The sequence below is a fragment of the Cupressus sempervirens genome, chromosome 2 (assembly GCF_028749045.1).
Source record: "Cupressus sempervirens isolate cs-2001-9-10 chromosome 2, ASM2874904v1, whole genome shotgun sequence".
NCBI lineage: Eukaryota > Viridiplantae > Streptophyta > Pinopsida > Cupressales > Cupressaceae > Cupressus > Cupressus sempervirens.
This window is the reverse complement of record NC_143119.1, coordinates 130,262,232-130,334,320: the sequence shown is the minus strand read 5'-3', so window position 1 is coordinate 130,334,320 and position 72,089 is coordinate 130,262,232.

The following is a 72,089-nucleotide window of genomic DNA, read 5'->3' as shown; positions in this document are numbered from 1 at the left end:
AGATAGAAGGCATGCAAGCATATCAATTTAGATATTATTGTGACAAACTTCTTATAGAGATGGAAAAATTAAAATTTGAACTATAGGGGAGGCTTTAAAAATTAAAGTATGATTAAAATCTTCCTATTTGAAAAATAAAGATGCAAAAGTTTATGGAATATAATTCACTATGCCAATATAAATTGTAGAAGTACAAATTTTTATCCAGTTTTTGGTAGAAAATTTTTTTGTTTACATTTTATTGGAGTGGAAGAAGTTGTGTAGAGGCATTCACAAAAACCAATTATAAAAAATGCATGACAAATAAAGTTTCAAGCAACCAAAGAAAGATCAAGAAGTGTAAATTTATGAGGACTTCTACAATGATTCATGTTGTTAAGTTTTTAGGCTCCTTGCTATCCCCAAAGACTTGGTTGGAGTTAGTGGAACTGGAAAGCCATAATGATGGATTTCTTTGCAGGAAGAAAAATAGGAGGCTATGTAGAATGAAGCATAAGCATCTCTGGATACCCTAAAAACCAAGTAGCATTTTCTCAAATCTTAGGGTACTGAAAACAAAATGATATTCATTCCCCAAATTCATAGTCTATGAATCAATTGTGTACTCTACATGCATTTGGCTTCCACAAAATTTTTATGAGAGAAACAAAATGGTGGAACTCAAGCTTCATCGTTTGTATGCTATAATTTGGATAGAATTTCTTTGGAAGTCCTAATACTTTCCATATTCTTATTGAATTGTTTTAGTAACAACTTAGTGACATCATAAGACAAGTTACTTTGTACACTAAGTCCATAGCTTCGCATGATACACTATTTAGATGGCTTGAACTATATATTTTGTGAGCAATAACATGAATACAAAACTTGAGTTTTGAATCTATAAAACTACTTATTTTCATGTACATGATATATCAAATAGTATGGGGGAGATATATGCTATGGTCAATTTTGAAAAAGCTCAAAAATAGACCTAGCTAGTATCACATGGTGATGAATACAAGGTATTCAGTTTTGAGCTAATGAGTTCTTTTGTCACTAATGCAAAATGGGGAGATTGTTGACATATAATTCAAGTTTGTTATTAGTGACACACACTTATTTAGATTATGTACAACTACCAAGCTCATTAAATGGTTTATAGTGTTCACCATGTGATTCAATAGCCATTGCGCTTCTACAGTTGCTATTGAGCCTTTTGGACCAGCTCCAATGGTTACCAAGAAGATTTAGTTTGTGTGAAGTTCAATAGTTCAAACTGAGTAGTTCATTGTATACCAAGTTTATCAGTGGTTAGCAAGTTCTCAATTTAGGTGATGTGAAGCCAGTATTAACCAAGCTACTTCATGATAACCAAGTGATTCGGTTTTTGCCAAGTTACACAATATCTATCGAGTCACCAGTGCAAATCAAGTTCAAGACTACTTGAAAGTGATTAGTATGGACCAAGATTCTACATTCACCAAGAGCATGATGATGTCGAGCAATGACAGTGGATTCCACATATGAGAACCTCACCGAGTCAATCTTTAGAACCCGAGTATCTTCATGTGGGCCAACTTTGTAATTTTTGTGTTAACTTGTGTCATGGCTGACTTTATAATTTTGTAAATTGGATTGGTATATATATGTGATGTATTGTAGTATATCCAATGTATGGAATGTAATAAATGTGCAATACAAGTGCAATAATGTGAATGTGAAATGAATGCAGTAGATAAAGAATTGTAAAGGCCATATCAATAAAAGGAGGAATAGTGAAAAATCTATCATAGAAGGTGATTAGTACACTAAGGATTCTCTATCAACAAGCTCAGTTGCAAGCTAGAGATATAATACTTCATCCTAATAGGTGAACTAGTCAAAATCCTTTAACAAGGTAGACCTAGCAGTCTTTTCTAAATATCTCTACCAAGTGCATACTTCATTATATGTTTGTAAATCCTCTCACAAGGTGGATCTAGTAGTCCTATTTGCTCCTAATAGGGTAGATCATCAGAAGTGATCAAGATAAGCCTTAATAGGCCAACTTTATGTTGCAGTACTAAAGTTTTTGGGTATCATCCCCACCTGAAGTTTACCTTCTATTTGGAAGGTTTCTAGGTCACCAAATCTTTGTCTTCAAGTGTTGTGGATGCTTTCATGTTTTTAGTTTCTCATGCATGCAATTAGATCAGATGTGAAGAATTAAAAGTTAAATGGTTTATTGGATTAAGAATTGAAATTGGTAGAAGTTTTAGAAGTTACTGGTTCACCCCTCCCCTCTTAGTAACTTAGCATAGTCTTGAATATTTCCAATAAAACATAAACTAACACTAAGCATATTTTTGGGTGATACAGGATTGCCCTTACAACACTGGATGCTCCTACATCAAAGACAAAGGAAGGAAGTACATTTCAGTTCTATTATTCTGCAAGGAATAATATATAGATCATTTGGATAGTGGATTATTTGATCTTAAACTTGATCCTATTTCAAAAATGGGTCAAGATGTCTTCTACAAATCCTAATAGGGTTGGCACAACTCCTAACAGGGTTGGAATCTCTTAATAGGGATTTAAAGTCTCCTATTAGGGACTCATATGTATTGAATGTTGTAACATACTTCTAATAGGGTCTATCCTCTAATAAAGAATATTTATATAAGTACATCATCTTGTGGGTACCATCTCGACCAAGGTTTGCCCTCTGATCAAGGGTTTCCCTAGTTAACATATCTGGTGTTAATTGTGTATGAGTATCTTGTTATGGTTTCATGTTATATTACTCAAATGGTTAGATTTGTTGAAGGTTAATGATTCTGCTAATAGTTGGATAACTGATTTAGCCCCCACCCCCCTTAGTTATATTAGTGGACTAAATATTTTAACAATTGGTATTGGAGAATTAGGTCCTTGAAGATAAGGCTTAACAACTTTGGGAGATCAATGTCAAATATGTTCAGGAAGGATGGTCTGAGATTCAATGGGGAAAACTATGATACTTGGAAGGAAAAGATGAGACTCATCTACTTTGGATGGGTCCAGGGTATTGGCTTTTGATGAAAGCTAAGAATGCAATTTCTGAAAAATGAGGGATGCAATGAGGGAGAAAGAGACCTATTCATGTCTAACATTAGAGTCAGAGAAGCCCTACTATCAGGTCTTCCAAAGAATAAATACAATAAAGTAAAGACATTTGAAACCTCTCATGTAATTTGGAAAGCATTCGAAGTTACTTTTTAAGGTGATGATCATGCAAAAAGAATGAAGTTAAAAAGTTGGATTTGTACATTTCAAGATGTAAGATGATGGAAGGCAAATCCATCAGAAATTATGTATGAAGAATATCAAAATTTGTTATAACTATTTTATCTTTTGGTGGAACTAAACATGATGATGAGTTTATATGGAAGATCTTGAAAATTTTATCACCACCATTCAAGAAAACAACTTAGATGATTCAACTAGTTATGCCATACACCAAAAATTTCAAAAAGGGAACTTTTCTTGGAAGATTAGAATCTATAAAAGAAGAAATGAGATAGTCTAGATAATTAGCCATAGTTTGGATATCTAGCTATACTATGGACATTCGACCTAATACATCAAGAAGTACAAGTGCAAGAGGATACTTTGCCAGTAGTAGCAAATCGAAAGAAGATAAGAAGGTTGAAGAAGGAATAGCCCTTCTAGTAAGAAGAGAGAAGGATGGTAAGAAAAAATTTAAGTGTTGGACTTGTGATGAATATGGCCATTATGCATCTAAATTTCATAAAAGAGAGAAAAGGTTTAAAGGAAAATTTGAGCCTAGAATAGATAAGGCTAGAAATTGCTTATATGCTAATGAGGAGGAAGAATATAATGAAAAGGATTAGAGTGAAAGTGATGATAAATTAGGATTTTTGACTATTAAGGAAGATAATCTTGATAGAGAAATTAGAGAAGAAAGATCTCTAGTTACCAAAGTTGAGAAGAAATTAGATTGGATAATTGATAGTGGATGTTCAAATTACATGATTGGTTAGATGAACAAAATTTTCAAGTTCAGAAATCTTGATGGAGGTATTATTAGAGTTGGTAACAATGCAACCTATCATATCATAGGGATTGGATCTATTACTATTGATGGTAACACTAACATTGATGATGTTTACTTTGTTTGATGGTTTGAAACATAATTTGTTAAGTTTTGGATAGTTGGAAAATAAGGGATATCTATTGAAGTTCATTGGTAAGATTTGGATTATTAAAGACAAATATGGTAATTTGATTGGTACTGGAACCATATCTGGAGGTAATGTATTTTAGTTCAATCCTACTAAAACAACATGTTCGGTTGCAAAGGTTGATAACAATTGGTTATGGCATAGAATTTTTTTCATATAAACTTTGATAATATTGTCAAAGTTATCAATACTTTTGTAGTGAGAGATATGCCAAAGACTATTAAGCCTACTAATTGTTTTTGCAAGGAATGTATTTTGGCTAAGTAGAGGAAAGTGTCTTTTCACAGCAAGAAGTTCTCTACTATAGAGAAATTTGAGATTGTTCACATAGATCTAAGTGGTCTTGTAAGAAATAAAGGATTCTATGGTGAAAAGAACTTTATGATTTTTGTTGATGATTTCACTAGGATGATGTGTGTAGCATTTCTTGAAGAGAAGTCTGAAGCTTTCAAGAAATTTAAGATATTCAAAAATAGAGTTGAAAATGAATCTAATGTCAAGATTAAGTGTTTAAGATTAGGTTGAGGAGGAGAGTTCACCTCTAAAGAGTTCAACATGTTTTGTGAAGAGAATGGAATCAAAAGATAGTTATCTTCACCTAGGAAACTTGAATCGAATGTAAGTATCTACTAATTAAACTTTACTTAAGTTTACTTAGGTTAATGCATTAGCATATTAGTTTTCATGTAGACACCTAGGAGTTAACATATTCACATGAGTTACCATGCAGATGATCTGGGAGCATCCTGGGTGCAAGGGAAATCTTGCATCGCCCAAAAATATTTTATTTTTAGTCTTCTCTATTTTAATAAGGATTAGTAGACGGGGAGGTTACTATTTACGAGAACTTACTATTTTTAGTAAGTTTGTCATATGAGCTTAGAATGTTCTCATTTTATATAGGAAGGTTCATTTTAGAGATTTAAACCTACCATAAAAATCTCATTGCTTCAACTTAAGTATTGGAGAAGTTATTGAAAATTTTTGGTGGTTAAAATAGCCAAATAGAGCAACGGTTCGTGAGTTATGGCCTTTGGAAGTTGGGCTACTAAAATTTCTAAAATAATTTGTCAAAGATGTATTTGGCTGACTCTATATGTATTTTTAGGGCCTATCAGCCCTAGTTATTAAGTTTGAGCATCTAGAACCTTCTTGGGTAGCATAAAACTACCTATTTAAAAAAGGCTTAAACATTGTCTAGGATAGCTTTGGGTGATAGTTCGCAACCTATCTTGCAAATTATTGTATTGAAGGCACTCATGTGGCTTAGAATATTGTATTTATGAATTCTATAATTCTGCATTCGCAACGCAAATAAGAAGTCCATATTTTGTTCTCACATTTGTTATTGCTTCTTTTTTTCTATTATGACTTTATGGTATTAAAGGGAGCACCCTGCATTAGTAGACAACATAGTTATTTATAGTCCAATTGAGAACATGTTTTATACTAAATCTCTTTATAAGATAAAACTTTGTATTGTTATCCTCTCATTGGTTTAGATACATTCATGCATAATGGAGGATAATCCACTCTTGGTGGACATGTGCTTAGTTGTTACGCTTATCTCTTTTCTAACTCCTTATCATCCTAGTTGCCTTTATATATAGGCATTTCTATGATAAAATTATCAGATGCCTAATTATTTGATATATATTATCAATTTGATCATTATTGAGATTCTCATTTGATCACTATTTGTCTCTATTGTGCTATGTACTGCGATTCTTGATATTGGTATTGCATTATTGCCTCAAGCAAATTCTTAGATGCTATTAGAGCCATAGGAGCTTCATTGCATAACCATTGGAGAGCTTCATTTTGTCTCATTTCTTAGAGGGGCATGATTTAGATCCATCATATCTATGTTGTTAAGAGCATTTTGAGCAACATTTGACCTCACCATTACATCTGGGTGGCCATTCCCATAAATTTTGACTATAAATTTTCCTATGTTAGGAAAAAGTCAAATCTAAGGCAATTTATTTTTGCAAATCAGACTTGTAATCCTAATTTTCCCATTTTGGAGGATTACAAGTACGAGTTGTGGTACAAATTTTTTGTTTTCATTTCAAAAATACTATTTTCAAAATATTTTTCTCAGATCTACATTTATTTTCCTATATTTATTTTTCTATTTAATTGCATTTTTTGGGGCAACAGTTATTGGGCCATTTGGCCTCTTCACTATGATGTTTTGGAGTAGGTTCAATTCGATTGTGTGCAAAGAATATATGGTTTAATAGTATCTACAAATTTTTTTTTACAAATTAGTCTTGGAAACATGATCTTCAAATTGGGGGCTTGCAACTTTTGTTTGAAGATTGTCTGATTCATAAGACTTGACTTAGCTTGAGCATCAGAGTAGTGATCACGTTCAAATCCTAGAGCATGTAGATCATAGTGCGAGCTTTGTCAAAAGCCAGATCCAAATTAGGAGTCTTCTTCAATTTGAGAGTAACACATCCATTTCTTGTGATCAATCAAAGCACCCAATTTTTCTAGTTCGACTAGATAGGAGTTTGCTTCCCTTCATTTGAGTGAAAACATTTGATCTAAGAATTCATTTGAGTTGGTGTATTGATAGTTCCACACTGGTCATTATGACTCCTTGAATGACATTAGGTTTTCATTTTGGTTCTATCCATCAAATGTAGGTAGAAATTGTCAACATCAATCCCGAGGTCCTCAATCTTCCTACACTTAAGATCTACACATACTTGTGATCAGTAGTGTCCAGTGCCATTGGCATTGGATAGCCACTTGATCCTCAACTTCAAACAATGACACTTGGTAGAGCTTTCGATTCAAGCATTGGCCTACCATGACTCGATCTTTCCAATGTCATGACGCAAATCCCATCCCCAAAGTCCATAGATAAATGACCATTCTACATCCACACACATTGAAGTTGGTCAAACATCTCAAATCCAACATTACATTGCAAACTTCCATGCAACATCTAAAAATTGGTAAATTTCATTTAAAAAATTTCTTCTTTGATAGAGTTTCATGAAGTTAAAATGGAGAGGTGTATAAGTGTCACTTGGTGCATCTTTTATTTTTTTCTTGATGTGACCCAAACTATCAAATTTAGCATCATATGTTTTTCTTATGTCAAGAATAATTTTATTCATATGCATTTTTTATTTGATAGTCCATCTTCAAGATTTCATAAGTCACTCATCCAGACTCTAAATCAAGCACAATGTATTTTGACTTTGGACTATATTTCCTAATTTTGCATTTTTGTAGCTATTTTCTAGTTTTGGTAGATAGATATTGTAGAATGGATAGATCTTGTTGACTGTACCTATTCAATCCTACATTTTACAACTTTAGAGGCCTCATTCAAGCTCATAAGAAGATATTTCTAGGTAAAATTGTTTTTGAAAGTGCATGGTTTTTTGTCTAATTTCTAGATTTGATATGAGTTTAGAGAAATTGTAAGTAGATATTGTACTTTTAGCATTTGGTCATTTTAAGCCTTTTTTAGCACTTGTACTTGTTTAAATCCTTGAGAGATTTGGTGTCTTATGTACCTAAGTCTACTATAGCTTCATCTTTTCTATTGTAACTATCAAAATTAGAAGACTACTTTATTCCATTTTGACAAGTGGAAAATTCTAAACACACTATATATAAATTACTAAAAGCATCACTTTTTGGGCGTTCTTTAATTGATTAATTTTGGGGGTGTCTTGCATTCTTGTGTATCTCTTTCTCCCTTGTGCTCTTTTTAATTTCTCATCATGGCTTCACCTAAAACTCCACTTTAAACTTCACACAATTATACTACATGGAAAGATATTGCATGGAGTAGACTAATATAAAAAAGGTTTAAATCTATATGTCGATGGTACAATTGTAAATTCCACTAATGTTGGTGTACAAGTTGATTGGAAAATTAAAGACAACTAGGATTTAGAAATTATTAGGAGTTGTGTTCATAGATATCTCTTCTTCAACACTTCCATCTTTAAGGATGCCAAGGGTGGTAGGGAAAAACTTGAAGGGTTGTATGGTAAGGTGGATGAGGAAAAGGGATTCCAAATTAAGGATGATATATTTCTCTTGGATCATAATAATTTTGACACAGTTCAAGACTGTGTCAATGAAGCTAATGAGTTGAGAGCACTACTTAATGACTATGGTAATCCCATGAAGGATGATAGATTGATCCAACATATCTTGAAGAGGCTACCTTTAGAGTATGCATGTTTTGTTTCAAGTTACAACACTCACAAGTTGACCAAGGAAAGTGCCTTTACTAAGCCTTCATTTGATTCATTTATAGAAATGCTAATGCTGGAACAATCCAAGTTGATAGATATGAGAATTCTCAAGTCATCCAAGTCTAAGCTATTGGTGGCTAGTAATGAGAATCGAATAAATCAATCTGGAAAAATTTACACCAACAACAAGAACAAGTAGTGGAAGCCAAAATCACACTTAGAGACACAACAATCTTCCTCCTCACAACAAGGAAATTCTTCTTCCATAAAGAAGGGAAAAACAAAAAGAAGGATAAAATATTTTGTGCATATTGTAAGAAACCAAATCATGATGAGAATCATTACAAGACTAAGAGAATAGATGTGTTTGAAAACTTACTTAGGAAGAAAAAAATCAATGTGCCAAATGCTCCCATGGATTCAAATTAATCCACTTCAAAGGGAAAAGGGAAAGAGCTTATGGAAAGTTCAAGTTCTTCAGGGGAATGGATTCTTGACTTGAGCACCTCACATAATATGAGTTCTTAAAAAGGATATTTTTATTCAATGGAGCAATCCAAGGTACCTCACATATTTTTAGGGAATGATACAAAAGTGGAAGTTGAAGGGAAAGGACAAGTTGAGATGGAAAATGGAGAGTTCAAAGATGTTCTCTATATTCATAAACTTAGCACTAATCTTCTTTCAATTTACAAAATCATTCACTATGGAAGTGGAAATAAAGTTGAGTTCTTTCCTGATTCAGTAATGGTGCAAAATCTTAAGGATGATTCATTAGTTGAAATGGGTAAAGCTAATCATGACACAAGGCTTTATTATTTCTCCCACTTTGTGCCTAAGTCTCCTTCACATGCCTTCCTGAAACATTCATTGTCACAAAGTAAATTATGGCATGAGAGGTATGGACATCTTACCTTCTACTATCCTCATCAACTTAGCTCAAAAAATATGGTCAAAGGTCTACTTAAAATAAAATTTTCTAAGAGTGTATGTTCAACTTGTTCAATGGATATGCATCTAGAAGAGAAGTCTAACAAAGGGAAGTCTTGAAGAGCATTAGTTGTTCTTGAGTCGGTTCATACATTTCTAGAAGGCCCTTTTTACTGAAATTATTTGTCAAGGGTTGATATTTCCTTACTTTCATTGATGACTTTCCATACTACAGAGGGGTCTACTTTCTTGATCAAAAGAATGAATTGTATGATAAGTTTCTAGTCTTTAAGAGTCATGTTGAGAAGCAATCAAGTAAAGTCATCAAGGTTCTTCGTATGGAAAATGAAAGTAGATATGTGAACTCAAGACTTAAAGACTTTTTTGAACTTTAGGGTATTGATCTTTAGAATATTCTAGCATTTAGTCCACAAAAGGCAGGTGTTGCAACAATGATGATTAGAACTCTTAAGTCAATGGCAAGTTGCATGACTCAAGCTAAGTCTCTTGATCCATCACTTGAGGAAGAAGCTATAAGTATTGCCAATCACATCCTTAATAGGTCTCCTATAATTTCTTATATGGAATAACTCCTTTTTAGGAATGGTATTGAAGAAAACTAGTTGTGAAACACTTTAGAGTTTTTGGTTGTCTAGCATGGCCACACATATCTTCAAGTGAATGCAAGGCACGACCACTAAGGCCTTGTACTTTTACTGGACATGAAGAAAGTGTTAAGGCATATAGAATTATGGTTTCTAGAACTCATGAGATATTTGTAGAGAGGAATGTTCACTTTGAGGAAAGTTCACCTAGCTTATCCTCTAATCCTCTCCATATTTTATACATTGTGGAAACTCATAGTGACAATAGTGATAGTGATTCAACATGCTCACTTGTGGGGGATTCTTCTAATAGATAAAGGACAAGGTCATAGCCTCAAAATATTCCACATAAATACATTTCTATGGTGATAGGTCCATGTAATTTAGTACAATAGGGTACACCTTGTCTTTCACTTCTAGCATTAGGGGATGACTACTTGACAGACATTTCAGGCTTGTTTATGGAGTCCTACATAGTAGATTTGGGATACATTATTGATGATATACATCTTCTCTTGTAGGTCTCTTTCGAGGAGATAGTTGGTTCTTTGTGATATGTTCTACATCCATCCTTGCTAGATCCAAACTTTTTCTTTTTAACATTGTTGGAAGGGGTAACTATTAGTATCAACACAAGGACAATTGAGCAGTTTTCAAAGATACCATTCATCTAGAGGATTTTTTCTAGAAATTGGGGAAGCATCTCATATGTACCTATGACTTTATTTCTTCCTAAGGAAAGGAATATTATTTAGCAGTCATGGATTAGCTTCTACATTCATCTTCGAGAAGCTACTACTAGTGACTAATCTACATTGGGGGGGCTACCTTGTCTCCTTTTTTCTTCTTCTTCTACTTCTTCTCTCTTATGGGGGTGACCTTTTACTTTTATAGGATTTTTTCCTTCTCATACTTCTTTATTGTATCTACATGATGTATGTTGTAATTGAGGGTTTTAATTACTCCATCCATCCATGCATCTTGTTTTTTCATCTCTATTTTTGGGGGAGGATGTTTTCCATGAAATTTTCTCTCTTTCTCAACCTTATGTGAGCTTGCATTCATTTAGCATTTTTTACATGGGTACCTAACATGGCCTACTAGCTAGGTTAGGCGCCATCTTGCATTTTCATCTGGCTTTTGTGAGCTTAAGTGCAATCCTCTAAGTTCCACTTACAGGGGACTATTGGTGTAAATAATTATTTAATAATTATACTTTACTTAAGTTTACTTAGGTTAATGCATTAGCATATTAGTTGTCATGTAGATAGCTAGGAGTTTGCATATTTACATAAATTATCATGTAGAAAACATAGTTGTTTGTAGTACAATTGAGTACATCTTGTCTACTACATCTCTTTATGAGATGCACCTTTGTATTCTTATTCTATCATTGCTGCATGTACACTCATGCATAATGGAGGATAATCAAATCTTGGTGATATGCACTTAGTTGTTATGATTATCTCTTTGTTGACTCCTAGTCATCCTAGTTGCCTTTACAGATAGGCACTTCTATTATGTAATCAACTAATGCCAATTATCTAATATCTATTATCATTTTGATCATTATTGAGATTCTCATTTGATCACTATTTGTCTCTCTTGTGCTATCTATTGAGCTTCTTGATCTTGGCATTAAATTATTTCCTTAGGAAAATTCTTACAAGATTGGTGAAAGAAGGAACAAATTAGTAGCAGAAGAAACAAGAGAAATTTTATTTGAGAATGATTTCTCAAAGACATTTTGGAGAGAATTAGTTAGCATTATTGTATATAATATGAATAGAGTATAGATGATAAAAGTTATGAGCAAGACGACTTATGAGTTATGGTCTGCTTACTCACCATTAGTCAAATATTTTAGAATTTTTGGAAGAAAGTGTTACATAAAGAGAGATGATTATATTGGTAAGTTTGATCCTAGAAGTGATGAAGGTATTTTTCTTGGTTACTCACTAAAATGAAAAGAATATAGATGTTTCAACTATAGAATTAAAAGAATAGTTGAGTGTGCAAATATAAGGATTGATGAAAAGTTTGGTACTAAAAGAAGATGGTAGATTATATTCTGATAAAGAAGAGGATAATTCTTGAATTATTAGATAGAATGATGAAGTTCTTTTTGAGACTAAGAATAACTTACAAAATGATATAGCTATTGATCTTAGAAAAGAAAATATATCTAAACCTAGAGAAGAGATAAGAGTTGAGATATCAACTCCTACTTCTAATAGAAACATGAAAAAGAATCACCCTCCAGAGAAAATCATTGGGAGCAAGGATAAAGGTGTAATGCTAAAGAATAGAGTGAATGAGAAAATATGTATAATTTCTCAAGAAAAACCTAAGAGCACAAATGAGGCATGTAAGGATGATCATTGGATGCAAGCTAGAAAAGAAGAACTAGATTACATTGTGAAAAATGAGACATGGGAATTAGTTCCTAGGCCTAAAGACAAGAATGTGATAGGAACCAAATGGGTATTCAAAAGTAAGATGAATGAGAAAGGAGAGGTTATGAGAAACAAGTCCGGACTTGTTTGCAAAGGTTACTCATAACAAGAAGGCATAGATTATGAAGAAACCTATGCACCCATGGCAAGATTGGAAGCAATAAGGATGTTCTTAGCTTATGGAACAAATAAAAATTTCATGGTTTATCAGATAGGTGTCAAGTCAACTTTTCTAAATGGAGAACTTGAAGTAAAAGTCTACATTGAGCAACCTAATGGATTGCCTTTGATAGAAGATGAAGATTCTATATGCGAACTAAAGAAAACATTATATGGTCTAAAGAAAGCACCTAGAACCTGGTATCCAAGGTTAGATAGGTATTTATCAAAGCTTGGATTTAAGGAAAATTGATGATGGCTTATTTATCATTGCAATATTTGTGGATGACATAATATTTGGAGGAAATGATGAAGAAAGTGACAAGTTTGCTGCAAAGATGAAAAATGAATTTGAAATGAGCATGATAGGAGAAATGAAGCTTTTACTAGGATTACAACTTATGAAAAAAAGAAGAAGGGATATTTATTTCACAAACTAAGTATCTAAAAGATTTGGTTTGGAAAGTTGCAAACCTATTATTACCCCCATGATAATTGGTCACAAGTTATCTAGTAGAGATGAAAGACCTATAATTGAGTAGAAGAAGTATCGATCTATGATTGGAGGATTGCAAATATCAAACTTATAATACACTAGATATTAAAAAAAATGCAATAGGGATAGTAGCAAGATTTTAAGTTGATCCAAAAGAGTATCATTATTCAGTAGTAAAAAGGATATTTAGATATTTTAAGGGTACATCTGATTATGGAATATGGTATGATAAATCAGGTGATTTCACCTTGTGCGAATATACTGATGTAGATTGGGTAAACAATATGAATGAAAGAAAGAGCACCAATGGTGGAGCATTTTTTCTTGGAGTAAGATTAGTTTCTTTGTTAAGAAAGAAATAGGGCTATATATCTTGGAGTACAGCTAAGGAAGAGTATGTTGTAGCAATAAATAACCATAATCAAGTTATATGGATGAAAAAAATGTTGAAGGATATTGGAATTGAGTTTACAGAACCTATTATCATTTACTATGATAACGCAAGTCGAATAAGTATGTATAATAATCTAGTATTGCATTCTAAGACAAAACACATATCCATTAAGTATCATGTTTTGAGAGAAGAGGTAGTAGAGAAAGGCATAAGGTTGGTGTATGTAAGCACTAAAGATGAAATTGTAGATATCTTTACGAATCCTTTTCCTCAAGATACTTTTGAGTACCTAAGAGGTATGCTAGGGTTTATGCCCCTACCCACTTCAAAGTAGAAGATGGAAGGAGTGCATCAATCAGTGGTATAGAGCACTATAGTTAGAATATACTAAATGTTGATGCTTCCTATATGGGGGAGTATTTGATATATAATTAGTCACAAAGGAGTTTTCATAATTGGTATTTTGTATTGAATAGTATCTTTAGACACTCGAGATGGTTCAAAATTTGAGCAACTAATTAGCAATTGGTATTTTTACAAACACCTTTGATATTGATGTCAACGAGTGAGAGAATGTACTTGAAAAACATATTGAGAGAATGTAAATAAGCAATGAGAAGAGAAGCACCTATTGATATGGCAATGGGGGAGAGTTATCTCTTTAGGAAAATTTAGAAAGACTTGTGTAAGTGCACAAATGTAGCTACAAAGTATTGGAAGTTATTTGCTACCAAAATTTGTTGCCAATCATAGAAGAAGAAAAAGAATAGTATAGTGTTCCAAAAGATTTCAAATTGATGAAGAGGATTTGAGAAGATGACATTAATAAAGTATAGTTTAGTATTCTTGGAACTTAGATGTTTTTCATCTATGTTTCCATCAGTGCCAAAGAGGGAGATTTTTTGCATGAATGCTGATGATACTACATTGGGGGAGTATCCTAAGCATTGTAGAGTATTGATATGTTGTATTGATCACTATATTTGTCATTGATGTCAACATAGTAGTAATTCATTTAAGACTAAAAAAATATTAGTTAGTAATCTTAAGATGTGAAAAAGCTACAAAATTTTTAGATAATATGTAGTGGAGGACATGTTCCTAAGGTTTTCCTAATGATATTCTTTAAAGGACTAAGCCTGATTTGATGTTGTACAAAAGTTACACTTGTTTTACTAGAAGCAGTACAAAAATAGAGCATTGGAAATAGAGTCATGATGATCTATCTCTATCTTTCATCTGAGATGTAATGAAGGTGATGCATAGAGAATACTGATAGAGGATGATGATGTGGTAATGCCAGCATGTGCAGAAGACATGAATTCACACATGTGAACTTTTGTATAGATTGTGAGCCAATAGTACTATTGTAATTGTGAATTAATTAATTATCTTATTTTAATTAATTGTGAAAGCCTCAAGAGAGACTCAAGGAATTATTATGAAGATATGGTATAAAGGAATTTTTTTTCCTTATTTGTAGTGTGGACTTGGATTTAGAGGATAAGGTGGAATACAAAGTATCAATATGCAATGCAAGGAGTAGAATGCTTACTAAATGTGTGTAAGTAATCCAAGGGATCATTAGATGCATAGTTTGAGATCTGGTTACAAGATCTGAAGGAGCAAAAGTCTGATTGATAGGATAAAGATAGAGGAAGTACTTTACAATTCTATTATTCTAGAAGGAATAATATAGAGATCATTTGGTTAGTGGATTCTTTGATCTTAACTTTGGTATTTTTTGGGTAGTGGGTCTAGTTGTCTTCCACAGCTCCTAACAGGGTCTATCCTCTAACAAGGAATATTTATATTAGTACATCAACATGTACGTACCATCCCCACTAGAGTTTTCTATTTGTTCAAGGGTCTCCCTAGTTAACATATCTTGTGTTAATTGTGTATAGTATCTTGTTGTGATTTTAGTTTATATTACTCACATGGTTAAGTTTGTTTAAGTTTAATGATTGTGCTAATAGTTGGACAACTGATTCACACTCCCATCTCCCTCCTCTCAATTATACTATATATTCTAACAAAGAATTCTAGGATAGCTAATTTCAAGTTTTGTTGATTTGTGTAGGAGGAACAAATAGATATTTTGATGCCAGGGGAGAGATTCCTAGACATAGAGTTATTGAGGCCTTTATTAACCTAGAGTGAGTGAGTATTGATTAAAACCTATGTACTACAACATGTATTTTATTGGCCTATGATTGGGGCCAACATTAGATTATTGATGGCTCTTGTAAAGAGGTGGCATTTAGAGATGAGAATTTTTCATCTTTCAACTAGAGAGATGAGTGTGACATTAGAGGATGTTTATTGGATACTAACTAATCAGTGGTGAGATGGTACAATACGATTAGTGTGGGGGATTAGAGGATTGCCACGATGTACTTAGGGATGAGGAGTTAGATTATTATGATATTAGCTAGGACTTCATGGTAGAGGCTTATGATCCATTTCCTGAAGTACTAGTAGGTATGATAGTAGGGTATATTTGTCCCGACAGGAGATTTAGAGGATTCCTCATGGGATGGGGATGAACATTATAGTAGATGCTAAGGAAGGTACCCAATTTTCATTTGGATTGTGTGTATTACCCCACTTATATCACGATTTACATCTCATGGTGTGATATGGAGGTACATTATTATTAGCAAGTGTGACTTTGTTACATGTATAGGCATGGGAGCACATACTAGTGACATGACCTATTCATATGAGATTCAAAGGTGAAGAGAAGGCTTATGTTCACCTATATAATTTGATAGAATCCAAGCCTAGTTTTGGATAGTTAAAGTACTAATGATATGAATTAGGTACACTAGGTGGTTTTACATGGAGGCCTTACATGTATTGTGAGGCATGGGATGATGAGATAGAGTTGGGATCATTTTTTTAAGATGAAATAGTTGATTAGATAGACACCACACATCGTTGAGAGACAAATAGTAGGTTGTATCAAAAGAATGTTTGGATGACTATTGGGGATGCCCTAGGGTATGATAGAGTTTTCCTAAATTCATCAGACAAGGAGGGACTGGGTATCAATGATATTATATGAGGTGGTGAGATATGAGTTTTTACATGTACCATCTAGGCATGGATAATGAGGATGGATGTAGTGGATCCCAACATGACATGGGGGTATGAGAGTTATCTTTAAAGACACCTAATTTTGTAGATATCCTCTCCAAATGTACCAACCCCAATAGTGAGAGTTGACTAGAGAGGATAGAGGAGGAGGAGACATAGTAGGAAAGTCATAGGGAGAGTGGAAGGAGGTGATGGTGATGATGATGTAGGTGATGGGGGGGGACTGAGGTAAGTACATACATGCAAAAGGTTGGTATGAGGTGTAGGAGAGAGAACAACTCCTCAGCTTCATCCAGTATCAGGGAAGGGTCCTATAGAGATGCCAAGAGCATCCAAAGAGGGGGAGGAGAATGTAGATCAACATCAAGATGAGGAGATGGGGGGCATTATATATATGTTCAAGGTCTGGATGTGGAAGATGAGATATAGTGGGTTTTTGGCTTGTAAATTTATAGGTTTTTGATAACCCAATGATACGAACAATACATGTAGGGTTAGCTAATTTCCATGTTCAACATAGACATCAAGGGTAATAATAAGGCTATGCTTCTTCTTCAGGCTCTACAAGACCTAGGTGGGTGAACCTCAAATTCTTTATATGGTACTAGTTTCAAAGCATACAACTAAATCTTATAAAGTAGATAAAATCTTCATCTTCTATTCCTTATGCAAACATTCATGGACATGAAATAGCTAATAACATGACTCATGAACTAGATAAGATAAGTGATGGAAACTCTTTTCACATCTTAAACAAAAAGGGAAAAGGATAATTGATTAAAAATTTATTTCAACATCACCAAGACATGAACAAAAAAACACATAGATCATGTAGCTTATCAATACCTTATCTATTGGGGAATTCCACAAATCACTAACACACATTCTTTGAAATCATTGATACATCTCATATATCAAGACTTTTAGATCTATCTATCCAAGTTGTGAGTCAGAGGTCTACATGTTTTTTGAGTCTCATACTCAACCTATCCCTTCATGAGATCTGCAACCCTATGATGGTAAAATAAGAATTTACATGACTCCTTGAATTACAAGAAGAAAATGTCAACACTTTGAACCTCAAATAGATTGCAACTGAGTTTTTTGCTCTTTGTTTGCAAACCACCAAATATTACAAACAACACAAATAGGAGACAAGATTCAAATTGAAGATAAACTTGTGACTACTTTTTATTTATTTCGTTGAAAAAATACATGAGGATACATGAAATTAACTCATAAAATAGCATATAGACTAGGACTACCTCTATAATTCATTAACTATTATTCATTACAAGAGAAATGCTAAGGAATGGTAGAAATTTAGTTGAGAGATTGCTCAAAAAACATGGGAACCAACCCTAGAAAATGGAAGAAGAAGAGAATAAATAGACAAGAAGGATTCTCAGATCAAATTTGATGCTGCCATTTTCCCACTTGAAAAACTTCCACCTATCAATGAATAACTTCTCTCTATCCTCTTTCTATAACATAAAATTAGATCTTATCCTTGCTACTAAGAAATGGTTGAAATAACTTTAGAATGATGGATAACACAACTGATTACAAAAGATACCATATCTAATATTAAACCAAGAGCTAAAACACCTACCAAATTACTTTAGAGGAAAAATGAAAATCTTAAAACATTTTCCCCTAAATGTAGAGTGAAAAAACTCCCATGTCTACCTTTTAACTAATTTTGAAGCTTAATCATGGAAAATACTCATTTTGCTAAGAATGCCCTAGATTTTATAAAACTTCCTATAACCTTTACCGTTAAATACATGTGCATATATTCTAACTACATATTTGGAAAGCTCATCTTCTCTCGTTTCTAATGTTATATTGCACTTTATGTTTATGATAAAAATGGCCCCTTTGATGCTTGTTTAAAAATTTAAGCCCGACGCTATGAACAAGCTACTTAAATGGATGAAAAATTTAAAAATTCATGTAGTCAAAACTATACAATATTCAAATTTATCATCAATTTTTTCAACTTTTCAAATCTAGAATGAACACTTACTCTTGGAAGAAAAATGTTTTATATTGTAATATCCTAAATTTCATTTTTCATCATCTTTTACCTTGGTCAAAACTCTTGTTGACCTCTAAATGGGTTCCACATGTCATCATTTGCATGATCATCACCATCTCACTACCTACTAGGAGTCCTACTATGTGGCATCACCTAATTTGTTGGAGCTATCACCACTACCACCTAGGCCCACTGCTACATGTCACCTCCCCACATCATGAGAGCCTTAATCCTTAACCATAGCTTAACCCTAGTGATCATGCGATTACTGCATTTTGCATTCTCAAAGTACATCTTCCTTAACCATGGTTACCCTATGTGACCATGTGAAATAAGCCCTTTCATAGCTTCAGGGAAATTTCATCTACCTTGGCATTTTATGCTGTGACTATGTGATGCAGTTAACTCTACCATTGTTATCTCCTAGATGCATGGTTAACTTTATGAATGTGTGATTTCATGTCATGTGGCATCTGGTGACATCATCATCTTCTCCTCTATATTTTTATATTTGGTCCAATTTTATTTTTTTACTGCTACCAATTATCCCTCTGTGTGGGCCCTCATGCATGAGTGTCTTTCCAAAAGTGGCATGTCTTTAAGAAACTTATGTATTGATTCTTCATGCTAAAAAGGCATATAAAAAGGTATCACCCCACCAATGTGGGATAATTTCCCTTAGATTTTTCTAACATAAATGGAAGGTTAAGGTTTCTAAGCTTAACAAAAAGGGATGGCTATTATAATATTGAGGGACTTTATTTTCAAAGTTTGACAATATGCATACCAGGGAACCATTTCTATTATCCTTCTCCCATGTGAAAACCATGACTTCTCCTTTTCATGGAGACAATTACCATTTCGCTCCATAATCTAAACTATTTTCAATGGCTACTACTGAAACCCTACTTATCTTCCTTCTAGATATAGTGGGATGGAGAATTTTTTTGGATTAGGCACATGTCAGATTAAGTAACTTCTTACCAGGCCTCTTCATACCAGATTTTTCTATTTCTTCCTCTATCATGGCTCATAACTCTCTTTCTAGTTCCATTCAAATGTGTGTGGTTAAAATCTGATGAGACACTCCATTGCCTCTCATTTCACAAGTATCCATTAGGAGTTGACATGTCTCCAATAGAAAATATTCCTTATATTTAAAAAATTGCTTTGTGAAGTACCATACAGGTCAAAGATAGGGTCTTCATCTTCTTGTATCAACAAAACGTGAGCATCACATCCCTCTATCATGGTGGTTAGGTAATATACCCCATTGGATTGCTTCCTTACTGGGCAAGACAAATGGTTATACTTTCAATTATTGAAACTCACACCCAGTTTCAAATCTACAAATCTTCACTTCGATGTCCAAACAACTTGACTCCTGTATCTACATTTCTCACATTTTTTCTTTCTCATATTATGGTAATGAAGTACATTGAAACTCATTTGAATTGCCCCCTTTTAAATTGAAGGTCTCTTCTTTAAATCGATGTGCATGTATAAGCTCTTTTATACAATTATTTTTACCACTTCAGGGTTATAATTAATTATTACATGTCAGCCCAAAATTTTTAACCCCAAGCCCTAAAGAATTATGAAGAATGTACAGTACTTCCCTAATCAGTCACCATGAACTAAACTATTTTTATATGAATGTTAGGTCAACCTTGTTTAAAGGATTTGAAATACTAGTTACAATGGCTAAAAAGTAACAATGGGTTTTGATTTGTTTAGTATAACTCACTTTCCATGTATAGATCTTAGTTCAACTCATAAACTAATTCACTATCGAGCCTCCATTTTCATCTTAGTCTTAGATTCTCTTGGAAACCCTTCAAGCAATCACTCTTCACTTCTTCACCTCTTCTTAGCTTTCTTCTTATATTTTTCAATAATAACATCAACAACTACTCCAACTCCCTAGAACTCTTTCACATGTGCATACTCTACATAGACACAATGAAAGTTCATCCTTGTACCTCCCTAAAAAAGTAATTCTAATATGGCTTTGCTTAAAAATTACCATAGATCTTAAGTTATATGATTATATCCATCACATACAATGTATCTTATCACTGTAGACACCTAAAAAACCTTTAGAAAATAAAGTATTTTTATTTTCTAAAAAATTTCTGATGACATCATCATTTATTAATTAATTAATTATTTAATTAATTTATTTATTTTTATGCCATTAAATCCCTTTATCTTAATTTAAAATATTTAATTAAGGAATCCCTCCCAAAAATGTTTAAATCTTATTTAAACATTATTTCCTTATTTATTAATTATTTAATTAATAAATTGACCAAAAAATCCAAAATAAATAAAAAATTTATTTTTTGTCCAAAACTTGGCCAATTTCCTTAAGACCACTAACCTCTTCCAAAATCTTCTAATCCTTCTTTAATTTTGATTAAAGGCTAATCCCATCATTTCCTACCCCGAATCCCAACTCAAAATATTTAATTAAGATTAAATATTAATCCTCATGTTTATTAAAAAAGTTCTAATAAATATCTCCTCAACCCAAACCCTTGAAATAAATAAAACTTTATTTATTTCCTAAAAATCTAATTTATCCTCATCTTAAGAAGTTCTAGACTCTTCTAGAAAGTCTTCATCCTCATCCTAGGAAGTTGTAGACTATTCTAAAAAGTCTTTATCCTCATCCAAAGTCTAGACTCTTCTAGAAGATGTCTTTAAACCTAATCCTAATCCCCTCCTAACCTTGTCACATTCTCTAAACATGGGTTAAGACTTACTAACCCAAGCCAAAGTTAACAAATATCTCCTCCTTCACCCACCCTCATTAAATGCCATCCACTTGCCTATCCCTAAGTTAATCCTAAACCATCCTAATCCATCCTCCAATCATTTGCACAATCCTAAGCAAGCTTAAAACCTTCCTAATCAAGCCCAAGTCGAAATTCCTCTCATCTCCTTCAAAATATCCCAATCATAAAACTTTATGAAGCCCACTAGGCCATAAATGACTCTTCCAAGCCCTTTTATTTCTCTTACAAGCCATTATGAGGGTCTTTATGAAGATTTTATCCCTTGAGCCTCCTTTGTTGACTCATCCTTCCCCTTTCCTCCATCCTCTCACCCTGTGACATGTGTCACTCCTTGATTGGCTGTAAGGAAGCACAATCCATGTGCTCTCCTCTCATGCAATCTGAACCCTCCATGAGCTTTTTCCCATCCTTGCATCTTAGCCCTCAATCCCTCAAGCCTCTTGCCTATAAATTGGATCCTTCCCCTTTGCAAAACAATACAATCCATGAAGTAAAGTCATAATGCCATTTTAAGAAGCCATTTTACATCAAAACCATACACCCACACCCAAATTCCAACTCCATTTGAAGCCCTTTTTGAAGCATAAGCTTGAGCATACATCCTATCTATTTAGACAAAGCCACTCAACAAGAGAGCTTCTCATTGAGAGATCCCATTAATGGCTCATATTCTCAAGTAAGAGCTCATCTTAGTTTATCTTGAAGTTTATGAATTTTGTTTAGTTTGTAGAAGCTTTATTTAAATTTGGTTTCTATTAGCATACTAACATTGCTCATATACATTTTGGCACACCCGGTGGGAGCCCGCATGGGTCATCTTCATTAGCTTTTTTAGTCAAGTTTTGTATGTCATTTGCTAATTTTGGCTAATTTTGCTTGTTTTTGTGATTGGTAGGATTGTATAAATTGATTTTGTAGGTCCACATGAGCATGAAGAAGACAAAGGAACTTATAGTCCATCTCATAGTATTTGCAGATTTTTCAAGCTTATAGGTGGACAAAGCACTTGGAATTCTTCTTCCTCTTCTTGTCTATATTCTTCTTATTCCATCTACTTCTTCTTCTTCTTCTTGTGGGAGATCTTGGCCATTTTTTTTTTAAGGAAGCAAAATCATACACACTTCTTTTTAGTGCCTAAAATGAACCCCCAAATCATACTTAAATCCATTAAAAAATTAAAAATTTGCAAAAAAAAAAAGCCTTTTAACAAGTGAAACTAAACCAATTCAATCATTTGCATCCTTGCAACATCAAGGTTTTAGATGCATTCATGCAAAGTTAGGAACACTTCATTTTTGGAAATTTAAAAAGAACTTCAAGTTTTCATTTCAAAAGGTTCAAAATCAACACTAAGTGCACACTAAAATCTAAATCAAACTCAAAGCATCAATCAAGGATAAAATGAACCTCATTTGCAAATATTTTAAAGTTCTTTTAAAAATCTCATGAAAACTAGGAGTCCTAAATGGTTGCCAAAAATTGTCCTAAAAGCTTTGTTATTTGTTCCAAACAAATGTCTTGTTGCAAAATCTTGAATGTTGCTTAGGTTTTTCATGCATCAAAACAACCTAGGAATATCATTTTTGGGCTTAAAACATACAAACTAGAACACAAAATCTTGAATGAAAACCAAAGTCCAAAGAGTCATTTTCACTTTTGAGTCCAAAACAATCTTGAATGATCTAAGGTTAAAACAAAGCACTTCAAAGTTCTTAAAACAACAAACAAAATCTCAATCTTGAATGCTCAAAGGAAAAAACTTGCATGTTTAATCACTTGTCTTTGAATGCATGTTGCTAAAATCACTCTTGAGTGCCATGGATTAAAATAAAGTTTTTTTTTTTGATGAATGCATGATTAAAACAACAAATCCAATCTTGAATGCCATAGATCAAATAATCATCTTTTGGGGCATAAAAAGAATCCACATTTTTGAAATCTTCTAAGTTATAAAAACTAATAAAGACACTTTGAGTAAGTTTCTTAGTTGGACTCACCCTCTTTAATCACCTATCAATTTAACCATTGGTTGCAATCTCGGCACCATCTATGGGGATGGGTCTACCTAAGAGGGTCTTAAGTGCTCCACAAAGATCAAACTCCACTCACTTGGATCTTTAGTGGTTTTTCTAAGTTAGAAAATTCCTTGAATGTGCATTAGTCTTGCTCACACTTCATTTGGGCATAAAAATTGGACAAATCTTGACGTGGAGGGCCTCCGAGCGCGCGCTTGGCAATCGAGTTTCACACATCTTTGTTTTGGGCTTAAAAAAAACTCACACTCAATCTTGAATGCTTAACAATCAATGAACATTGCATGGTTTGGATACATTTTCAATGATGCTCGCATTTCTTATGTTGACGATCTCTTGACTTTCATTATGCTGATGATGCTATCAAATTGGAATGAACATTGTATGCCATAATCACAAGTGTCTTCAATCATAGCTTACAAAATCTAAATCATCAATTGGAATGAACGCATGTCTTTTAAAGCCTAAGATCATGTATGTGGTCTTGTTTTACACTTTTTTGGAGGCCTTCTTGGGGATTTCATCACCCCTTGGGATGACCTCAACTCCAGCGTTCCGGCGGAGTATAAAAATCGAGAGGTGAATCCAAAGACACCTCTCTTGGAATCAAGATTTTGTCACTCGGGCTAAGCCTCAAGGAACTTTATACCCTTGAGAAGTGAAAGAGGAGAAGTGGGTTACCGCTCCTCTCAGCTGTGTGACCTCTTTTTGGTTTCATCTACGGATTTGGGCCTCACGTACCTTGTGTATATTGAGGACTCCCTAGCTATAAAAAGTTTCATCCTTGTAGAAAGCTTCCTAGGATGTTGGTGTGTTTGACGTGCTTGCTCCAAAATTTTGTCTGCTTGTTTGTTCATAGCTTTTGAATTAATGTTTGCTAACTTTGGTCAAAATCCCAAAAAAGCATAAATCTCCCATCTCAAGGCATACTTAGCGTAGTCACTACCTCATCAAAAAATCATCCAAGCTCCCCCGCTGCAATCGAATCTATCTAGTTCCTTGCTTTAGAACAATCCAAAATCCAAAGTCCATCCAAATCATCCCCCCAGCCAGCTAGCAACCCAATCCAAAATCACACCCAAGCCTTTAGAGAGTTGTTGTCATTCTACTAGAATTTGCTATCCAATCAATCTGACCAATCCACCAGCCTCACCAAGGTTATCCCTTTGACAAAACTTTGTCTAGGGTAATCTAGCTTTGTCACTTGTTATCCCTCATCACCTTGAGCTAAAGGTTGGGATCCACAAGTGGTCAATCTCGTGTCATGCCCATAGGATCATTAGTCTATCCTTAAGTTGACACAATCTCCACCAATCCAGTGCATAGGAAAGAAAAACTCTCACTTTTTGATAGCATGCCCTTGAAGTCTTCCAACCATAGGAAAGCCAAAAATCTCTAGCCAATCCTCCTTAGGTCTATCATATAGCTTTGACTCTCCCTAGGAAATCTTTCATCAGTCAATCCAAAATCTGCGCTTAATCCAAATCCAAACATGAGCTTCTGTGTTCATCCATATGCAAGACCCATCCCCATCTGACTCATCATCAAAACATGAAATCCCAAACCTATCATGATGTGTTTGATCGTAGTGTCCTTGCTCCCACCACCTCCTATTCCAATGATGATGAAAATCTTGTTGACTATGACGGGTATATTGAAAGCCTTAGAAACATTCCCCCAAGCATCCCACAAAATCCATGCATTCTTCCAAACTATCTAGTCATGCCATCTGATATCCCAGCTTCTCCTCCATCACCCAATCAACCAAGCTTCCAATCTTCCACCCCCATCACACTAGCTATTCCTGTCAATCCACCTCCACCTCTGACACACAAGTCTCCAAGGAATCTCCTAGAGGAAATACAAGAAAAGTTGCCTCTAGTAGTCGATAAGCCATGTCATCTAATCCAACCATGTGAAGTAGTCAGTAATGAAGCTTCCCCATGTATAATATCACCTCCATATCCCATAGCTATCATCCCCATACCATCCATCAAATTGCTTAAAATCCTTCCACTTCTCACAAGCACCAAAATCCCACCATCTATCAAAACCCTCCAAATCCTATCCACATCACCTCCAAGAATTTCCTAAATCTCCCATAATGACCCTTATGCATCCATCTTCTACTCACCCATCTCCACTACTGAATCTCCCATCTATCCATCTGCTGCCTTTGAAGAGTCCATCCCTTCACCTCTTATCACACCATCCACTCCAAACCAATCCTATCAAGATCCTACCCAAAAGGATGTTGACATCCCCCAAAGAATAAACAAAGATATCATCGTACCATGTCTTCCATCCATAGTACAGTCACTATCCCCTCCATCTCCAAAACCTCAAGCCATACCTCCTCTACTGCAGGATATCTTTTCATTCCATCAGCTAAATCAAGATCCTATCCTACCATCTCCTCCACTCCATGCTTCCATCTTACCACCTATCCAATCTATCTCACCATCTATAATATACCCTCTTGGTTCACTTACATTCATCCATAGTGGCCTCCTCTCAGCAGAAGAATTAAGAATAGTATCTCCCTATTGCAGTACATCTAATAAAGCACTTTAACCATTTTCTGTAATAAAAAAGTATCCTCAGCTAGTTCAAATGCTCAATCAATGGCATTATCAAGGTCAAGGTTTAGGACCACAAGAGCAAGGAATCAAAAAACCTATTATTGCACAAAAAAATCTAGGATTTCATGGTCTTGGATATGTATCCAAAGGCTCGCCATCTAAAGGTGTTGGTACACCACACCCCCAAACCAAGCCTATCTCCAAGCCCCCCATGCCAGCCTCCCATCACTCCTTCAAGAAATCTTATGTCATCCCCCCTCCACCATCTTTGCAACCGAAAACAACCTACCATATCCCCCCTTCATCTGCTAAATCCATTTTGGGTCCCTATGTCCCAAAATCTACCATCCTCCATCCTCCTATCAACCATCATTCAAATCCTATTCCCTCCATTCCTATGCAAGATCAGCAAAGGCACATATCGAGGCACATCATCCATCATCATCCCCTTACACGCTCTCCCATATCCTCTCCATCTCACAAAGCTTCTCCTAACCATCTTCCCAAAGGTTACCACAGCAATGTAAATGCCAAATTCAAAATGCATAAAGCTAAAAATCCACATCCTAGGCAATCATATGTCTATTCTAAAAGACATACTCCAAAAAGGAAAAATCCAATCAAAGAATGCAAAATAATGCAAACGCCTATGAAAAAAAAATCCAAAACCATGTGGATCCCAAAGAAAAAAGTTGAAACCCAATGCATAATGTCATCCACCATTGCTAATCCTCCATCCAGTGACTCATGTCCCCCATCTCCTAACTCCATCTTGGGTGCCTATATCCCCAAGCATGCTTCCACAAATCCTCCATCACACCCGCATCTACCATCTATCCCTCATATGCTCTTTTCACACCCGTCCCAACATGTGCCACTATTGCTCTTGCAAGCATCCCCATCTCATGCTCCTTTCCAACCTTTTCATCCCTCCATCTCCTACCATCAATCCCATCTAATCCAATCTATTGCATAAATCACACATCTGGTGTACCAACAGCTAGCAACAAAATTGAACATTTCAACAGCGAGTGAAAAATCCCAAAAAAGCCAAAATAGCTGAAGAAAGCCAAAATCATTCTAGCTAAGTCCAAAGTCAAAAAGTCAAAAAAAAAATTTTAAAAAAATAATAATAATAATAATAAAGAAAAATAAAGCGTCCACTGGTGAAAACTTGGCAATTCAAGCGCCTTGGACAAGTACCATGATGAAAACTTGGCAAACAAGCATCATGCGTAATCCAACCATCCCCAGCTTAGTCTATCATCCTCATGCTTTTGGTCACATCTTGACATCCAACTCCATCTTCCAATCTATACACCTATCCTCCATCCTCTAGCTTCCATCTCACACCATCCACTGATCTTCCGCAGCTTTAGCCAATCATCCTAGCTATCATGCATCTCCCTAGCACCTTCCGCTTTTCCATCCTAGCTTGAATCCTATCACATCCATCGTAAGACCTCCTTCCACATGTCATCTTCTGACTAGGGGCATTGTATTCCTTGGAGATCTTGTCTTGTCCATCCTCCCTTGTCATTAGTATCCCGCTCTAGGCTATCCTCATGCAAATCCAATGTCATCCTCTCATTAGCCATTCACTCTAGCACCATCTATCCATTTAGTCAGCATTGTGCCCATCATCATCATTGGATGCATCTTGTCAAATCCATATCTTTCATTATCCCCTCATCCTTAGCTTCTACCTCTTGTACCAACTTGAGCCATCCTGCTATCCTCTCATCTTGAGCTTTTTATCCATCTGTATCATACCTATCTTGGTCCGTTAGCTTGTACCATATCTTGATTAGCCCTCTTGTAAATATCTTGGTCTGTCAGCTTGTACATCCTCTTTAGCTTAGTACCATTGTATCTATCTAGCTTTTGTGTCAGTTCCTCCTTGATCAGCATCTTGCACACATTGCACATCTTGGTTAGCTATTCCAATGCATCCTTTAGCTAGATCTCCTATCACCAAAGTGTTATCCTTCTTAGTTCATCTTGCCAGATGCATCACTCACCTAGATCCATCGGCTTAGGTGCTCTCTAATAGATCCTTGTAGGATATAGCTTTCCTCATGTCTGATCTTGGTCTGTTAGTACCTCGTCCTACCCATCTCGTTGGCAAATGGTTCTCTTTTGGATTTTCACTTTCTTTTGATTTGGAATCTTCACTTTTGGGTCTTGAAGTATCTTTTCCAAGAAATATTTTTGTTCCCTCCTCAAGGTTGCCACGATATTCCATATCATGGTATGCTATGAATGGGGCACTTTGAGGGTATGGTTTTGATCAAGTCTTTTGTTTGTTTCTTTTTTGCTTGTGGGTTACCCAGTGTCAGTTCCACACTGTTTCCTCTGGGTTTCATGTGTGATGCTAGGGCAATCCTTGTGTTTTTGTTTCGAGTCAGTATGTCAGTCCTCTAGATGGTTGGTGACATGGCCTTGATGTTCTTGGTAACCTTGGAAATCAACCAACAGTCCTATAGAAAATCTAGTGCTCAACTACATGGTGGTACTTCTCTTTGAAGTATCCCCCTGCTCAAAAAAGCTTCAATGGTTTCCCTTCATCTCCATTATCCCCCATCCACATCTAGCATCTATCTCTCCTACCCCAGCTTGTGCAACTGTATCTCTCAGAATCAATCATCACTCTTAGCTTTAGGGATCCACAATCCTAGTCTTAGGGATCCACCAATCCAAATCAATCCACGAAGCCTCATCTTTTGAGATCCACAATCCTAGTCCTAGGGATCTCTGAAACCCATCTTCCACCAATTTGACTCTTTGAAATCCTATATCATTAGCTTTTTAATCCCCTCATCCATCTCCCCATCCTAGATTCCTTTTATAGCGCTCCGCTCCTTCATCCTCTGTAATCCCTGAGATCTTAAGCTTGCTTCCTCTTGTGCCTCCAATTCTCCCTTTATTATTCTCCCCTAGTGAGAGTTTGAGCTAACTAAACCTCTTCTCTTAAGACAATATGAGTCTTCTTGCTCATCTTGGATTCTTGTACTTTTCAAGAAGTCGTCGAGCCTCGCTTTCTCTCCCCGCCGCCTTCTTGAGGGGGCATCTTGCAGTCCATTCTCTCCTCTTCTACTCTAGCCTTGGGCATCTTATTTTCTTATCTTTGATGCCATGCCACTTGTGGCATCACATAAAAGAGGGGAAAAATTTAGACACCTAAAAAACCTTTAAAAAATAAAGTACTTTTATTTTTTGAAAAATTTCTGATGACATCATCATTAATTAATTAATTATTTATTTAATTTGTTTATTTATTTTTATGCCATTAAATCCTTTTATCTTAATTAAAAATATTTAATTAAGGAATCCCTCCCAAAAATGTTTAAATCTTATTTAAACATTATTTCCTTATTTATTAATTATTTAATTAATAAATTGACCAAAAAACCCAAAATAAATAAAAAATTTATTTTTTGCCCAAAACTTGGCCAATTTCCTTAAGACCACTAACCTCTTCCAAAATCTTCTAATCCTTCTTTAATTTTGATTAAAGGCTAATCCCATCATTTCCTACCCCTAATCCCAACTCAAAATATTTAATTAAGATTAAATATTAATCCTCATGTTTATTAAAAAAGTTTTAATAAATATCTCCTCAACCCAAACCCTTGAAATAAATAAAACTTTATTTATTTCCTAAAAATCTAATTTATCCTCATCCTAAGAAGTTCTAGACTCTTCTAGGAAGTCTTCATCCTCATCCTAGGAAGTTCTAGACTATTCTAGAAAGTCTTTATCCTCATCCAAAGTCTAGACTCTTTTAGAAGATGTCTTTAAACCTAATCCTAATCCCCTCCTAACCATGTCACATTTTCTAAACATGGGTTAAGACTTACTAACCAAGCCAAAGTTAACAAATATCTCCTCCTTCACCCACCCTCATTAAATGCCATCCACTTGCCTATCCCCAAGTTAATCCTAAACCATCCTAATCCATCCTCTAATAATTTGCACAATCCTAAGCAAGCTTAACACCTTCCTAATCAAGCCCAAGTCGAAATTCCTCTCATCTCCTTCCAAATATCCCAACCATAAAACTTTATGAAGCCCACTAGGCCATAAATGACTCTTCCAAGCCCTTTTATTGCTCTTACAAGCCATTATGAAGGTCTTTATGAAGATTTTATCCCTTGAACCTCTTTTGTTGACTCATCCTTCCCCTTTCCTCCATCCTCTCACCTTGTGACATGTGTCACTCCCTGATTGGCTGTAAGGAAGCACAATCCATGTGCTCTCCTCTCATGCAATCTGAACCCTCCATGAGCTTTTTCCCATCCTTGCATCTTAGCCCTCAATCCCTCAAGCCTCTTGCCTATAAATTGGATCCTTCCCCTTTGCAAAACAACACAATCCATGAAGTAAAGTCATAATGTCATTTTAAGAAGCCATTTTACATCAAAACCATACACCCACACCCAAATTCCAACTCCATTTGAAGCCCTTTTTGAAGCATAAGCTTGAGCATACATCCTATCTATTTAGACAAAGCCACTCAACAAGAGAGCTTCTCATTGAGAGAGCCCATTGATGGCTCATATTCTCAATTAAGAGCTCATCTTAGTTTATCTTGAAGTTTATGAATTTTGTTTAGTTTGTAGAAGCTTTATTTAAATTTGGTTTCTATTAGCATACTAACATTGCTCATATACAATCACCATCTTGTTTATCCTCATCTTTTATAGAAACTTCCCTTGGAATCCATTCCTAAGGTCATTTACCTAATCATCTCCTAACATTAAATGATCCAACTCATAGATCCTTATCTTCAACATGTTTTCCATATTGTAGGAAATCAACTTATTCAATCGGAAGTTATGATTTCTCATTAATTGTTAAAGTATTGTTCCTCGGCCAACACTATGTTTTGACGCTAGGTTACTCAGTCACCACTAAATTTATTTCTCAGCATATACATTGTCACTCGATTGGTACTAATGCTTGATCAACACTAATTATGTTCAAAAATTATTGTGGCTTAGTCAACAGTAACATCACTTGACATACACTTAAACTTCTTTTAACTTCTGCTCTATTTCTTAGTCAAGCCTATGCATTTGATCTATCTTGATTACACTTTCAAGACTTGAGAATTAATGTCTTCTTTTTTTGCAACATGATTTAAATAATTAGTTTATCTTATCAAAGTCTAACTAATCAAGTGTATGTATGTAGTTTCCTCTTCATAACTCAACCTTTCTTCTAGATACTATTGTTATGAACAACTTCTCCAATCCTCTTTATCATTCAAATAGATATGACACTTAGATTAGATAACAAACTATCTCACTAATAGATCTCACATCAATGATAATATAACAATTGTTCCAATTGTAGTTTCCAACAATCCTCCTCTTTGGAATTTATGGAAACACCTCAAGTTACCATGCAATCCAAAAATTTACTGTCTTGATCAGTGAAACCATCAATGTATCATACCTTCATTAATATCCTTAGTTTCATTCTAATTATCTTCTCTATAACTCTAAGATGAGACACATAAGCTCTACCATATCAGATATAGAAACACTGTTAGTAAGTATTATTAACTTTATTTAAGTAATATATGCCTATTTCTTCTTGTAATAACTTTCATTATCTCCCTCTTTTATTTTTACAGTAACTAAATAATCATAATCTCTCCCTCTTTGACAATAATGCCAAAGACATCTTCAACTCTTGAATATTTTTATGTGGATATCTTCATTTTAGTTTTAAGTTCATCTTCTGTCATTTTTGTATGACTAATCCATTATTTTATTCTCACTACTAAGTAAAAGCACAAACTTGTGTCACCCTTTTGTAAAGGAAAAGGCTAACAAAAATATTATTATTCATCTTTAATGACATAAAATTGGTATAGTTATTTTGAATTTGTAATTGAAATAAACTAATGAAATGTGTAGAAATTGATGAAGTTTAGGATTATAATATTTAATAATTATTTGGAACTAGAATTGATATATTTTCCTAATTTTTATTCATAATTTTTTAGGTGCTAAAAAATGCTGAAAATTAGGGGTCCAGTTACCACCACAAAACTATATGGAAATAAACTTATTTCATATATATATATATATATATATATATATATAACAATCAAAAATGAATATCAGCTTTGGACCTATATTTTCTCTTTTATATGGATTGAAATTTAAACTCACTTGAAATTAATAGTTTTCATCTCCCACCACATTTTTCAAAACAAATCTATTTTAACTAGGACAAAAGTTATACATTCTAGAAGAGGACTCTCTCCTCTAGAATATCATATAATTTTTAGATTTTTTTATATGATTTAATATTTTTTCTTTCTCAAAACTGACATCTTTTGGAGTGTTAAAATATGTGGTTGTTGAATTTTTTAATTACAATATTTATACTATATCTAATTAAAGCACTTTAAACTCTACATGAGAATATTCTTGACTCTAAGCTCTACAAAATGATGTTTATATGTTATTAAAAAATATCATAAAAAATAGTAAGAGTTATTAAAATGCTACTTTTCTAACATAATTTTATTTCTTAAGTGATTGGATACAAACTCATATAAAACATGAATTTAATAGACATTTTCAATTGGAAAAGTGTGAGACAATATATAACTTAGCTACAATGAATTTATCTTACATTATATATTTTTAAAAAATTTGAATTTTAGATAGAAATACTCAAATTAAGTCATTCTAATAAGTCAGCCTAAAAGGTGACAAATCTTTGTACTTTTACCCTACTACCTTAGGCAACTCCTGAAGTAGAACTATTTGCATCAATTTGTAAGATAGTTTTGTTAGCACATTTGATGCAAAGCACCATCTTTTCTTAAGTTTCTTTGTCTAGGGTAATCACCCTAATTTACCTCTAAGATATTCATTAGCATGTTTGGGTAAAAATTTAGTAAATATGCAAGATATTTTCTCTTTAATGTGCACATACTCAATTTCACTTCATTGTCTTGAACTAGCTCTCTCAAGTAATGATACTTGATAGCAATATACTTTGTCTTTTTGTGCATTGCAAGATTGTTTGATATGTTAATAGCACTAGTTTTATCACACTATATAACCACTAGATCTATGATCTCTTCCTTCGTTCCTTTCAATAATTTCTTGATCCATATGATATTTGAACAATTCACTAATGTTTCCACATACTTAGCTTCACTTGTTCAATGGGAAATGTAATTCTATTTCTTGCTTGTCTATGAATCAGTCTCTTTCCTAGAAAGAATGCACCTCTAGTTACACTTTTTCTATCATCAACATTTCCTCCCCAATCAAAATTAGTGAATTCCTTTAGTTCAAACCTATGATTCTTCTTGTAATACAATCCATATTCTTCTATTCCTTTAAGATATCTCAGTATTTTTTTCACTACCACCATATGGCTTTCCTTAGGACTTGCAAAAAAATTGCAACTATCCCAACTACTAATGCAATATCATGTTTACTATGGACAAGATATTTCATTTTTCCAATCATTGATTTATATAATGTATGGTTTGCATCAATAGAACCATCATTCTTAGATAATTTGTGTCGAGTAACCATAGATGTACTAATTGGTCTCGAATCTTTCATTCCAAAAGTTTCCAGTATCTCCTTGTTATATTTGGACTGAGTAATAAAGATACCTTGTTTCATTTGATATGCTTGTAAACCAATAAAGAATTTGATCTCTCCAAATATTGATATTTTAAATTCTTCTTTCATTTCATCAACAAATGATTTTCATAATGTTTCCCTACCTCCAAATATGATATCATCAACAAAAAAATTAGATAGTAGTACCTCATTGTTCATGTTACTCTTCAACTACAAATTATTGTTCATTTGTTCTTGCAAACCAATCTTCACCTCTAAATTGAATCAAATTTTTTGGTGTAAATAAGTATTTACTAATTAAACTTTGCTTAATTTTGCTTAGGTTAATGCATTAACATATTAGTTCTCATGTAGACACCTAGGGGTTAACATATTCACATGAGTTATCTTGTATATGATGCAGGAGCATCTTGGGTGCAAGGGAAATCTTGCATCACCTAAAAATATTTTATTTTTAGTCTTCTCTATTTTAATAAAGACTAGTAGATGAGGCAGTTACTAATTATGAGAACTTACTATTTTTAATAAGTTTGTCATATGAGCTTAGAATGTTCTCATTTTCTATAGGAAGGTTCATTTTAGAGATATAAACCTACCATAAAAATCTCATTGCTCCAACTTAAGTATCAAAGAAGTTATTGCAAATTTTTGGTGGTTATAATAGCCAAATAGAGCAATGGTTTGTGAGTTATGGCCTTCGGAAGTTGGGCTACTAAAATTTATAAAATAATTTGTCAAAGATGTATCTGGCCAACTCTATATGTATTTTTAGGGTCTATTAGCCCTAGGTATTAAGTTTGAGCATCTAAAAACTTCTTGGGTAGCATAAAACTACCTATTTAATAAAGGCTTAAACATTGTCTAGGACAGCTTTGGGTGATTGTTCGCAACCTATCTTGCAAATAATTGTACTAAAGGCACTCATGTGGTTTAGCATATTGTATTTATGAATTCTATAATTCTACATTTTCAATGCAAATAAGAAGTCCATATTTTTTTCTTACATTTGTTATTGTTTCTTTGTTTCTGTTATGAGTTTATGGTATTGAAGGGAGCACCCTGCATTAGTAGACAACATAGTTGTTTATAGTCCAGTTGAGAACATGTTTTCTACTACATCTCTTTATGAGATACACATTTGTATTCTTATCCTCTCACCGGTGCACATACATTCATGCATAATGGAGGATAATCCACTCTCAGTGGACATGTGCTTAGTTGTTATGATTATCTCTTTTCTAACTCCTTGTCATCCTAGTTGCCTTTATATACAAGAATTTCTATGATAAAATTATTATATGTCCAATGATTTGATATATATTATCATTTTTATCATTATTGAGATTCTCATTTGATCTCTATTTGTCTATGTTGTGCTATCTACTGAGATTCTTGATCTAGGCATTGCATTATTGCTTCAAGCAAATTCTTAGATGCTATTAGAGCCATAGGAGCTTCATTGCATAACCATTGGACAACTTCATTTTGTCTCATTTCTTAGAGGGGAATGATTTAGATCCATCATATCTATGTTATTAAGAGAATTTTGAGCAAGATTTGACCTCACCATTACATTTGGGTGGCCATTCCCATAAATTTTGACTATAAATTTTCCTATGTTGGGCAAAAGTCAAATCTAAGGCAATTTATTTTTGCAAATCAGACTTGCAATCCTAATTTTCCTGTTTTGGAGGATCACAAGTACGAGTCGTGGTACAAATTTTTTGTTTTTGTTTCAAAAATACTATTTTCAAAATATTTTTCTCCAATCTACATTTATTTTCCTATATTTATTTTTCTATTTAATTGCATTTTTTTGGGACAAAAGTTATTGGGCCATTTGGCCTCTTCACTATGATGTTTTGGAGTAGGTTCAATTTGATTGTGTGCAAAGAATATATGGTTTAATAGTATCTACAAATTTTCTTTTACAAATTAGTCTTGGCAACATGATCTGTAAATTGGGGGCTCGCAACTTTTGTTTGAAGATTGTCTGATTCATAAGACTTGACTCAACTTGAACATCAAAGTAGTGATCACGTTCAAATCCTAGAGCATGTAGATCGTAGTGTGAGATTTGTCACAAGCCAGATCCAAATTAGGAGTCTTCTTCAATGTGAAAGTAACACATCCATTTCTTGTGATCAATCAAAGCACCCAATTTTTCTAGTTCGACTAGATAGGAGTTTGCTTCCCTTCATTTGAGTGAAAACATTTGATCTAAGAATTTAGTTGAGTTACTATATTGATAGTTCCACACTGGTTATTATGACTCCTTGAATGACATTAGGTTGTCATTTTGGTTCTATCCATCAAATGTAGGTAGACATCTTCAACATCAATCATGAGGTCCTCAATCTTCCTACACTTAAGATCTACACATACCTGTGATTAGTAGTGTCTAGTGACATTGGCATTGGATAGCCACTTGATCCTCAACTTGCAACAGTGACACTTGGCAGAGCTTTCGATTCAAGCATTAGCCTACCATGACTTGATCTTTCCAATGTCATGATGCAAATCCCATCTCCAAAGTCCATAGTTAAATGACCATTCTACATCCACACACATTGGAGTTGGTCAAACATCTGAAATCCAACATTGCATTGCAAGCTTCCTTGCCACATCTAAAAATTGGTAAATTCCATTAAAAAAATTTATTCCTTGATAGAGTTTCATGAAGTTAAAATGGAGAGGTGTATAAGTGTCACTTGGTGCATCTTTCATTTTTTTCTTGATGTGACCCAAACTGTCAAATTTAGGATTATAAGTTTTTTTCAATGTAAAAAATAATTTGATTCATATTCATTTTTTATTTGATAGTCCATCTTCAAGATTTTGTAAGTCACTCATCCTAACTCTAAATCAAGCACACTTTATTTTGACTTTGGACTATATTTCCTAATTTTGCATTTTTGTAGCTATTTTTTGGTTTTGGTAGATAGATATTGTAGAATGGACAGATCTTCTTGACTGTACCTATTCAATCCTACATTTTACAACTTCAGAGGCTTCATTCAAGCTCATAAAAAGATACTTGTAGGTGCCCATTTTTTTGAAAGTGCATGATTTTTTGTCTACTTTCTAGATCTGATATGAGTTCTGAGAAATTGTAAGTAGATATTGTATTTTTAGCATTTGGTCATTTTAAGCCTATTTTAGCACTTGTACTTGTTTAGATCCTTGAGAGATCTGGTGTCTTATATACCTAAGTCTACTATAGCTTCATCTTTTCTATTGTAACTATCAAAATTAGCAAACCACTTTGTTCCATTTTGACAAGTGTAAAATTCTAAACACACTTTATATAAAGTACTAAAAGCATCACTTTCTGGGGGTTTCTTTAATTGACTAATTTGTGGGGTGTCTTGCATTCTTGTGTCTCACTTTCTCCCTTGTGCTCTTTTTAATTTTTCATCATGGGTTCACCTAAAACTCCACTTTGAACTTCACACAATTATACTACATGGAAAGATATTGCATGGAGTAGACTAATAGACAAAAAGGTTAAATCTATATGTCGATGGTAAAATTGTAAATTCAACTAATGTTGGTGTACAAGTTGATTGGAAAATTAAAGATGACCAAGTTTTAGAAATTATTAGGAGTTGTGTTCATAGATATCTCTTCTTCAACAATTCCATCTTTAAGGATGCCAAGGGTTTTAGGGAAAGACTTGAAGGGTTGTATGGTAAGGTGGATGAGGAAAAGGGATTCCAAATTGAGAATGATCTACTTCTCTTGGATCCTAATAATTTTGACACAATTCAAGACTATGTCAATGAAGCTAATGAGTTGAGAGCACTACTTAATGATTGTGGTAATCCCATGAAGGATGATAGATTGATCCAACATATCTTAAAGAGGCTACCTTTAGAGTATGCATGTTTTGTTTCAAATTACAACAGTCACAAGTTGACCATGGAAAGTGCCTTTACTAAGCCTTAATTTGATGCATTTATAGAAATGCTAATGTTGGAACAATCCAAGTTGATAGATATGAGAATTCTCAAGTCATCCAAGTGTAAAGTATTGGTGGCTAGTAATAAGAATTGAATAAATCAAGGTGGCAAAATTTACACCAACAACAAGAACAAGTAGTGGAAGCCAAAATCACAATTAGAGACACAACAATCTTCCTCCTCACAACAAGGAAATTCTTCTTCCATAAAGAAGGGAAAAAACAAAAAGAAGGATAAACTATTTTGTGCATATTGTAAGAAACCAAATCATGATGAGCATCATTACAAGACTAAGAGAATAGATGTGTTTGAAAACTTACATAGGAAGAACAAAATCAATGTGCCAAATGCTTCCATGGATTCAAATTAATCCACTTCAAAAGGAAAAGGGAAGGAACTTATGGCAAGTTCGTGTTCTTCAAGGGAATGGATTCTTGACTCAAGTGCCTCACATAATATGGGTTCTTCAAAAGGATATTTTTATTCAATGGAGCAATCGAATGTACCTCATATATTTTTAGGGAATGATACAAAAGTGGAAGTTGAAGGGAAAGGACAAGTTGAGATGGAAAATGGAGAGTTCAAAGATGTTCTCTATGTTCCTAACCTTAGCACTAATCTCCTTTCAATTTACCAAATCACTCACTATGGAAGTGGAAATAAAGTTGAGTTATTTCTTGATTTAGTAATGGTGCAAAATCTTAAGGATGATTCATTAGTTGCAATGGGTAAAGTTAATCATGACATAAGGCTTTATTATTTCTCCCACTTTGTGCCTAAGTCTCCTTCACATGCCCTACTGAAACATTCATAGTCAAAAAGTAAATTATGGCATGAGAGTTATGGACATCTTACATTCTACTATCGTCATCAACTTAGCTCAAAAAATATGGTCAAAGGTCTGCCTACAATCAAATTTTCTAAGGGTGAATGTTCAACTTGTTCAATGGATATGCATCTAGAAGAGAAGTCTAACAAAGGGAAGTCTTGAAGAGCATTAGTTTTTCTTTAATCAGTTCATACAGTTCTAGAAGGCCCTTTTTACTAACATTATTTATGAAGCATTTCTATTTCCCAACTTTCATTGATGACTTTACATACTATAGAGGGGTCTACTTTCTTGATCACAAGAATGAATTGTTTGTTAAGTTTCTAGTATTTAAGAGTCATATTGAGAAGCAATCAAGTAAAGTCATCAAGGTTCTTCATATGGACAATGAAAGTAGATATGTCAACTCAAGACTTAGAGACTTTTGTGAACTTTAGGGTATTGATCTTTAGAATCCTATAGAATTTAATTCATAAAATACAGGTGTTGCAACAATGATGATTAGAACTCTTAAGTCAATGGCAAGTTGCATGACTCAAGCTAAGTCTCTCGATCCATCACTTGAGGAAGAAGCTCTAAGTAATGCCAATCATATCCTTAATAGGTCTCGTCATGATTTCTTATATGGAATGACTCCTTTTGTTGAATTGTATTGAAGAAAACTAGTTGTGAAACACTTCAGAGTTCTTGGTTGTCCAACATGGGCAAACATATCTTCAAGGGAATGCAAGGCATGACCACCAAGGCCTTGTACTTTTATTGGATATGAAGAAAGCGTTAAGGCATATAGACTTATGGTTCCTAAGACTCATGAGATATTAATAGAGAGGAATGTACACTTTGAGGAAAGTTCACATAGCTTATCCTCTAATCCTCTCCATATTTCATACATTGTGGAAACTCATAGTGACAATACTGATAGTGATTCAACAAACTCACTTGTGGGGGATTCTTCTGATAGATAAAGGACAAGGTCATAGCCTTAGAATATTCCACATGCATACATTTCTATGGTGATAGGTCCATGTAATTTAGTACAATAGGGTACACCTTATCTTTCAGTTCTAGCATTAGTTGATGACTACTTGACAAACACTTCAAGTTTGTTTATGGAGTCCTACATAGTAGATTTGGGAGACATTATTGATGATATAAATATTCTCTTGTAGGTCTCTTTCGAGGAGATAGTTGGTTCTTTGTGATATGTTCTACATCCATCCTTGCTAGATCCAAAGTTTTTCTTTTTAGTAGTGTTGGAAGGGGTTACTATTAGTATAAACACAAGAACAATTGAGTAGTTTTCAAAGATACCATTCATCTTGAGGATTTTTTCTACACATTGGGGAAGCATCTCATATGTACCTGTGACATTATTTCTTCCTAAGGAAAGGAATATTATTTAGTAGTCATGGATTAGATTCTACATTCATCTTGGAGAAGCTATTACTAATTACTAATTTACATTGGGGAGGGGGGGCTACATTGAGGGGGGGTTAACTTGTCTCCTTTTGTCTTCTTCTTCTACTTCTTCTCTCTTATGGGAGCCTATTTTTGGGGGAGGATTTTTCCCATGACATTTTCTATCTTTCTTGACTTTATGAGAGATTGCATTCATTTTGAATTTTGTACATGGGTACCTAACATGTTCTACTAGCTAGGTTGGGCCCCATCTTGCATTTTATCTAGCTTTTGTGAGCTTAAGTGCACTCTTATAAGTTGCACTTAAGGGGGGATATTGGTGTAAATAAGTACTTAATAATTACACTTTACTTAAGTTTACTTAGGTTAATGCATTAGCATATTAGTTTTCATGTAGACACCTAGGAGTTTGCATATTTACATAAATTATCATGTAGAAAACATAGTTGTTTGTAGTATAATTGAATACATGTTGTCTACTACATATTTTTATGAGATGCACCTTTGTATTCTTATCCTATCATTGTTGCATGTACATTCATGCATAATGGAGGATAATCAACTCTTGGTGATATGCACTTAGTTGTTATGATTATCTCGTTGTTGACTCCTAGTCATCCTAGTTGCCTTTACATATAGGCACTTCTATGATGTAATCATCTAATACCAATTAGCTAATATCTATTATCATTTTGATCATTATTGAGATTATCATTTGATCACTATTTGTCTCTCTTGTGCTATCTACTAAGCTTCTTGATCTTGGCATTGAATTATTTCCTTAGGAAAATTCTTACAAGATTGTTGAAAGAAGGAACAAATCAGTATCAGAAGAAACAAGAGCAATATTATTTGAGAATGATTTCTCAAAGACATTTTGGAGAGAATTAGTTAGAATTATAGTATATAATATGAATAGAGTATTGATGATAAAAGTTATGAGCAAGACACCTTATGAGTTATGGTCTAGTCACTCACTATCAGTCATGTATTTTAGAATTTTTAGAAGAAAGTGTTACATAAAGAGAGATGATTATATTATTAAGTTTGATCCTAGAAGTGATGAAGTTATGTTTCTTGGTTACTCACTAAAATGAAAAGAATATAGATGTTTCAACTATAGAATTAAAACAATAGTCGAGTGTGCAAATATAAGGATTAATGAAAATTTTGGTACTAAAAGAAGATGGCAGATTATAATTTTGATGAAGTAGAGGATAATTCTAGAATTATTAGATAGAATGATGAAGTTATTTTTGAGACTAAGGATAACTTATAGAATGATATAGCTATTGAGCTTAGAAAATAAAAAAGATTTGAACCTAGAGAAGAGATAAGAGTTCAGATGTCAACTGCTACTTCTAACAAAAACATGAAAAATAATCACCCTCCAGAGCAGATAATTGGCAGCCAGGATAAAGGTGTGATGGTAAAGAATAGAGTGAATGAGAAAATATGTCTAATTTCTCAAGAAAAACCTAAGAGCACAAATGAGGCATGTAAGGATGATCATTGGATGCAAGCTAGGAAAGAAGAACTAGATTAGATTGTGAAAAATGAGACATGGGAATTAGTTCCTAGGCCTAAAGACAAGAATGTGATAGGAGCGAAATGGGTATTCAAAAGTAAGATGAATGAGCAAGGAGAAGTTATGAGAAACAAGTCCAGACTTGTTTGTAAAGGTTACTCATAACAAGAAGGCATGGATTTTTAAGAAACCTAGGCACCCATGGCAAGATTGGAACCAATAATGATGTTCTTAGGTTATGCAACAAGTAAAAATTTCATGGTTTATTAGATAGGTGTCAAGTCAAATTTTCTGAATGGAGAACTTGAAGTAGAAGTCTACATTGAGCAACCTAATGGATTCCCTTTGATAGAAGATGAAGATTCTGTTTGCGAACTAAAGAATGCATTATATGGTCTAAAGAATGCACCTAGAACTTGGTATCCAAGGTTAGAGAGGTATTTATCAAAGCTTGGATTTAAGGAAAATTGATGATGGCTTATTTATCATTGCAATATTTGTGGATGACATAATATTTGGATGAAATGATGAAGAAAGTGATAGGTTTATAGAAGAGATGAAAAATGAATTTGAAATGAGCATGATAGTTGAAATAAAGCTTTTCCTAGGATTACAACTTGTGCGAAAAAAAAAAATGGAATATTTATTTCACAAACTAAGTATCTAAAAGATTTATTGAAAATATTTGGTTTGGAAAGTTGCAAACCTATTGGTACCCCCATGATAATTGGTCACAAGTTATCTAGTAAAGATGAAACACCTATAATTGAGCAGAAGAAGTATCGATCTATGATTGGAGGATTACAATATCAAACTCACACTAGACTAGATATAAAAAAATGCAATTGGGATTGTAGCAAGATTTTAAGTTGATCCAAAAGAGTATCATTATTCAGTAGTAAAAAGGATATTTAGATATTTAAAGGGTACATCTGATTATGGAATATGGTATGATAGATCAACTGATTTCACCTTGTGCACATATATTGATGTAGATTGGGAAAACAATATGAATGATAGAAAGAGCACCAGTGGTGGAGTATTTTTTCTTGGAGTAAGATTAGTTTCTTTGTTGAGAAAGAAATAGGACTATATATATTAGAGTATAGTTGAGGAAGAGTATGTTGTAGCAATAAAAAAAAAATCAAGTTATATGCATGAAAAAAATGTTGAAAGATATTGGAATTGAGTTTACAGAACCTATTATCATTTACTATGATAACACAAGTTGAATACGTATGTCTAATAATCTAGTATTGCATTCTGAGACAAAACACATATCCATTAGGTATCATGTTTTGAGAGAAGAGGTAGTAGAGAAGGGCATAAGGTTGGAGTATGTAAGCACTAAAGATCAAACTGTAGATATCTTTATGAATCTTTTTCCTAAAAATACTTTTGAGTACCTAAGAGGTATGCTAGCAGTTATGCCCCTACCAACTTCAAATTAGAAGATGGAAGGAGTGCATCAATCAGTGGTATAGAGCACTATAGTTAGAATATACTAAATGTTGATGCTTCCTATATGGGGGAGTATTTGATATATAATGAGTGATGAAGGACTTTTCATAATTGGTATTTTGTATTAAATAGTATCTTTGGACACTCGAGATGGTTCAAAATTTGAGCAACTAATTAGCAATTGGTATTTTTATTAACACCTTTCATATTGATGTCAGTGGGGGAGAGAATGTACATAAGAAATGAGAAGAGAAGCACCTATTGATATGGCAATAGGGGAGAGTTATCTCTTTAGGAAAATTTAGAAAGATTTGTGTAAGTGCACAAATGTAGCTAGAAAGTATTGGAAGTTATTTACAATGAAAAATTGTTGCCAATAATAGAAGAAGAAAAAGAATAGTATAATGTTCCAGAAGATTTCAAATTGATGAAGAGGATTTGAGAAGATGACATCAACAAAGTACAATTTAGTATTCTTGGAACTTAGATATTTTTCATCTATGTTTCCATTAGTGCCAAAGTGAGAAATGTTTACCATGAATGCTGATGATAATACATTGGAGGAGTATCCTAAGAATTGTAGAGTATTGATATGTTGCATTCATGACTATATTTTTCATTGATGTCAACATAGTAGGAATTCTTTTAAGACTAAAATAATATCAGTTAGTAATCTTAAGATGTGAAAAAGTTGCAGAATTTTTAGATAATACATAATAGAGGACATGTTTCTAAGGTTTTCCTAATGATATTCTTTAAAGGAATAAGTCTGATTTGATGTTGTACAAAAGTTACACTTGTTTTACTAGAAGTAGTGAAAAAATAGAGCATTGGAAATAGAGTTATGATGATCTATCTCTATCTTTCATTTGAGATGTAATGAACGTGATGCATAGATAATACTGATAGAGGATGATCATGTGGTAATGCTAGCATGTGCACAAGACATGAATTCACACATGTGAACTTTTGTATCGATTGTAAGCCAATAGTACTATTGTAATTGTGAATTAATTAATTATCTTATTTTAATTAATTGGGAAAGCCTCAAGATAGACTCAAGGAATTATTATGAAGATATGGTATAAAGGAAATTTTTTTTCCCTTATTTGTAGTGTGGACTTGGATTTAAAGGATCAAGTGGAATACAAAGTATCAATATGCAGTGCAAGAAGGAGTAGAATGCTTACTAAATGTGTGTAAGTGATCCAAGGGATCATTAGATGCATAGTTTGAGATCTGGTTACAAGATCTAAAGGAGCAGAAGTTTGATTGATAGGATAAAGATAGAGTAAGTACATTACAATTCTATTATTCAAGAATGAATAATATAGATGTTATTTGGTTAGTGGATTCTTTGATCTTAACCTTGGCATTTTTTGGGTAGTGCGTCTAGTAGTCTTCCACAACTCCTAATAGGGTCTATCCTCTAACAAGGAATATTTATATTAGTACATCGACATGTGGGTACCATCCCCACTATGGTTTTCTATTTGTTCAAGGGTTTCCCTAGTTAACATATCTTGTGTTAATTGTGTATAGTATCTTTTTGTGATTTTAGTTTATATTACTCACATGGTTAAGTTTGTTTAAGTTTAATGATTGTGCTAATAGTTGGACAACCGATTCACACCCCCACCTCCCCCCTCTCAATTATAATATATATTCTAACAAAGAATTCTAGGATAGCTAATTTCATTTTTTGTTGATTTGTGCAGGAGGAACAATCAGATATTTTGATGCCAAGGGAGAGATTCCTAGATAGAGAGTTATTGAGTCCTTTATTAAACTAGAGTAAGTGAGTATTGATTACAGCCTATGGACTACAACATGCATTTTATTGGCCTATGATTGGGGCCAACCTTGTATTATTGTTGGCTCTTGTAAAGAGGTGGCATTTAGAGATGAGCATTTTTCATCTTTCAACTAGAGAGATGAGTGTGACATTAGAGGATGTTTATTGGATACTAACTGATTAGTGGTGAGATGGTATAATACGATTAGTTTGGGGGATTAGAGGAGTGTCATGATGTACTTAGGGATGAGGAGTTAGAGTATTATGATATTAGCTAGGACTTCATTGTAGAGGCTTATGATCCATTTCTTGCAGTACTAGTAGGTATGATAGTAGGGTATACTTGTCTCAACAGGAGATTTAGAGGATTCCTCATGGGATGGGGATGAACATTATAGTAGATGCTAAGGAGGGTACCCAATTTTCATTGGGAGTGTGTGTATTAACCCACTAATATCGTGATTTACATCACATGGTGTAATATAAAGGTACATTATTATAAGCAAGTGTGACTTTGTTACATGTATAGGCATGGGAGCACATACTAGTGACATGACCTATTGATATGAGATTCAAAGGTGAAGAGAAGGCTTATGTTCACCTATATACTTTGATAGAATCGAAGCCTAGGTTGGGATATTTAAAGTACAAATGATATGAACTAGGTAAACTAGATGATTTTACATGGAGGCCTTACATGGATTGTGAGGCATGGGATAATGAGATGGAGTTGGGATCATTTTTTCCAGATGAAATAGTTAATCAGATAGACACCACACATCCTTGAGAGACAAATCATAGGTCATATCCAAGGAATGTTTGGATGACTATTGGGGATGGCCTAGGGTATGATAGAGTTTTCCTAAATTCATTAGACAAGCAGGGACAAGGTATCAATGGTATTATATGAGGTGGTAAGACATGATTTTTTACATGTACCATCTAGGCATGGATAATGAGGATGGATGTAGTGGATCCCAACATGACATGGGAGTATGAGAGTTATCTTTAAAGACACTTGATTTTGTAGATATGCTCTTCAAATGTACCAACCCCAATAGTGAGAGTTGACTAGAGAGGACAGAGGACAAGGAGATGGGGGAGGACTGAGGCAAGTCCATACATGTAGAGGGTTGGTATGAGGTGTAGGAGAGAGACCAACTCCTTAGCTTCATCCAGTATCAGGGTAGGGTCCCATATAGATGACAAGAGCATCCAAAGAGGGGAAGGAGAATGTAGATCAGCATCAAGATGAGGAGATGGGGGACATTATATATATGTTCAAGGTCTAGATGTGGAAGATGAGATAGAGTGGGTTTTTGGCTTGTAAATTTATAGTTTTTTAATAACCCAATGATACAAACAATACATGTACGATTAGCTAATTTCCATGTTCAACATAGACATCAGGGATAACAATAAGGCTATGCTCCTTCTTCAAGCTCGGTAAGACCTAGATGGGTGAACCTCAAATTCTTTATATGGTACTAGTTTCAAAGCATACAACTGAATCTTATAAAGTAGATAAAATATTCATCTTCTATTGCTTATGCAAACATTCATGGATATGAAATAGCTAATAACATGACTCACAAACTAGATAAGCTAAGTGATGGCAACTCTTTTCACCTCTTAAACAAAAAGGGAAAAGGATAATTGATTAAAGATTGATTTCAACATCACCAAGACATGAACAAAAAAACACATAGATCATGTAGCTTATCAATACCTTTTCTATTGGGGAATTCCATAGATCACTAACAGACATTCTTGGAAATCATTGATACATCTCATATATCAAGACTTCTAGATCTATCTATCCAAGTTGTGAGTCAGAGCTCTGCATGTTTTTTGAGTCTGATACTCAACCTATCCGTTCATGAGATCTGCAACCCTATGATGGTAGACTAAGAATTTACGTGACTCCTTGAATTAGAAGAAAAACATATCAACACTTTGAACCTCAAATAGATTGCAACTAAGTTTTTTGCTCTTTGTTGGCAAACCAACAAAGATTACAAACAACACGAATAGGAGACACGATTCAGATCGAAGATAAACTTGTGACTACTTTTTATTTATTTCCTTAAAACAATGCATGAGGATGCATGAAATTAACTCTTAAAATAGCATTTAGACTAGGACTACCTCTATAATTCATTAACTATAATTCATTACAAGAAAAATTGTAAGGAATGGTAGAAATTTAGTTGAGAGCTTGCTCAAAAAACTTAGGAACCGACCTTAGAAAATGGAAGAAGAGAATAAATAGACAAGAAGGATTCTCAGATCAAATTTGATGCTACTATTTTCCCACTTGAAAAACTTTCACCTATCAAAGAAGAACTTCTCTCTATCCTCTTTCTATAAAATAAAATTAGGTCTTATCCTTGCTACTAAGAAATGGTTGAAATATCTTTAGAATGATGGAGAACACAACTGATTAGAAAAGATACCATATCTGATATTAAAACAAAGGGTAAAACACCTACCAAATGAGTTTAGAGGAAAAATGAAAATCTTATAACATTTTTCCCTAATTATGGAGCAAGCAAACTCCCATGTCTACCTTTTAACTAATTCGAAAGCTTAATCATGGAAACTACTCATTTTGCTAAGAATGCCCTAGATTTTAAAAAACTTCCTATAACCTTTACCACTAAATACATGTTCATATATTCTAACTACATATTTGGAAAGCTCATCTTCTCTCATTTCTAATGTTATATTACATTTTATGTTTATGATTAAAATGGCCCCTTCGTTGCTTTTTTAAAAATTTAAGCCCGAAGCCATGAACAAGCTACTTAAATGGATGAAAATTTTAAAAATTCATGTAGTCAAAACTATACAATATTCAAATTTATCATCATTTTTTTCAACTGTTCAAATCTAGAATGAACACTTACTCGTAGAAGAAAAATGTTTTATATTATAATATCCTAAATTTCATTTTTCATCATCTTTTATGTCAGTCAAACCTCTTATTGACCTCCAATTGGGTGTCACATGTCATCATCTCATTGGTCATCCTCTAAATGATCATCACCATCTCACTACCTACTAGGAGTCCCACCATGTGGCATCACCTAATTTCCTGGAGCTATCACCACTACCACCTAGGCCCACTGCTACATGTCACCTCTCCACATCATGAGAGCCTTAATCCTTAACCATAGCTTAACCCTAGTGATCATGTGATTACTGCATTTTGCATTGTCAAAGTACATATTCCTTAACCATGGTTACCATATCTGACCATGTGAAATAAGCATGGTGCTCTTTCTATCATCAATGTTTCCATCCCAATCAGCATCAATATAGGCTCTTCATTCAAAAAATTTATTTTTCTTATAATATAGACCATACTCTTGTGTTCCTTTTAGATATCTCATTATTGTCCTTATAGCCATCAAATGATTCTCCCTAGGATTGGTAAAAAATCTTGCAAGTATCCCTACAAACAATGTTATGTCAGGTTTGTTATGTACTACATATTGTAATTTTCCAATCATAGACCTGTTTAATGTTCGATTAACCTCAATTGAATCATCATTCTTTAACAACTTGTGTCCCATCACCATAGGTGTAGTTACTAGTTTGGAATCATCTAGTCTAAAAAAACATAGTATTTCCTTGACATATTTTGATTAAGTGATATATATACCATATTTCATCTAATATACTTGCAAACCCACACAAAATTTGATCTCTCTAAACATAGACATTTCAAATTTTTGCTTCACTTCATTTGAAAATGCCTTACAAAAAGCATCTTGATCTACAAATATAATATCATCAACAAAAATTTTAGAAAAAAAAATCTCCTTGCCTTTTTTTGTCTTTATGTATAGATTGTTATTATCATCAGTCCTTTCAAATCCAATTTTCACAGGATACTTATCATGTCTCTCATACCATGCTCTTGGTGCTTGTTTCAAACCACATTGAGCTTTGTGTAATCTACATACCATGTTCTTATTGTCAACATCAAAAAATCCTTATAGTTGTTCTATGTAAACTTCTTCCTCTAATATGTCATTCAAAAATGAATATTGAATATCCATTTGACAAACTTTGAAACCTTTGTATGTAGAATAAGCAAGTAGAGTTCTTACTCCTTCCAATCGAGAAACAAGGGAAAATGTATCTATATAGTCAATTCCTTCTTCATGTGCATATCCTTTTCAAATTAATCTTGTCTTATGTCTTGTGGCTTCACCATATTCATCTAGCTTGTTTCTCAACACCCACTTGGTGCCAATCACATTCTTGTCTTCTACTATAGGAACTAGAGTCCATGTTTTGTTTTTCTCAATCTATTCAACCTCTTCTTCCATGGCTTTACTCTTGTCCACATCTTCTAATGCATCTCTTATTGATTTAGGTTCCTTCATGCTTAGTAAACATGTATCAATTCTTAATCTATTTCTTCTCATTGGTCTAGCATCTTTATCTCCAATAATTTTTGTAGTAGGATGGTGTCTCTTGACATATTTGGACAATCTTGGCACCCTTTCAACCACTTCATAGATTTGGCACTTCAACAACAATAGTATCAACAACTCTCTACTTCTCGATTTATGGATCCTTAAATAGAAGTCTTGGAGCTCCTTTTCTCCCTCGATTCTTCTATTTTCAATTTTAATTCACATGGATTAGGTAGGATTCATTGTATCTAACCCATATTCAAAGGGTGTTGCATTTGTACCTTTCTTGACTTCAACTCTATTCAATGTGTAGACTGCAGTACTTATAGCTTCTCTTCAATATTTTAATATAACATTTTTCTCCATCATCAAGGTTCTAGAACAGTCAATCACTGACTTATTTGTCCTTTTAGCAATACCATTCTATGGTGGAGTTCTTGGTGTTGATGTTTGCCTTTTGATACCTTTGTCATTGCAAAATGTTGCAAACTCTCTTGATGTGAACTCACCTCCTTTGTCTGACCTTAAGAATTTTAGGTCCTTTCCTATTTCCTTCTCAACTCTAGCCAAATACCACTTGAACATTTGGAATGCATCAAATTTTTTCTTTAAAATTATAGCAGTCATCATCTTGGAATAATCATCTACAAATAGCATTATGTATCTATTTCCTAGGTAACTTTTCACTTCTATTGTGCCACATAAATCTACATGAACTAACTCTAGTACTTCTTTGGAAGTGTATGTTTTTCTTTTGAAACTAGACTTAGTCATTTTCCCTAGTTGACATTGTTTACACTTTTTTTTTCTAGATTTCTTCAACTTGGGCAATCCTTTGACTTTCTTTTTCTTGTTGATACTAATCAAATTATCAAAGTTAACATGACACAACCTTTTATGCCATAACCACTCATCATCAAGTCTAACAAAAAGACATCTTTCTTCTTCCATATCTAGGCAAAATAGACTACTCCTAGTTTGTTCATCTTTTCCTATCAGATTTCCATCAATGTCATAAATCTTGGTAGTTTTGTTTGCAAATTCAACTTTGCAACCTGCGTTGCCTAATTTTGATACACTCAACAAGTTGTAGTTCAATCCTTCAACATAGTATGAATTATCACATGAAATTTTCTCTATAAGTTTGATAGAGCCTTTTCCTTTGATTTGACATGGAGCATCATTACCAAATCTAACACTATTTCCATCATATTGAGTAAAGGTAATGAACTTACTTTTATCTCCTATCATGTGATGTGAGCATCTATTGTCTATGATCCACTTGTCATTCTTGTTCACACAAGTTACTAATGTTATTGCTTCATCTTCATCTTTGCCTGATTCATTCTTCATGGCTACATAGACTACTTCATCATCTTTTTCATTAGAATCTTCTTCAACAATGTAGCATCTCTTTCCTTTCTCCTTGTAATCTTTACCGTCATCTTCTCTTTTGTTCCTAAACTTATTTCCTTTTTTATATTTTTTCTTTTGTGGACATCTTGTAGTTATATGACCTACTTCATTACAATTGAAACATATGATAGGGAGATTACCTTTGAATTTTCTCTTACCTCTATGGAATCTCCTAGCCAGTAGTGCTTCTAACTGTTCCACATCTTCCTCATCTATGCTACTATCACTAGATGCATGTTTTCCTTTTCTTCTTCTCTTTCTTGATGTGTTCTCATTAGTTTCTTTTATTATCATCTTGGCTTTGAAAGTATATTCAAGATTCTCGGGTATATAGTTGTCAAAATTGGGTAGCTCAATGCAATAAATCTTCCAACTATTCCTTCAAAAGGTGAGTGTGTTCCCTTGTACATACCTCACCTCTTAGATGGCTAAAACTCTTATAGCATAGATAGGGAGAAGAGTTCTTAAGTATTCATTGATGGATGTTTCTTCTTTTAGTTATCTACCTAGACTTCTTATTGCACTCACCACTTCATTTATTCCTATAGCATACTGAGCAATATTTTCACCTTCATCCATCTTCATGTCATAAAAATTCCCTCTTAGGCTTTCTCTCTTTGCTCTCTAGACATTCTAATCACCTCCATAGATATATGATAGGGTTTTCCACATTTTGAATGTAGTGTTATAGTCTTTGATGTCATCATATTCAACATAGCTAATTGCAGATGGAATTTCCAACATTGCTTGGTTATGCTCCTTCTTTTTGTTTAAATCTTTTGTAGTAAGGGTTCCTATTGGAGTTACATGCTCTATTCCAATTGAGGTTTGTGCATAATCATCTATTGATCTAAGGTGCAATTTCATCAAACTTTTCCATGCAGCAAAGTTGTCTTTGTTGAGCTCGGGAACTTCTCTCTTGGACATCTTGATCTTCCTGCTTCTAGTATCTTGAAAATAAATCAATAGATGGCTTTGATACCAATTGTTAGATTTTCTTTAGAATAACTAAGAGGAGGGAGGTGAATCAATTATTCAAGGTTCAACTATTTATTCAAAGTTTTCACTAAGTATAGTGAAATCATTCAACCATCCATCCATCCATGCTTTAACTTATCTAATCAGCAAGTTATTGTAAATCAACATGCAAGTATAACACACAAGAAATCAACACATGATACAATGATTATGTAGAAACCCAATTTGCAAAAAACCACTAGTAACATACTACTCAATTTTCACACTTTTGAAGTGATGCCATATGAAAGGCTTACAACACACTATTAAATGTGACCTTGTTAGAAGATTTAACCACCCTATTAGAAGTGGGCCTAGTTAGAGGACTTTAGAACATTCACTTTGAATGCCACCCTGTTAGTGGCTGTTAGGCCAACCTAAGTCCATAGGATTTTTAGATCTAATACAATTGCTAAAGAGTATTCAAAAATCTTGACCTGACTACAACACACAACTTATCTTGCAGATCTTAGATCACTTCTCAACTCATACCCTTTCCTGGCCTTCAATCTCTACAACTCTTAATAGCTTGCCTTCTCTTTCAAGCTTTGTTTCCTTGAGTCTCCATACTCAATGTACAAGTGCAATCATCTCTTGATGACCACTCATAGAAGTAGAGCCTCTGTTCTCTTCCTTCTCCTAGATGTCTCCTTCTTGTTACCCTTTCAGCCACTTCATAGATTTGGCACTTTAGCAGCAATAGTATCAACAACTCTCTACTTCTTGATTTAGGACTCCTTAAGTAGAAGTCTTGGAGCTCCTTTTCCTACTCGATTCTTCCATTTTCAATTTTAATTTGCATGGATTAGGTAGGATTCATTATATCTAACCCATATTCTATTTTCTCTAGAAAATCCTTGAATAATCCTTTAGAATTTGCCCAAAGATAGTTTACATAAGATTTTGTGCCAACAACTCATCATCCTTATCTTTCAACTCATTCACAAAATTCAATACAACCATTATGTTGGCTTAGATTTGGAAAATCCACATCATTTGAAGTAATGCAGCAGCTCGACACTATTGAAATATTGGTGTTTGGCACATACTGTGTTACTCGGCATCAACTATGTTTTTCTTGATGCTCGACACTTGAAGATCACTTAACACCAAATAAATTTTTTTTGATGCTCGAGACCTAATCTTCACTCAACACATACTAGAAATGTTTGTTACTCAACTTCTACTAAGAATTTTCTTAGCTTTAACTGACTTGCTTGGCACCTACTGATGATCTTAGTTAAAGCTTTCCAGTCAACCTTGTTACAACTTCTTCTTCCGATGTTTCTAAGTGTGACCAACCTCTATATCTTTGAGTATTTCATCAATACATTACTTAACCATTGTCTTAACTAATCCTTTCACTTCATTACAACATCATAACTAAACCTTTCCTATAGGTGCTCTTGTTACATCTTGTTGATCAAATCCTATTCTTCAATCCACTAAGTGATAGTACTTGGATCTTATAAGAAAATATCATTCCTACAAATAGCAAGTTTGACATTAATGGAAAAAAAATGATTGAAAAAATTATTTTACAACAACCTCCGTCTTTGATCTTCAACAAAAATGAGCTTTTCAATCAGATTTCCAACAAGTACCACTTAAACATTTGAAAAGCATCAAATTTATAACTGTCATCATTCTAGTATAGTCATCAAAAAATAGCATAATGTACTTGAATCCTTTGTATCTTTTCACTTCAATTGGTTCACACAATTTAGTATGAACAATCTCTAGTATAATTTTAGAGGTATAAGTTTTACTCTTAAAACTTGACTTTGTCATTTTGCCTAATTGACATTGCACATTATATTATAAGAGGAAAACCTCTAACTTTTCTCATGTTATAGATACTAACCTGGCTATCAAAATTAACATGACATAACCTTTTATGCCACAACCACACATCATCAAATTTTACAACCAGACAAGTAGCATTTGCTAAATCAATATAGAATAGATTACTCCTAGTCTGATCACCCTTTCTAATCAGTTTTCTATTTGTGTCATATATCTTAGCAATGTTGTTTTCAAACTCAGCTTTACATCCTAAATTATTCAGTTGTGACACACTCAAGAGATTATAGTTAAGTCCTTCAACATAGTAAGCATTATCACATAGAATCTTGTCTGTGAGTTTGATAGAACCTTTTCTTTTTTTTATCAAATATAGTGCATCATTTCCAAATTGTACACTATTTCCATCATAATAATTCAAGGTAATGAACATACTTTTGTCTCCAATCATGTGATGTGAATTCCCACTAGCAATGATCTATCTATCATTCTTGTTCACATAAGTCACTAGTGCAATTGTCTTATCTTCATCATATTTGTCCTTCATTGCAACATTTATCACTTCATCATCATGTTCATTAGATTTATCTTTTGTTTCTTCTTGAACAATATAACAAGACTTCTTGCCTTTTTCTTTGTAGTCCTTGTTGTCTTCATCTCTCTCACTTTTGTACTTATCACCACCTTTGTAGTTCTTCTCTAGATATCTAGTAGCAATAAAACCAAAATCATTGCAATTGAAACAAATGATAGGTAATTTATCTTTGAACTTGCCTTTACCTTTGTTGAATCTTCTTTCCAGTAGTGCTTCAAGCTATTTGACATCCTCCTCATATGTATCACTGTCACTAGACACATACTTCATCTTTTTCTTTTTCCTCTTCTCATCAAATAGTTTCAATGACACCTTAGCTTTGAAAGCAGATTCAATATTCTCAGGTTTGTAATTATCAAAGTTAGATAGCTCAAAAGCAGTGAGTCTACCTACCAGACCTTCAAGTGATAGATTATCTCCTAGTATGCATCCTAGTTCTGGAATTGTAGAAACTCTAATAGCACATATAGGTAGTAGTTTCCTTAAAACTTTTCTTTGTATAGTGTCATCATCTATTTTTCCAATAGCTCCTCTTATTTCATTAACAATTTCTTTTATCCTTGTAACATATTGAGCAATATTTTCACCTTCTTCCATTCTTATAGCATCAAACCTTTTTTAGCTTTGGCTCTTAGAACATTAGTGTCTCCTCCATAAATTATGGATAAGGCATCCCACATTTTCTTTTTACTATTAAGACCTTTGATATCATCAAACTCAACATAGCTTAGGGCAGAGAAAATCTCAAGTATTGCCTAGTTGTGTTCTTTCTTCTTTTTCATATTCTTAGTAGTTGGGGCTCTAGCAGGATCAACATGCTTAGTAGTAATGTGTTAGAAATAGGGATTACTAAGATGGGGGGTGAATTAGTAATCTACAAACTTTAGTTGCCAATTGGATATTATTACTTACTTTAAACCATGCATAAAAAAGAAATAAAGTAATGCTAAATAGTAACAATAGAAATGCACAAAGATAACTCATAACATCATATTTTGTTAACTAGAGAAACCCTAGCTAAGAGAAAACCCTAGTGGGGATGATACCCACTAGATAATATACTAATATATATGTTCCTTGTTAGAGGATGGACCCTATTAGGAGCCAATGAGAAAATTCATTATAAGTAGTCCTTGCTAGGATACTTTGAATCTCTATTAGGATTTGCAGTACAATGTATTCAAGAAGATCCCACTACCCAAACATGCAATTTCAACTATGAAAAGAGCTCACTACTCAAAAAAGTAATTTACTATTATTTTTTCTTCCTTGTTTGATCTCTGATCTTGAGCTTGATCTCTAATCACTAGATAGCTCATTTAAAACTTCACATTTACCACTTTCACAAAAGCTCACTCACTTTGAATAACTTTATAATTACATAATTTCACAAGTTTGTGCACTTCTTATTGCAAGAAGTCTTTTGCATAAATACGATGCCTTTACATAAATTACTATTGGGTTGGCTAGGACCATAATTCACTTTTTCAAGTTAGAGTAAACATCTAGGATGTTGGCCCTAATTTGACAAGTAATTGTTTTGTAAACAAAATAATTCTTTCCTTAAATTCTATTGTCTTGCATCATCAAAACACGATTATATCTATTTCATATAATCCATATAAATTTTTGAGATTATACACATCATCACCAACATGTATACTATCTCAATGTAACTTCACTTCTAAGTATCTTTATTTCTGAGGTTTACTATCAACATGTACATCATGTGTTGCCATTAATGACAACAATTACATATCAAAATTAGCCAATTGTCAACAATATCCCCCTTTGGCATTGATGACAACAAAATAGGAAAAATTAGCTAAGTGACAAAACTTAACTATCAAAACAAACATTATATCTATTACAACTTTACATATATGCTCACTCTTACAATACACTTCATACTACACATGTATCTCTCCCAACAATATCATGTATACAATTTTCACATTTCTCCCCTTCACTATCCAAATTTTTACTTTCCAATTTTATTTTGCTATTACTCCCCCTTCAACATCAATGACAAAGGTCAAAATGTCAAGATACTGACCAAAACTATCAAAACTGTTGTCCTTTTCTTATGCTGAAATAATATTCATACAATTAAAAAAAATGGTTTTCAAGCTATCCATACCTTTGTTCCATGTCTCTTTGGTAGATTCTATTGATGTGAGAATTGCACATAATTTATATGACGCATTCTCAACTGCATTGATATCTGAATAGAAAAAGTTTGTTTATGTGTCCTTGGTCTTGACATATTCCTTTAGCTACTTCTCAACAAAAGATAACTTTAGAGAAATAGTTTCTCTGAAATTAGAAATTCTCTTCAATATCTTCTCTTTCTAAAGCTCCAATTTCCTGATCTCACAGTGAACACTGGCAACTTGATTCTTAAAATCATCAACTTTGCTAGAAGGGTGCAGGATATAGCTGGATAATGCTTCAAGTTCACTTATCTTTACCTCTATCTAACTATCCAAATCCTTAATTAGTTTGAATGATAAGGTACACTTAACATATAGAGCTTTCCCTTTCTACTAGCATTTTCAAAGTTCTTTTATGCATTTATCAAGATTGATTAAGTCATTCTTGATATTCTAGCAAATGGTGCTAAAATTGTTAGCATCATGGGAAATTTGAGCCTTCACCTCTACAACATTCAAAAAATTAGTAAACTCTTCATCAAATGACTTTAGCACTTCTTGTACTCTTAGTTTGGGATCTTACTCAGTGTGTTATACTATCAAAGTATTGTGCAATCTAGGGATAACTTTAAGAAACCCCTCCCTAGAAAAATATGTAAAATGCTAGCGAATTCAACATTAAATATGTAGAAAAAAAATTTAATTGAAGGCGACTGTTTCATTCGAGGAAAGGGAGAAAATTATTTTCTATTGGAAAAATTTTCCTTTTTGTATCAAAATTTAATAATAACTATGGCGAATTAAAAATTTTTTTGGTATGCAAATAAATGTAGGCAATTTTTTTTGTTGGTCATAAACATTTTCATAATGTAAGAGATGAATTAATTATTTCATATAACAAAAAATACTAATATAGTTGGATAATGTGTCATTTTCCAAACAGAGATCATTTAATTTTTTGGTGAATAAATAGAATTGCAAGTGGTCCATGGCCCACCTGCCAAGTGTACACTATACAATGTACTTGTAGTATGTCAATCCATTAAGATTCAATTAATAATGTGCCTTTTTTTTTTGTTAACTTGGTTTTCATCACGTTTAATGTTGTCATTTTTATGGTGAAAGGAATTAATTTGGACTATTGATGTAATATATATCAATGGCTTCAGCTCTATTTTGGGTCTAATTTTAAATGACATGCCATGACGTCTAAATCTTCCTAGAATTAGGACAGATGTCCCAAAGACCAAAATAGAAAGTAGTTGGCTAAATGAGAATAGTTGGAGAAACATGTTAGTAAAATGGTAGGAAATGATCAACCCAAGGGAAAATATTATTTTATTTTATGGGCGAATTGACATTTCCCAATAAGAAAACATTAGGGAAACATTGGAAAAAAATTTAAAATAATTGTGTTCTAAATGAAGATTACATTAGCGATTAGACTGGGATTTGGACCAATTATGTGTAAACTAATGAGCGATTAGACTTGGATTTTGACCCAAATTATTTAATATCCCGAAGACATGATTGACCCCATTTGTAGGTTTTATTAGCCAATTTGTGATTTCCCAAAGAGATGGAATAGCCATTTGGTGGAGATTCGCCACTAAAAAAATCACTGATGCAATTTGTCAATCACTTCCATTAGTGATTTCTATAAACTTTTTACCATTTTATTCTTCTATAAAATTTTAGATAAGGATGAAATTAGATCAGTCTGATCATCATCATCAGTCCTACAGATTGTCCTTAGCATAGACTTATGAATTTCAAGGTCTTCTTCCCTTGTAGGATTATTTTTATCTATAAGTCTCTCATAGAATTTTTGGTTCACTACTTTTATATCTTTCATACTAAGATAATTTGCTATAATATATCTCATATTAGATATATCAATCTAATCCTTCTCAAAATTATTGTATAAATCATAAAACTTATTCATCTTCAGCTTCCATGGTTTCTGAGCTTTGCCTACTACTTGCTTAGGTGGAGTCACCTTTTCTGCTTGCTTGGTTTCCTATTCCTCAACCACTTCATCATCACTAGATTCAATTGTTAACAATACTTTCTATCCCTTGCCATTTCCTATAGCCATTTATTTGATTCTCTTTGCATTTGTAGTCACTGCTTCAAACAATCTCTATGATTTTCTCTTATGTTCACTAGGCTAAACATCAGATACTACTGCATATGGTATGCTCTTCTTTGAAGATGTCTCAACAACTAAAATTGACAAGGGTTGTATGTTCAATACACCTTGCTCCAATGTCTGTCTCATAGCCTCAAATTCACTATTTGACATTTTAGCCTCAAATAATGCCTTCTTCATGACTAACCCAACCTTTGTGTATGATGCCTTTTCTAAGGTTTCTTGATGAGCATGTTGAGTAATCTCATCATAGGTTTCAAATATGTATTCTACATTGTCTTTCTCTAAATTCAGCAATAAATAAATGTAGCTAACTACAACATCATTACTCAACTCATAGCTCAAGGGATCTAAAAATGTTTCCCAAGGTTCCACTACTTGAATGTAAGTATAATCTGTATCAAATAGAATATATATGTCTTCCTTGGATCTATCCACAATTGTAGGTGAGATATTAAATCTTTGTTTCATCTTATTTTGGAATGTTCTCATCATCAAATTACCACTATCCAATATCTTATCTATAGGCTTCCTTCTACATACTTTTGTAATTGTTTCCATAGTGAATCTATCACTACTCATTATATCTATTACTGATAAGTAAGGAAATCTCTTTAGCACAGGAAAGAATATGTGATTAATCAATGATTGGAATCTAAATGCACCATTTTTGGTTCTTTTAATCTTTTCAAGGTTCTCCAAGAGTTGCATCCTTAGTATTTCACTTAGATTTACCTACTCTTTCGTAATACATATCTCATAAGCTACATAAATAAATCCTACTAAAAGTTCATCTATCTTAGAACTTGTGCAAACTAAATACACAATAATTTTGTTAAGAAATCTCACATCATCCTGCTTGATTGAGTTGATTACCCTATCTTTCCCATTGTATATTGTCTTAGTGTAACTTTTCACTTTCTTCTTAACCATATTTTCACCTATGGGTACATTGCATTGTTTGTTAAGACTAGTTACCTCATGTATAAGGTTGGTAGAAATGTCTACTACATTAACTTCCATCCACAATTTCCATGATGTATCCTACTCAATATGATTTGAGTCCATTCATCTATATCTAATTCATGGTATAAATGATACTTAAACAAGTCTAATTCCTTTAAATGTTCAAATCTAGCCTTCATAGTCATGTCAAGGTTAAAGACTAGTTCCATATCCTTATTCATATATTCACTTCCAATCAACTCAAACATGCAATTCAAATAATTTTCTATGTCTTCCAGATAGACTACATTGTTTGGAGTGATATACAAGGTTTCCATCACTAGGTTTTATTGAAACCTCATTCTCAACACTATGAAAAAATGACATATCCATGATTCTTTATCAACAATATCTTTTATAGAACAAATTCTATGGAAAAATGATAAAATTCCTCTTTCCAAAAATAGGGTTTTCTTCAAAATTTCTCTGACAAGTCACTTTAGAATGCTCTTCACTTTGAATTTGTTTGCAATGAAGTAAAATCAATTCTATACTCCATTTATCCCTCAACTTAAACTTGTATTAATTGTGTACTTTCACAAATATGAAAAAGTTGTTCCTTGCATTTTGCAAGTAGATAACTACTCGAAATAATCTATCTGATCTTCAAATGTCACCCAAGGTTTACTATAGCCTCCTTTCATTATGAAAAATATTGTCTAAACCTTGCATCACAATATTCTCTGCAAAAACTTACTTTTCATATTCTGTTATAGAATCAATTCTTATTGTAGTACCAATAACTCTAAATTCTATCATAGCTTCTAGAGATGAGCTCCAAATCATAAGTAATCTTAGATACTATCTAAATATAACTAAACACACCTATCTAAGTATAACTAAATACACCTCATCCCAACTTCACTACCTATAATTTAGTTTCTAAATGAAGTTCTCAAATATTGATTCTATGAACAAGATAAATTCAACTTAATTGAATAAAACTCAATGACTGATTTCAATCTTCCTATCTCATCATCATTTAACTTTTCTTTTGAGATGTTTGTTGTTGGCATTAATTCAAATTTTTTATTAGTGACTTATTCAGATTCTATATGGTTAGTGAGCTCTTTCATCAATCTCTAGTGTTTTTCATGTAATTCAGTGGTTACCAAGCTTCATAGTTCCTACCGAGCATTCCAGTGGTTACCAAGTGAATTCAGGCAGTGTGATGTCCAATTGTTCTTACCAAGCAGTTTAGTGGTTACCAAGCTTCATAGTGTCTACTAAGTCATTAGTTATTGTGAATCAAATTTAGTGTTAACTAGGTAATGAGATGATTAGTGTTTATTGAGTGCAGGCATGGTAAACATGGAATTTAGTTTCTATCGAGTGACACTGTATCTACCAAGTCACTAATGTATACCGAGTTCAAAACTACATTGAAATTATTAGTATGGACCAAGCCTCTACTTCTACTAAGTGCATGAAAATGTTGAGTAATGATATTGGACATCGTATATCTAAAATTCACCAAGTCAATTTCAAAACTCGAGTATCTACATTTGGACCAACTCTGTAATACTGGTGTTAACTTGTGTATTGGCTAACCTTGTAATTATGTGAATTGGGTTGGTATATATGTAATGTATTGTATCACACCAAGTGCAATAATTTGATATAAGAGAATGTGAATGGAATGAAAAGCATGTGAATGTGAATCAGCAATAGAACAAAGTGTATTGCAAGGTCATATTAGGAGTAGCCAAGTTACATCTATCACATAAAGGTGATTAGTACTTCAAATATCTCAACCAAAAATTCAATTGTAAGTAAGAGATCTATTGTTTCATCCTAATAGGTGAATGAGCTTCAAATCCTTTAACAAGGTAGACTTAATAATCTTTTCTTTAAATCTCTTTACCAAGTGCATACTTCATTGTATGTTTGTAAAACCTCTAACAAGGTGAACCTAGCAATCCTAATTGCTCCTAATAGGGAAGATCATCAAAAGTGATCATTGTAAGTCTTAATAGACCAACTTTATGCTATAGTATTGAAGTTTTTTGGGTATCATCTCCACCCTAGTTTTACTTTCTATTTGGAAGGTTTCTGGGTCACCAAATATTGTGTACAAAGTGTTATATGCTTTTAGTTTCTCTTGCATGCAACAGATTAGATCTATTAATGGTAATTGGATCATGCTATTAAGTTCTAAATTTTTTAAAAGTTTTGAAGTTACTAATTCACCCCTCCCCTCTCAGTAACCTAGCTAGTCTTGATTATTTCCAACAATTGGTATCAAAGAATTGTGGTTCTCAAGATAAAGTTTGACAACTTGAGAAAAGATTAGGGACAATGGAGATATTCAAACTTAACAAAGCTATTGACAATGAAAAGTTAGATCTAGAGATGGCTATAGCTCAACTCAAGAAAGCAAAAGAGCATCTTTTTGAATCTCTAAAAAGAAGGAAGGAACTTGCAAATTAGATGAATGACCACCAATATGTTGAAGAGAAGATTGAAGATTTTCTCCCCTCAAGCAGTTTAGATGAACCAAATGATGCAATCAAAGAACTCCTAGAAAAGAATGGCTTCCTACAAGAAGAGGTAAGAAAATTGAAAAGAGAACAAGAAATTTAGTCAATAAGATTATGTGAAATTTCAAAATAGAGAAATAAGGCAAAATAAGACTTGGAGGTAAGGAACAATGAAATTCAAAATCAATCCCTTCAATAAGAAAATATTTTTAATTAGCTCTCCAATGCAAATGAAGAAATCATGAGTCTAAGATTTGAAAATGAATGACTAAGGGGTGACTTAAACTCTAAAAGGTAAACCAATGAAAGGATGAAAGTTAATATAAATTTTGTAAATCAATTTAATGAAAGGATAATGAATCCCAAATAAACATGGATCAATTAAATCAGAAAAGTGAGAAGAATCTTTATAGGAAAAAGGGTAAGGCATGACTTGGATATATAGAAGAAGGTGAATCCTCTAAACAAGGTGCTCAAAGGAATCAAAGATCTACTTGCAATTACTATGGTAAGATAGTTCATACATAAAATAAATGTTGGAGTAACAAAAAGGAAAAATTCAATGGAAAATGCTACAGTTGCAACCAGCATGGTCATAAAGCTGATGAATGCAAGGAGAAACCAAAGTTTGAGGGCAAGTGTCACAAATGCAAGAAACAAGGTCACAAGGCATCTGAATGTAGATCTAAGTTATTCAATCTAGCTAAAAAATTTGTAAAGGAAATATTTGGTTGGGACTACAACACTTGGTGTAGATGTCATTATTGTGGAGAATATGGACACATTGGCATAAATTGTGTTAGACATCACATGAGAAGAAAGGACACCACCATAAGATGTTACACATGTACTGAACTTGATCATATAGCTAAGAATTGCATGAATATAGGTTGAGTTGAAGATGAAAAGAAAGCAAAAGATGATAGCATCAAGAAGTAGGTGAGATAGCAGTGGATTCCCAAATCTACCAAGCAAGCTAGTTCAAGTGATGATAGTCATGTCACTCAAGAAGTGGGTGACTCCACCATTTCCAATTAAGTTCTTAAGGAAGAACTGGAACTGTGTTTTCAAGGTCACATCTTAAAAAGTTCCAATTAAAAGGTAGTACATATTCATATTGGTATTCAAAATAGAGAAGAATCATTGGCAATAGTTATCACCAAATTGACTTCTCTACCGAGCAAGGTTGGGTCATGTACTCTACTGAGCAAAGTCGAGTGTAACATGGCTATGTTTGGTTGTTGAGTTACAAGATTTTTATTGAGCAATCTGTATAGATAATGGATGATAGGTTGTAACACACTATGTCATTATGGCTTACATAATATCAAGCCTTAATGGGAATTTTTTATCAAAAGTTAGGAAATTGACTTCATTTTCACTGTGAATTTAGTATATTGCGAACATAGCAATTTGCAGAGCATCCCAAAAATCTTGAGCATAATTTGCAGCAAAAGTTTTTTGAAGAATTTTCTCATCTTACCAAGTTATCATGGCATCCAATAGTATTAACAAGATGAAGAAAGGATCTTAAATGTTAGTGCAAGGTGTTGAATGGAAAGCCCCTAACTTTAAACTAGTACCATCGATTGCCAAAACCGTCGATCCGAATGGAGCTCAGTCATAGATATCACCTAAGTTACTTCTCATAAATGACATTCAAACTCATTTTAAATGTGTACTTTAGGAGATAGGAATCCTTAAAATAGATAATGCCCTAAGTGAACTCTATGTGGATGGAATTCTCAAACCTAAGCATAAACATTTGGAAGAAAAAGGTTTAACCCATATTCCTCACTTGCCTTGAAACTTTCAAATCAAATGGATTAGATATATCTTAGGATGAGTTCATAATGGTCAACTATGGTTAGAGCAACCAATTTTAATTACAAATAAAATGATTCATCACATTACTAGTCTCCCCATGCTCACAAAAGCTAAAGTCACTAAAACCCTAGGTCAGGATGAGTTACAAAAGAAAACTCTTGCTAAGTGGGATGGTAGAGGAATGAAAATTAGTAGTGTATCTGATACAAAACCTAAATTTGGCATTCATGTGATAGCACATAATATTTATAGCTCAAGTTGACTCAATAGTGTGTGATGTGAAGTAGTTGACTTAGTTTATAAGGTTGTAAAGAAGAATTTTTCATATGACCTAGCAAATTTGTTGTTGAAACAGCTGAACAAAAATATAGAAAGCATTAGAAACTCAAAGAATAACCCATGCAAATTTGGTTCATTATTGACATGCTTGTTTTTCTATGTTCAAAAGCTTTTCCCCTCTAAAAGCATAGTTTTTTGGAGAAAAGACACACTAGTTTTATATCAGATCAATGAATATATCGCTAAAATGGGTGAAAATCTTGATAGTATCATGGATAATTATTTTGAAACTTTCAAAGAAAAGATGAATAAAAAATTTAGAATACCAAAGAAGTTGGTTGAAGATCATAAGGATGATGTTTTTTTTATGGTAGATAGTGACAGAGTATACATCTAGGTAGTAAGGCCTAGAGTTGTGTGGGTAAAACCTCTTCCATTTGAGATTAACATTGATGAGGTGAAGGAAATCATTGAAGCCTTGGTAAATGAGTCTATAGATCCAAAGACACCTCTCTTTTGAACCTATGATGAGGCTAAAGCAAGAATTGAACTTGAGATCAAGCTTCCACAGGTGGTGAACAAAGGAAAGAGTAGGATATCAATGTTGAAAATAGCAAGTACCCCTCTTATGATTACCAAAGGAAAAGGAGAAGTTGTGGAAGAATTTGAAAATGAAGAGGAATCAAAAAAGGAAGAAGAGCCTACAAGGAAGAAAGGCAAGGTGATTATCACCAAGCTACCCAAGCCATCCACTACAGTATTTACAAGAAGATCCAAGAAGAAAGTAGGAAAAGGTGGTAGTGAAGTTATGTTTAGTAATCCTCCTCTCACCTTCCAGGAAAGACTGAAACAAATGGAAGAAGGTGCAGGTATAACGGATTTCAAATCATTAAAGTATGAGACAATGACAAAGGATGAGAAGAAATAGAATGATGAATTGGTACTAACCGAGATGGGAAAATGGAAGTATTCCCCTAATCAGATAGCACCTCAGATTTCTAATGATCTATTAGAAAAATTGAAGCTAAGATGGGACTTAGCCATGTAGATAGAAAAAGACATATATGAACAAACTCTGAAATACTTGTTACCAAGCATTACCAATGCTGAGATAAAATAATCTAGGAAGAAAAAAGAAGATAAGATGAGTTTTAGATTTCATACTTCTTTAATTTTATTAAAAGACATAGAGCATGTAGTCAAGGATGTGACAACTATGTGGAAGAATATTTATCACCTGCATAAACCAAGTGAAAATCCTATTGAAATCAAAGATGATGATGATGACAATGACAAGGATGAAGAAAATGATGAAGACAATACTCCTTTTATCACAATTGATGTTGAAAAATATCAAGATGATGGAGAAGAAAAAGAGGAAGAAGGTAAAGAGGAAGCCAGACAAGAAGAAGAAGACATTGACCTAGTCAAGATATTTGCAACTATCATAGCCTCCCTTCCTCACTCTCTAGCAAAAATTGCAACATCATCAAGTGTGGAGATAGCTTCAACAACTTTGATTGTGACAACCATTGATACATCAAATGTCCAATCACTCCTTGTTATCTCTTATCTTAGCACATCATAGATAGAAGTGTCTACCACTTCATCCACTAAGTTGCAGAATCCTTTAGTTATTGCACTAGTCTTAGCAATGGATATAGAGTGTTCCATAATTTTAAGTTCTTTAGCAGTAAGTACAATTTTGGATTCTCCAATTTTGACTACTTCAATTGTCCATACTCTAGTAAGTGCTTCACTTGTAAATACTTATGTCAGTACTTCACTTGTAAATACCTCAATTTTGGCAATTTTGGCAAATACATCAGTTTTGGATTTTGTAAGTATTATAGTAAGTATTCCACCAATAGGCATTGTACAAGTTTTTACTACTAGCACTATTGTTTCCACTATTGCTTCTATTCTGAATCCTAAAGCATTCTCTTCAAAGATAGTTGAGCCAAAGACTCAACCAAGACTTTTGATTAGTGGAAAGGAAATAGATATAGATCTGGATGGGGATATTGAAATTTCCAAATTGGATTTTGACAATGCCACTGTAGATCAAATGAGATTAGTTAGTCAGCTCCTCCAAAAGAAAGCCAAGTAGAAGTAACTAAGAGAAGAAAGAGATAGAGAATATAGGATTATTGAGGATGCAAAGAATATTTTGATAGAAGCTATAGGTGTTGAAGTTGATTCTTCTCAACACATTTTATTGCAATTAGAAGAGGTAGTCAAAAAATTCAATGAAGATTCTACTGGCCAAGATAAGTTAATGGAGAAAGCAGAAAAGAAGTTTGATAACAAAGTTCTTGAGTACATTTCTCAGCAAATAGCTATCCAACAAGTAGAGCTTTCTTCAATTTTGATAAATCTTGAAACTTCTTACACAAATGTAACATCTCTTTTTGCAAAGTTATTTGATCTTACTAAGCATACTAAGGAAATAAAGTGCAAATTAAATAAAATTGATGAAGATGTTATGGCTAGTGCAAAGCAATTGCAACTTGACCCCAGTTCAAGCTCTACACATCATATGAAGATCAGATTCTTATCATATATGTAGGTAGAATTATTGAGAGAGGAAGAAAGGATATGGACTACACTCATAGACATCTAGAACATGATCATTCCCATCATGGATACAATGCAAAAGCATATTGCTTATTCCAAAACATTGATCCATGACAATAATTTCTCAATTGCTGATCACATGATTGAGTTCTTAGCAGAAGTACAATTTTCTCTTCAAACTACAAAGTTTTCCAAGAAAACTAGGACAAGACCTTAACTCTTATTCTTAAGGTATATTTTGAATTTCTCTCAAATTTTGGTGTCTCTATGTAAGTAGGTTGTGTATAAATCTTTGGCATTATTGTCAAAAAAGGGGGAGAGACATGTACATATTCAAGGAGGAGAGATATTTGTAGAAAAAGATTCCATACCAAGACATAAACTTAGTATGACACAATATGTATGTTGTATGGGGGAGATATATGAAAAGAAAGTATATATATAACAGAGTTACAAAGACAAATTTTGAAAAATTTCAAAAATTCCATACCAAGCTAAGTATCATACTACAATATATATAAGTTTTGTCTGATAAGTGTTTTTGTCACTAATTCCAAAGGAGGAGATTGTTGGCATTAAGTCAAGTTTGTTATTAGTGACAACACTTATTCAAATTCTATATGGTTACCGACCTCTTTGATCAGTCTCTAGTGTTTTCCATGTTATTCAGTGGTCACCAAGCTTCACAGCTCCTATCAAGCATTCCAGTGATTACCAAGCGAATTTAGGCAGTGTGAAGTCCAACAGTTCTTATGAGCACCTTAATGGTTACCAAGCTTCATAGTGTCTACCAAGTCATCAGTTCTTGTGAAGCAAAGTTAGTGTTTACCGAGTGCAGGTATGGTAAACATGGAATTCAATTTCTATCGAGTGACACTGCATCTACCAAGTCACCAGTGTATATCAAGTTCAAAACCATATTGAAGTGATCAGTATGAACTGATCCTCTACTTCTATTGAGTGCATGACAATGTCAAGTAATGATAGTGGACATCGTGTATTAGAAATTCACCAAGTTAGTTTTAGAACCTGAGTATCTACATTTGGGCCAACTCTATAATATTGGTGTTAACTTTTGTATTGGTTGACCTTGTAATTATGTGAATTTGGTTGGTATATATGTAATGTATTATATCATACCCAAGTGTAATAATTTGATATAAGAGAATGTGAATGAAATGAAAAGCATGTGAATGTGAATCAATAGTAGAACAAAGTGTATTGCAAGGTCATATTAGGAGCAACCAAGTTACATCTATCAAATAAAGATGATCAGTACTTCAAAGATCTCGATCAGTAATTCAGTTGTAATTAAGAGATATGTTGTTTCATCCTACCAGGTGAATCAGCTTCAAATCATTTAACAGGGTAGACTTAACTGTCTTTTCTTTAAATCTCTTTATCGAGTGCATACTTCATTGTATGTTTGTAAAACCTTTAACAAGGTGGACCTAGTAGTCCTAATTGCTCCTAACAGGGTAGATCATTAGAAGTGATCATTTTAAGCCTTAACAAGTGAAATTTAGGTTGCAGTATTGAAGTTTTGTGGGTGTCATCCCCACCCTAGTTTTACTTTCTATTTGGAAGGCTTTTGGGTCACTAAATATTGTGTTCAAAGTGTTATATGCTTTTAGTTTGTCATGCATGCAGTAGATTAGCTCTATTAATGGTAATTGGATTATGCTATTAAGTTTTGAATTTGTTAAAAGTTTTGAGGTTACTAATTCATCCCTCCCCTCTTAGTAACCTAGCTAGTCTTGATTATTCCCAATAGTCTATACCTTTAACAAATGGTTTATTAAGTTCTTCTTGAAGTTCACTTACAATATTTCTTTGTTCTTCAATGTCTCTACTAGTTTTAGAGTTCCCTTCATGGTTCCTTCTATCATTTCTTCTATTCTGATAGTTTCTTCCAATGTTTATTCTATCTCCAAAGTTTCTATCCATTACATATTACTTTGTTGTGTGTTTGAATTTTTTGCATAACTGACATATAGGTGCTCTACTTCTAGGATTCTACTAATTATCAAGTACATGATAATTTTGAGCAATGTGTCCTAAGTTGTTACACTTATAACACATGATCAATATTTTATCTACATAAGATCCTCCTTATCTTGATGTCCTTTCATTAGATCTACTTCTATCTATAGGGTTAGCATATCTAGACATTCTACTATTTCTCCTATTATTATCATACTTAGATTTCCTACAATCAATTGCATTATGACCCAGGCCATGACAATTATGACAATAAAAGTCCTTGACATTAATGAATGACTTATTATGACAATCTCTTTTTATATGACTTATTTCATTACATAAAAAATGCTTACCTCTAAATTCATACCTAGTTTCCTTAGAAGTTTCCACATGCTTAGGTTCATCCAAGATTTCAACTTCCTTGTTTTTATCAACTTCTTTAGGTTTCTCAGAAGATTGACTGGATTCAATCTTGTCATTAGATTTGAATTTTTCTTTTTGATCTACTCTAACCTTAGGTTTCTTTGCAATCATGTTAATAGATAGCCAAGAGTATTCTTGTCATAAGAAGTTCTCTACATAGACATTGAATCATCAAGATTTTCTTTGCTAGAATAGAGTTTCTCAAGATATTGTTTACACTATGTCAATTCACCTTTCACAATAGTATTATACTTAAGGAGTTCTTCATGATCTTCTTTCAATATTTCAAGCTCGGATATTTTCTTTGTCAGACTTGCTCTTAGATCTACATTTTCAAACTTCAAATAAGATTCAATTTCACTAGGATCATTTCTCAGAGTTAACTTCATATTTGTAATTTTTAATTCATGATTTGGGATCTTGTATTTTTTCTTCAACTTTGAATAGTCATCATTAGTGGTTCCAGATTCAGTAGGTTCAGGCTTGGATTTTTGATGTTCAATCCTTTTCTTCAATTGGCTAATGTATACTTTGGAATCTTCATATCTATCCTTTAGCTTATCTCTTTATTCAGTAAGGAGATCGATTTGTTCAAGAGCTTCTTTAAGGTTCTTCTTCAACTATTCCATATCCATAGGGATCTTATTTAAGTTGTTAAGCCTCTTCAAAGTAACTGTACTTTGATACTAATTGTTAGAAATAGGGATTACAGAAATGTGGGGTGAATCAATAATCTACAAACTTTAGTCACCGAGTGGATATTATTACTTACTTTAAACCATGCATAACAAAGCAATAAAGTAATGCTAAATAGTAACAATAGAAATGCACAAAAATAACTCATAATACCATATTTTGTTAATTAGGGAAACCCTGGCTAAGGGAAAGCCCCAGTAATGATGATACCCACTAGATAATATACTGATATATATGTCCCTTGTTAGAGAATGGACCCTATTAGGAATCAATAAGAAAATTTACTATAAGCAATCCCTATTAGGATAGTTTGAATCCATGTTAGGAGATTTTGAATCCTTTTTAGGAGTTGGTGTACAATGTATGCAAGAAGAGCCCACTGCCCAAACATGAAATTTCAACTACAAGAAGAGCTCACTACTCAAATAAGTAATTTACTATTATTTTGTCTTCCTTGTCTGATCTCTAATCTTTAGCTCGATCTATGATCATTAGATAGCTCATACAAAATTTTTCATATACTAATTTTACAAAAGTTCACTCACTTTGCATAAATTCACAATTACATAATCTCACAAATTCTCACACTTCTTATCTCAGGAGGTCTTTTAGATAAATACCATGCCTTTACATAGATTACTGCTGGGTCAGATAGGACCACAATTCACTTTTCCAAGTTAGAGTAAACATCTAGGATGTTGGCCCTAATTGGACAAGTAATTGTTTTGTAAACAAAACAATTATTTGCTTCAATCCTGTTGTCCTACATCATCAAAACATGATTATATATGTTATGTGTGGTCAGTACAAACTTCCAAGGTTATATATGTCATCACTAACATATATACTATCTCCATGAACTTCACTTTTCATAATATGAATTTTGCAACATGTTATAAGCAAAACAATACATTGTTATAAAGCAAATTCTACACTTAGACAATTTTCTAATAACCAAGCACTAAGTATCATTACTTCTGAGATTTGCTATCAACATGTACATCACATCTTGCCATAATGATAACAATTACATATCACAATTAGCCAATTTTCATTATAATGGTAGATTAAGCATGATCTCCAAGTCCTCCAAGGTGTGGCTTCATCAAAATAATTCATGCAAGAATTAAGCTTGGGTACTTCTCTTCTTAACATCTTGATCTTTTTGCTTCTAGTACCTTCAAATTAGTCCTCTTAAGAAGATGGCTTTGATACCAATTGTTGGAATAATTTTAGAATAACTAAGAGGGGGTATGGGGTGAATTAGATATCAAAGATCCAAATGTATAAATAAAAATTTTCACAACTTAGTGAACCCATAAAACATTTATCATCATGCATGCATCCATAAGATTGTGCAATAACTTAAAACATGAAGGTTATTATCAAATCAATTTGTAGAAATGTAAACATGAAACATAATAGATTTAGCAACACATTTGACACAATCATTTATGTGGAAACCCAATTTGGGAAAAATTGCCAGTAATATGTTGCTCTTTCTCACTCTTCTAAAGTGATGCCCTACAAAAGGATAACTTTTCTAAAGGTTATAGTATATACTATTAAATATTACCCTATGAAAGGATTTCAATCACCATATTAGGAGTGAGTCTTGTTTGAGGACTTTAGTCTATTCACTTGGAATGTCACCTGATTAAATGATTTACAAATGATTGTTAGGTCAACCTTAATCCAAAGGATTTACCCTAGAATGATACAATTATTAGAGATTAATAGTAAGGCTTGATCTAATAAAAACTTGTAATTCCATATGTAGATTATAGATCTCTATTTCAATCCTCCATTCTACTTGGCCTCATACATTTTAGCTCTAATAGCTTGTTCACCCTTCAAGCATTCATACCCTTAAACCTTCTTTCTTAACATGCCAATGTACACTCTTCTTCTTAGGTCACTTGATGAAGCAAAACCCTTGACTCCTTGTCTTCCTTAGGTTCTTGCACATGAAAACCTTTTCTTTTCACTAGTCATTTCTCTAAATAGGAAATTAAGATCTTTTTCCTCTCATTCTCCATCATCCAATTCAGGATTAGGACAGATTAGGTAGGATACAATGAATCTACCCTATATTTCATATTTCCTCTAAAAACTTCTCCTTGAATCCTCTTCAAATTCCCCTAAAAATGGTTTACGTTAAATTCTATGCCACTAGCTCATCAATCTTATCTTCCACCTAGTTTACACAATCCAAGAAAATAAACTTGTCAGCTTAGATTCATCAAATTCACAATCTTTCAAATAATGCAGCCACTCGACAATATCTGGCTTCTGATGCTTGGCACATACTGCATTGCTTGTCATCCTCTATAAAGTCAATTTTACTTAGCATCCACTATTTTCCTTGGCATACACTAGAATAGACTTTTATTCAACTCCAACTAATTTTCTACTCAACTTATACTAACTTTGCTCAACACCTGCTATCTACTTGGTCAAGCCTAGTAGACAAACTTTGTGTAACCTGTTCTTCTAAAGTTTCTTAGTGTAACTAGCCTTTGTAACCTTAAGTAGATTATCAATGCATCATGTTCTCACTATCTTAACTAATTCGTGTACTCCTTCATA